Source organism: Hemibagrus wyckioides, linkage group LG08 (genome assembly GCF_019097595.1).
Source record: "Hemibagrus wyckioides isolate EC202008001 linkage group LG08, SWU_Hwy_1.0, whole genome shotgun sequence".
In the NCBI taxonomy this organism is placed as follows: domain Eukaryota; kingdom Metazoa; phylum Chordata; class Actinopteri; order Siluriformes; family Bagridae; genus Hemibagrus; species Hemibagrus wyckioides.
In genome coordinates this window covers 27147433-27219521 of record NC_080717.1, presented here as the reverse complement: position 1 = coordinate 27219521, position 72089 = coordinate 27147433, and the positions used below count along the sequence as shown (strand labels likewise).

The window sequence follows — 72089 nt, the reverse complement described above, 5'->3', positions numbered from 1 at the left end:
AGCCCTTCGTGTTTGACTGCTCTGTGTGTATATATGGATTTCTCGGGAAATATTATACACACCAATACACTCTTCTGTAAACAGCACCCTGTTCGGTGGTCTGTAAGAAGTCGGCGCCATTCCCATTTATTCTGTTTTCTCTTGTTTTTGGTTAACCAGGGAGCGAGGGAAGGACGTGTATTCTTTTTTTTCTTTTCTTTTGTCATTGGTTAACCAAACCAAGCCAGCGATACTGGGTCATGCCACTTTTGTCCACAAACAATTTTTGAGGGTTTTGTAAACACAAATACACTTATAATGCAAAGCAGCATTAAAGCGAATGTGCATAAACAGTGTTTATATGAGTGGGGCTGTAAACATAGATGTATATTGAATGTGTGTGTGTGTGTCTGTGTGTGTGTATTTCAGTCTTTATTCTAATAAATATTCTCTAAACAGGAGGAGAACCAGTTTCTCTCTCTCTCTCTCTCTCTCTCTCGCTCTCTCTCTCTCTCTCTCTCTCTCTCTCTCTCTTTGTGTGTGTGTGTGTTTGTGTGTGTGCATGTTTTGTGAGAGACAGGGCTGAAGGTGGGCTGAAGAGACAGGTGTGTGTGTGTGTGTGAGTTCAGTACTCTTTGTTGAGGAGCCTGATGGCTTGAGGGAAGAAACTGCTTCACAGTCTGCATGTGAGTTTCCCGCATATTTGGGCGAGACATGTCGTGTGACATCATCACAAAGCGCATTCAGCCAAATCCTTCTTCTGTTCATGTGTGTTGTGTGGAACCTGAGTACAGCTCTAATAAAAAAGTAATTATATATGTGTCTGCACACTGGGAGGAGTTTAAAAGAAGAATCCTTTGATTTTGAAAATAAAATTAAGTTACATCGCAAAAATCCTTGAAGAACTGACTAGGGATGTGTGGGGGAGGGAAATGGAATCATCTTTTTCCTTATATGATCAAAAATGGAAATCCATGCAGTGCTCACTTATCTCTACACTGACCAGGCATAACATTATGACCACATGACATTATGGCACCCTGACTGGTCTGCGGCTATGCAGCCCCAACTGTGATGCACTGTGTATTCTGACCCCATTCTATCAGAACCAGCATTAACTTCTTCAGCAATTGGAGCAACAGTAGCTCGTCTGTTGGATCTGATCACACGGGCCAACCTTCGCTCCCCACGTGTATCAATGAGCCTTGACCGCCCATGACCCTGTCACTGGTTCACCACTGTTCCTTCCTTGGACCACTTTTGATAGATACTGACCACTGCAGACCAGGAACACCCCACAAGAGCTGCAGTTTTGGAGATGCTCTGATCCAGTGGTCTAGCCATCACAATTTGGCCCTTGTCAAACACACTCAAATCCTTACGCTTGTCCATTTTAATACATCGCAAATGTTGACTTGCTGCCTAATATATCTCACCCACTAACAGGTGCCATGATGAGGAGATCATCAGTCTTATTCACTTCACCTCTCACTGCTCAGGATGTTATGGCTGATCGGTGTATGTTAACTATATGCATAGTTGTAAGACTTTTGTTTATAAAATTGAGTTTGACCTGCGGTACAGTTGTACTCAAACTACATCATGCTTCAGGCTGTTAAAAGTAGTAAAACAGTAGTAAAACGTGACGTTATCTGAAGACATTGTGTGTGTGTGTGTGTTTAACAGAAGTCTAATGCTCATTTTGATTACTCTCTATTTAACAATGCCGAAGCTAGATCACAGGGACTAATGAATGAATATCTCTGTTTGAAGTTTCATAGAATCTGTGAAGTCCAGGCATAATTTTTACAGCGCGTGTCCAGCCCAATTGAGTCACACCTCCATCTCTGGATTCCACACCATCTTAGAAATTCTTAGAAATTGGTGGCTTGGAAAAAAAACAGGGTCATCCCACAGTCCAGGCAATCTGCAGAGCATCTTCAGTCTTTTATCGAGAACAAGGACAGAAAAATCTATTAGAGGGTTTGCATCAGTTGTAAATTACTTTTCCTTGTTCGCACTCCAAGGCCAGACCACAGGCTAGAGTCCGGCAGCACCAGCTTTTCTACCCGAAAGTGACTGTTAACACCTTCTGTATGGTGTGTGTGTGTGTGTGTGTGTGTGTGTGTGTGTGAATTTCTGAATAAATTTAGTCTTGATTTTAATATAAATCCCCTGAACCTGTGTGTGTGTGTGTGTGTGTATGTGTGTGTGTGCGTGTGTGTGCATGTGTGTTTTGTGAGAGGCAGAGCTGAATACCATGCATGTGTGTGTGTGTGTGTGTGTAAAATTAGTCTTGATTCAAAAATAAATTCTCTTAACAGAAGAGGAATCTGGCTATGTGTGTGTGTGTGTGTGTTTGCATTTTTCTCAATAAAGTCAATCTTGATTCTAAAAATAAAGTCTCTTAACAAGAGAATAACCTGGCTGTGTGTGTGTGTGTGTGTCTGCATTTTTCTGAATAAAGTCGGTCTTGATTCTTAAAATAAAGTCTCTTAACAGGAGGAGAACCTGGCTGTTTGTGTGTGTGTGTGTGTGTATTTCTGTATAAAATTAGTCTTGATTCTAATATAAATTCTCTAAACAGAAGAAGAACCTGACTCTGTGTGTGTGTGTGTGTTTCTGTATAAAATTAGTCTTGATTCTAATATAAATTCTCCAAACAGAAGAACCTGTCTCTCTGAGAAGCAGTTAGGAGAAGTCACTCACTGGTTCCATATTAACAGGGTTTCTACAGATCCGTAAAAGTCTTTAAAATGCTCGATTTTGTCAAATCCGGCACGTCTCGGGTGTCTTCAGCGCATCTAAAGTGACCCCATTATGCACTTTCACTTCACTTTAGTTTACAAAACTGGGACAAACTTTCCATGAGCAACTTGATCTTTAGCATTTCTACAAAATTGCCTATGAAGTGCACTTTAATGCTTAATGCTCTGAAATGAAACTACTAACTAGGACAGTTAAGGAATTGAGTTTGTTCAGGTCGAAGAGCTGAATGTAGGTAATAATCCAAAAGCAAATGAAAAAAATCCTATTAGAAGTGATCATCACGTCCAGGTGGGTCTAAAAATAAAATGATGGAGGTCACCGCGAAGAGAACTTTTCACAAAAATGTGATGGTTGCTCAAGTGGTTAATGAGTTGTTTCCTGGAAGATCGGGGTACAAACCCCAGCACTGCCAAGCTGCCATCATTGGGCCCATCATGGCTGACCCTGTGCTCTGACCCCAAAAAGATCAGATTTTAAGCTGCCTTTTAGATGAAAAAGCACTTGGGGCTTGATATCAACATTTACTTTGAAGATACAAACATTTGTTTATTTGGAACTTTTCTATGAAAATATGTCCCCTAGTACGCTAGAGAAAAACAGAAATCCTTCTGAAACACTACAAATTCTTAAAGTCCTGAGTGTCTATTTTCATATGAGCTTCATATTAAGCACCACTGTGGTGTGAGACATGACAAAGACACTCAATAATCAACATGGACACAATAAAACAGAAGCAAACTCCATTTTTTTGGCTTCCGGGAACAACTTCTAGTATGAGACACTGCATTGATTTTTATTGAAGCTGAGCTTCGACTGTGTAATTAAGTGCTTTGGTGCTTTTCATTCAGGATATCCTACATTTCCAGTATGATTTGGCAATTTGGATTGAGCTTTATTTTTTATATTTTAGGCCATATCAATATAATTTAGAAGTACTGAATCCTCAGGATTGTGTTGACGGTTAAATATCTGAACTTCTTGAGAAATTGCTCAGCAGTGTCCTGTCTCACAGTCCTGCCTTCTGGCCAGTCCATAGTAATTGGATCCACTGCATCAGGAGCTTGTGGTTCTCCAGGGTAGGATACTTTCCTTTCTAATTGAGGCTGTATTGTTCAGCCTTGGTTATGTCACACACCCTGTCATCAGCCTCTCTTTACACTCTTTAACAGTTAAATGGTGACTTGAGAGTTCTTGAATAGTAACCTGAGAGGACTTTTTCTCTTTTTTACAAAGTGTCATCCATTAAGTTACTCTGGGTACTGAGGTGAAAATAATAATACAATTCAAATTGAGGCTCTCCTGAAGCTAATTTATCTGACCACATTGATCAGGAGAGCCAAAAGCCAAATACTTCAGATCGCAGAGATAAGGATTATTGTAGTCAGTGCTAAAATTACAAAGTGCTCACATGGAACATCTCATCAGCCCTACAAACTTCATTTTCAAAGCTCAGTGTCTATATCCATGTTTCTTCATGACACATGATGACATCAGCCAAACAACTCAAGTCGAAATTTTTCTTTTGTGGAAAGTTTGGACCGCCATTATATTCTTCAACTTTAATATAAACCATATAGAAAAATGTTTTTTGCAGTGTGCAATATTCTCGTTTCATGTCGAGAAGACATCATGGGTATGTCAGAGTCATCATCCCTATTCCATGTTAATTATTCTAAACCTATAGCTAATTTATGCATTTAGAATGATATGTTTTAGCTTTGTCCTGGGGTGAACTTGATTTTCTCCAAACCTTTTGCTAATGCACAGATTCTCCCAGACTTCAGCTGCAGGTGTCCCACAGAAATAACACCTGACCTGACTCTAACTTCAACTTTAGAAGAATTGCAAAGGATGCTGCTGTGCAGACTCCATTTATCTTTGATAAGACTTGCAATACTAAGGATGTTACTGTTTATTCATTAGCTACACAAAGACTATTTATGCTTAACAGACACACCTAAAGGATGCGTCCTTCTTGTTTTTAAAGCCCTACTCCATTATAACAATAACAGAAATGGTGTTCAAATCTATTTCTTTTAACAATGACAAATTCATATAGGCCCACAGTACGTTGTGTGACACTCACTTCAGCGAGGGGTACACAGAGACAAGGACAGTCAGAGATCTGGGGAAAATAGTGCTTCTTATTGAGAAAAATATGGTGGTTGAAAGCAAATGACGTGGTGAAAACCTGACCAGGGTGAAAGGGCAGGGGTGCTGGAGGTTGTGGTTGATCCAGAAGGAGTGCAGGTGAAGCAGCGGGGCAGCATGTCAGCGAGGCGGACCCCAGGAGCATGACTTGGGCTCAGGAGGACAGGGAGCTCTTCTGGTTGTCATTGGCTTTATCAATGAATACATCATCAAGAAGTAGCCTTTGTCATTGTCACATATACTTTACAGCTCAGTGACATTCATTCTTCTCATATTCCTTTGGAAGTTAGGGTCAGGGCTAGGGTTAGGGTTAAAGGGCTTGTTCAGGGGCTCAACAGTGGCAGCATGGCAGTGCTGGGGCTTAAACCCCAATCTTTCGATCAGCAACCCAGAGCTCAGAGCCCAGAACAACCCAGTACATTGCTCTTTGCGTGCCTTTATTTTCTCCACCAGTTTATTCACCTGCCATTTCCTTACCAACAGTCAGCCTTCCCTGATCAAAAGACAGCTATCAATGGGGAGGGTGAAGGCTAACACACCCTTCCTCCAAAACATATGAAGCTAGCCAGCTTTTACCTCAAAAAGGAGTGAAATGATTTTGGGGAAAAAAAGCTTTGTCTGCCATCTTCCACATACATGAGATCAGAGAAGTGTTGCTATAGTTGATTGAGGAAAGAGAGAGTAGGGCTGACAGCAGCAGTTAGTTAGCTAGAGAATAAGTTAGCTAGCTAATCAGTTCATATTAACCAAAATATTAGCTTAAGGATTAACATCAGCTAACTTGGATATCATGCTAAAGTGTTGGTTTGTTATTGATAATAATTTACCTAGATGTGATAACCATTATGACTTTATTGTTTAAAATTATTCAGTAGTGGTTAGCAATCATGTATGTTTGCTATCTAATGTTTAGCTTTCTGGTTAGTTCTTTCTGGGTCCTTAGGGAGCCATTTCTAATTGTTTATATGATGGGTTGCCCCAGACAAACACAAGAGACTAGATATTCAGTTTCGCCTAGCATGTGGTCTCACATTCTCATCACTCCATTATTCTTTCCTTCCCCTGACACTCATATAATTAGCTCATTTCATTGGCTGTTTGTGTATGATTTGTCAAGACACGCTTACATTAATTGTCTCTGTGAAGTTTGGTTTAACTCAGTGATTGAGATTAAGTTTATTTATTATCTATTTATTCATCACTAGTTGCAGTTAAGAGTTAAAAACATAGAGGTATATTTTGGCAAATGTCAAGCTAAGATGCTGCATCAGAGATGACATTTGAGTGGGCTAATAACGTCAGAAATGAGTTTAGCTTGGACTACATGTGACATTTAGACGTGATGCATATGGAGATTCACGGTTTGGAGGAATATCTGTGCAAAGAACCCATCCAGCCTGCTCCAGGCTTCTCTGTGAACGGTTGCCAAATTGGATTGACTGTTTCCACCCCGCAACTGGAAGTCAACCAGCTAAACGAATGATAAATCATAAAACACTGCAGACATGATGGCTCTACTTACACCAGCAGTCTTACATTTGCAGGTTCTTTCAAGGTCTTAGCTTTAACCTTTATGATTTTGGTTGATACTTACTATTAGAGCTCTATAAGGGGGATTTAGTCTGAAACAGAGCACGTTTTTTCCACAGGAAAAATCAGTAACGTGAAAGCTGTCATGTGGATCAGGAAGCACAGAATGGTACAGAACTACCTGTACCTGTAGGAGGTGGTGGTGTGAGTTCGGTTGCACTGGCACTGTTTCGCAATTCCTGTGAGCTTGAACTCGTGCTCAGGTCTGCACTCGTTCAGGAAGTAAAGTAACATGCTTGTTGTGTGTTTTACCCCGATGATGACATCATTGGTCTCAACAACAAACCTGTAGCATAAGTGGCGGGGGAACATTCTGGAACTTCTGGAAGAGTTGAGATCCCTCTATGGTATTATGTAATAACATTTTGTGATTTAGTACCAATGTTATTACATAATGTAATAACATTTGTGGTGGTGGTGTAATATCAACAGAAATGTGCAGATATTTGGTAGATTCAAGTGAGTCTGAAACCAGACCAACACTGCAGGTGTTGACGGTGTCCGGGAAGGATCGCTCTCAGACTCGGACCTCAGAAAACCACCAGGTGTGAGAACCACCTAAATCTTAACTTTTATTCAAAGAGTGCAAGGAAAAAGCTTCTAGGGCTTCAGCACAAGTTTAAATCTGTTTCCATGGCAGTATAAAAATACAACAGAAGCCTGAACGTGTTACCAAAGAAACTGCCAATAAAAAGAGAGCTCTTTTTTTCTATCCCTGTGCCACTGACCAGGCCAACATGATCGCTAAGCCAGGTTCTTTTTGAGTGCAGTCACTACTTTATGTTGGATTCTGTCAGTGAGGGTTTTATTTTATTTATTTATTTATTTTTATGAATCATGCTCTAATGCTGAATGAACATGGGCACTATGGGAACAAATGATGTGAATAGGAAAATATGTTTTAACCTTGTTAGCCACAGATGCACCTCTGGCAGAAGAGACACCGTTGCTATAGTAACAAAGCATGGCCGTGGTATGGCGTGTCTCAGGATCTCGCGGGATTTGTCCTTTTCTGAGCTTTTTCTGAGCACAAGCCATAAGGCAAACTAAATAAAACACACGCACAGGAGCCAAATGATGCAATCCAGCCTATAAATGTAGACGAAGAAGACCAACAAACGATGACGCTATTTAACTTAATCATCGTCTCTCAATTCTGCATGTTTCTATGATTTGTTGAATGATGATAATAATCACTGCTTATATTATACAACATGTTCAACTCTTAGCCTTTAATGATGCTTACAAAATGTTTTAGATACTTTGAGGAGCTTTTTGATTTTTTTTGTAATTCATCAAATGCCAGAAGAATAAACTCCAGTTTTAATTCTGAAGATTTACATTCATTCTTTTTCATGCATTCATTCATTTTTCTTACTATATACTTGTGAAGAACCTACATTTTGGCCTTTATTACACAGTAATAAGCAGTAATTAAATCATTTATAACACACCGTTGGAGAACGGCCAAAACCTGTAATAAAAGAGATTTTACTGTAGGTGAATTTTCAGCCAAAACATTAAAACCACCTGCCTAAAAACGTGTAGGTCTCCTCAGTGCCACCAAAAGAGCTCTGACTCATCATTGCGTGGACTCTACAAGACCTGTGATGGTGTGCTGTGGTATTCTGTGCCATGTCAACACCTTGAACTGTTTGTCTATGCAAATCAAACCATTTCATTGTGCATCAATGAGTCAGTTGTGCTTCCTTGGACCACTTTTGGTAGGTAATAACCATTGCATACCAGGAAGACCCAACAATGCCTGCAGTTTTGGAGATGCTCTGATCCACTCATCTGGCAGGCTTATGTTTTCCCCTTTTTCCTTTTTCCAGCACATAAACTTTGAGAACTCTTGAACCCTTGACAAGTGCCACTGCACCCAAATGATATTCACTTCACCTGTCAGTGGTTTTTAATCGTATGTCTGGTCTTATGGCATCCACTGTAAAATTTTCAGCTCATCAGGTCATAAAATTTATACAAATTGACAGAAAGCCTCCATTTTTGCTTAATAAAACATTTATGTGACATTAAGGGATGTGTTATGAAGGCCCAGTGTATTATAAATACGCTTCAGTAGACTGCTTGGTATAAAACAAAATAGAATAAACCAGAAAACACATTATGATTAGAAGCAAAATTCTGAACTCCTCCCCTTTCAGTAGGGAGCAGAGCTGACACAATGAACACTGACAGTATCACTGTGATATTATATGCACTATCCCAATGTCACAATAATTACTATATGTTCCGTTAATATAATATCATGTACAATATCAGATTATGTGCAATTCCCTTAGTTCCCTAGCACATTTTTTGCACTTTCGAATACATCTTGTACATATATAATATATTTCATTTATTTTTCATTTATATTTATTTTTCTCTGTAATCTGAAGCAGTCTCTGGCAAAAGGATTTCCATCGGGATTAAAAAGTTATTTTAAATTAAATAAAAAGAAAGATCTCCTGCATCTGATTTCTTTATTAAAAAATACATTCTGTTGTTCATGTCATGTAAAAAATTAAAAGATATCTATCTATCTATCTATCTATCTATCTATCTATCTATCTATCTATCTATCTATCTATCTATCTATCTATCTATCTATCTATCTATCTATCTATCTATCCAATAATCCTTTTTAACAAACAAACAAATGAACTAACTAACTAACTTCATAGAAACGGACCGATCCATTGTGTGATAGAATGTGGGGGGAGAGTTGGGATATAATGTACTGTTTCTAACATTTTAAAGAGTTGTTGATGAAGAACATTTGTTAATTATTTCTAGCATTGGGTCTACATATCGCTAGCCTACGTGTCATTAGGTTATAAAGCAATACTGTCGTTTTTTTGTTTTGTTTTTTTAGTTTGGTGATGTTTTTAAGTCTTCTAGCTCAGATCATGAGCCAAATGAGACCTAGCCATTTTCTCCCTTCTGTATAGAACTTAAAATATCCAAACTGGCAGATGTAATAGCATTTAGATGTCTGTTTGTACTTCAGGCAATACAAATTTAATGAGTCCATAGGGATTAAGAGCTAGAAGAAAAAGCATTCCCCTGACTGGTTTAAACTGGTTTTAAAATATGACTTTGCACCTAGCTTAGAGCTAAGAGAAATCTGTGGGGAGGGTCATGTCGACATATAAAACAGAGCAAAAAAAAAATGAATCTAGTTCACGGGTCATGTGGCAATAGTGTTTTGGGAACCTTTTGGAAAAGTTTTAATGAGATAATGATTTTTAGCAGCTTGTTAGGATTTTTAAATGTGTTGAAGTTTCATAAAATTGAGTGTGTCATAGATCATCTATCTATCTATCTATCTATCTATCTATCTATCTATCTATCTATCTATCTATCTATCTATCTATCTATCTATCTATCTATCTATTATTTATTTCTCAACCAGTTTACAAGTTCAGGCAAACAACATGTCCACCAGAATCTTCCCAGGTCTTCACATGTCCCTGTTTATAACACTGTATGAATAAGAGGCAGAAAATGGCCTCAGCTATCTGTCTGGGCAGCTCATCGCATGCTGTGTGCTCAGTTGTGTTATTACAGGCACCAGAGTGTTGGGAGGACAACACTAGTTTGTTTGCTGTGTTTTCTTCAGTCTTCTTCAGCCAACAAGGAATAGCTTTTTACTGCCTCAGGCACTAATGTCTCCAAAAACTGGTCTGAGACGCATTAAATCTCAGTGGCTAAGAGCGCATTCATGGAGCTTAGAGACATCTATGAAGCATCTATTATCCGTTCCTGTACATAATAAAAGTTTGTGTTTCTTATATTCTTAATATATCTTACTACTTTAGTGATTCATAGCCGTTCAGTTCGGGCGGTTCAGATCAACGACTTTAAACTATGAGCTGCTTATATACAGTGGAACCTAGGCATACAAATGCCCTCCCTTATGAATTTCCGCCTTAAGAATTTACACTTTGCAAGAAATTTGCATCGGCATACGAAGCGTTTTCAGCAAACGAACCGAACTGAACACCAGCTAAGTTGCACATACGTCTAGGAGGCGTTCAAAACTTGTTATCGTGAGTGGAAAGCCAAGCAAAGTCACCCGAAGAGAGTTTACGAATTTCTTGTCAGTCAGTGAAATCTGTCTGGAAAAAATCAACCAATGATACCAACGTTGCCTTCAGCATGGGTTCAAAAGCTGGGTGATTTTTGGGGTATTTTTTTGTTGACAGATTGGGGGCGTGGGTGGTCTGTTCTATTTTAGCTTGGTGGCACGACTTCCTTTGATGCCCCTTGACATGGAATGCTTGGCTTGGGTCAGTTCTTTGTAAGCAGCCATACAGTTTACATACGCTTCATATTGGGAATATTGGTCGTATTTTTGGGCGGCTGGAACGGATTATCTGCATTTACATTATTTCTTATGGGCAAATTTGTTTTACAGTACAAATTTTCATCTGAAGAACTCGCCTCCAGAACCAGTTAAATTCCTATGCCGAGGTTCCACTCTAGTTGACTTTGTAAAAGGTACATTATTGCTTCTTAACAATGTTAAAAAAAGATCTTTATCCTTTTAGATTTTTTTTGTATTAAAGGAGAGTACTATAAAAAGTGCATTTTACTGTCAAAGAGTTGGTGTTGCAGTGAATGATTTTCGAACTGGGTCAGCTGTTCTTGTCAGAACGAGGTACTTCATTTAAAAACAGATAGCGTTTTAGAGAAGAATTCAAAGGACCGAAGCTCTTTCATGCACGTCTTCTAATTTGTGTTAGCGTCTTCCCTGTAGTCGAGTAGAGCGTGCCCTGACAGAGCACAATACTGCACTTCATCTAGGATTACGGGTCTAATTGCTTGCTCCCAGAATAGATCAAAGTCATTCTGAAAGCAGACCTGTCCTTTTGGGCCACCCTGGGAAATAAGAAAAATATCATCCGCCAGTACAAATAAGATGAACATGTCTGCTATGTCAAAAAGAAATGCAGTTAGGTATATCTCTATAGCTGAAATGTCATGTCTTGCTGCGGATAGCTTGAATAAATGCTTTGACCAAAGACTGAGGTGCTCAATATCAGGCCATCAGACTGATCTAGGATCATCTGTTCTGGGCTAAAAATGGTCAGCCCGCTCTTTCTATAAATAATCCAGGAGGATCTGCTGCATCTTTATTGCCACAGAGAGAAACTGTGCTGTCCTGTCCTGTCTGTTTAGACTGATGATGATGGGTTTTTGCTAAAGGCGATGGCTAATTAAACACACAGGGTGCTTTTATGAGGAGTAAATCATTAAATTATTGCATTTGTGTATCTATTAGTGCTTAATCATAGCAAAGGCAAAATGAATCATCATTGGCGTCTAAGCAAACATGAATTACGTTATTGGAATGTTATGGATATGTTAGTGTTTAATGGCTGCAAATACAGATATAAACAAAAAAAGGTCTCATCATTTTTTCCTTTTCCTCTGGAAAGCTTGCAAACAGTTAATAATACTCGAGGTGTACATTGGGACTGACATCCTACAGAAAACCTAAAGAAAATTGAATCTGTCTCTGTCTATCTACAGGTATAGATAGACAGATATTGTCATTGTGTTATACCCCTAAATCACCCCATTTGTTTCAGGAGGCTAAGAATTGAATTGCCAATAAACTTCAGGCCCATGTGTAACATCAACTACTGGTAGAACCGTGACCAGATCAGCTAGAATGGAGCTATCAACAACAATGTTTATACAGCTATAGTGCAATGGAGCTATAGATTTGGCCAACGCATCCTGGTCTAAAGCCTCCGTCTCTGACCTGCCCATGAACCACAATAAATAATAAGTTTATGTGTCTTGTAAATTTGCAAATAACCATTAATCTGTACACCCAACTGGTGGTTGATCTAAAACACCATTAGGGGGTTCCTGAAAATGTTGCAGCAATAGCAGCACAGCTTTTATTCCTTGTCTTGTCTTGTCTTGTCTTGATTTTTCACCTTCCTTCATTTTTCACTCTCACATTTTTCCCCTCAAGCCCTTTTCATATGGGACTGCTGCTCAAATCTGGGCTGATTACATCCATTTTGTCCACGGAGAACACCTAAGGACGTGCCCCAAAGAACAAAACGTGAACCAGATCAACCCCTTAAGATTCACACACATGCTCCTGTCACTTTTACTGATACATGAATCTGTGATACGGCTGACAGAAGGCTAACGCTGAAATGGTTGTTACTGCGGGAGTAGCTGCTGCAAAATTCCAGCCAAAAACGTACAAAGTCTGCCTACGGCCATTCGCAATCGTCCAAACTACACCAATGACCAAGACGGCTCAAGCTGTCAAGGTGGATTGCAGTGCATGTGAGTCAAGCTATATGCCAATGAACTGCACATTCTGTGTAGGAGTCAAATGACTCTCCTCATGATTGACTTTCTGCCCCAGAGCTTTTAAGATGAAGAACTTGGTCTGCCTCATCATTTCCTCTCGTGACTGTACACAAAGCAGTCAATCATCCAGATAACGGAGTCCACACAGGCTCTGGTGTTGCACAGGCTCTGAGGCAACTTTGTTATTCTGGACTCTTTTAAAAATAAGAAAATATCTTGAAAGAAATCCAGAATCTGGTCCATCCATGTCATTATTACATGTTTCTTTAGTAGCAATTTCACTTGTGTTGTCAGTCTAGCCAGTTGGCTTGGGACTTCTTAGTGCAATGGTGAAATAATCCTCTGTGGGCGTTGTACTTAATAGCCACTGGGCTGATGTTATCAAAGTCCAATTTTTCAGTTGCAGAAGGGAAAACTGGTCCTCTGTTGACAATTTTTTTTCCGAAATGACATTTTGGAAACAGCATCTTCTGGCAATCTTCTGGAATCGTGCTCCCCATTGACATTTCAGCCAGCCAAACTTGCCTTCTGTTTCTATTCTAACAGACCCAGTGATTTCATGCACCTTGTTGCTATGGCTCCTAGAGGTTCGTATTCTTTGCAAAACCAGAATATCATGTTATTTTTCAGTTCTTTTGTATGCAAACTGTATGTAAAACTTCATCTAGGATATATTTACATATACCACTGATGGGGCTATCGGTCAGTCTGCTCTGCACTTCTCCATGTGCCATTACAGTCAGGTCATAGATTCATCGAGCTTCTGAGTACATATAAGATCTTTTTAATAAAATCAGTACACTGAAATTAGTACACTAGATGAACTTTGAAAGAGATTAAATATTTGATTAGCTGTGTCACATGAAGGATCCACAAGTTTTATTTTTTGCCAATAAGCAAATTTCATCCTGCAGCAGAGTTTCAACTGTTGAGCTTCACTCTGTTATTGTGCTCTGGTCACCAGAATGCTGCCTTACTAGTATTCCCTGCCAAAGTGAGCTTAGTGTTTGGAGAATGAGATGCAGCCATGGAAGGAAAGTACATCAGGTTCTGTCTTTTTGAAAGGCATCTACACTGATCTCCTCCAAGCTTCATTACATTTGGTGTACTGCCACTAACAGCTTTTGTCCCATGCCCATTTCCAGTTTTCTCTACTCTGCATACTAACAGATCTCTGGATCTTCTTCATTCCGTGATAAAGCAGCAAAGGTTGTTGTTTTTTTTTTTTCTGGGCAAACCTCTACTCTTTTTACTGTAATAAGGCAGCATCAGCGAAAGGAAAGGAATTCTCAGAAATATTCCCATTGCCTGTTTATTCTGTTAGGGCGAGGTCCTTTAACGGCTTGCAGAAGATGATTTAGTTGCAGACAATGTACAAATTGAGCTTTGATGATATCCATCATGCAACTCCATTAAGGTCTGGTTTAACAACCAGTTCTTGGGAATACTGAAGAAAAGTTGAACCAAAAAAAAAAAACACTATAACAAAACTAACTATAACAAAATTAAACTTATTTGCAGGATTTAAGGATTTGCAAAAAGGATTTAAGCTCTATATATAATGTTCTACCATATTAGTCTTTTTTAATGCCCTACAGTTCATTTCACTCAATAAATACAGTAGACAGTTACTGTCTAAAAGTCAGACAGGTTTGATTGTTGTTGTCCTTTGGCTGCTCTCTGTTCAGGGTCACAGCTGGTCATCCAATCTGTATACAATGGAACCTCAGCAAATGAATTGAATTCGTTCTGGTGGCGAGTTCTTCAGGTGAAAATTTGTATTGTGAAACGAATTTTCCCATCAGAAATAATGTAAATGCAGATAATCCGTTCCAGCCGCCCAAAAAATATGAGCAATATGACCAATACGAAGCGTATGGAAACTGTATGGCTGCTTACAAAGAACTGACCCAAGCCAAGCATACCATGGCACAGGTTTTTACACCAGATGACCTTCCAGACGCAAACCCTCCCATATGGGGGGCACAGAGAGTTAACGCCTCAGAGGCTGAATGGGTTTTCTTCCCAGGAACCAAACCAAGGCCACAGTAGTGAGAACATGGGATCCTACTACTGGACCACCAGGGAACTGTTTGTTGGTCTGTTATTATTATCATTATTTATCATTATTATTATTATTATTATTATTATTATTATTATACAACCCCTTTACAACTTAGTATTTAAAAGTTGGTGTGATCACATGAGCTAGCAAGTAAGACCCTGACTAACAAGCTGTGGACACGTGTCATTGTGCTGTTCATTCATTGTGTGCAAGCAGCTGCAGAGAGAAAAGAAAAATCCCTCCATCTTTGCAATAAAATAAAGAGAGCTGAAAGGAGGATAACACTGCTTGCATTTTGCATATAATATAACACATAAAAATCCAGAGTAAATATCAAAACGGCAAAACGGGGGTTGGGAATATAGCAATTTTTGCTCTGTGAATTATTCGCATTTTATATGCTGTTATTTATATAAATGATCATGTGATCAGGAATAGATTAAAGTGTAAACTATAGATAATATAGATGTTTATACAGGAATAGGAAGAGGATGTATATTAGAGTAAGAGCAAGGGAAGTCATATGTGTGTGTGTGTGTGTGTGTGTGTGTACACAGTGAAAGCATACTGAGATGTCTATGGCACAGGGGAGACGGTGTGTGTCTAAGCTTTGGCTACAGCCTTTGGAGAGCCATGAATAGTTTATGTTGCAGATCAGGGAATCTCTCTGTGTGGAAGTTCACTCTGTTAGTTGCCATAGACAACAAGAGATGAATGAGAGGCAGATAGAAAATAAAAAGTAAACTGCATCAATCAAAGCTAATACAGTGTGATACCTGGCTGGTGCACATGTCCTCACTGATGCCTTAAACTCGGTTACAGCATCTTTATGGAACTGCTGGTTGGACCTGACATAATGGGCCTCATTTATCAAAATGGATATGAATCAATTTATTCGTAAATCATTCATTGGAAGATGCAATTGCATTCAATGACAATGCAGTTTGTTTGGAAAAAAGCATTCGTGAATCTGATCGCTAAGGAGACTAGCTAATGTGGTTTTATATGTAGCTCATGCTGTCAAGTTTAAATCACTTACATTACATTTCTGGCATTTAGCAGACACTCACAATTTATCTCTTTATACAGCTAAATAATTTATGGTTAAGGGCCTTGCTTAGGGGCCCAGCAGTGGCACCTTAGCAGACCTGGGAACTCACAACCTTCTGAGCAGTAGTCCAACACCTTAACCACTTAGCATCCGCATCCACATCCCTTAGTTATTGCAGTGACACACTAATTGAATGCCCATTTTGTTAAAGAAAGCCATTCGAAACAAACCCATCAACTAGGACAAAGTAATGGCACCCTATAAATCAAAGGAGAAAGTTGGTGCAGTTTATAGAGTTTTTATAGAGTAAATTCTGTGATTTACACTTAAGGATTTTTACTGTTTGTCATTTATTAACATACAAAACGTAAATGAGCGTTACCTAAATTTTTAAAACTGTTGGAAATATTTGTTTGCTTTGTCTTATGAAATCATTTCCACACAAAGTTACTGAAATATTGATTTTAAAAAGGTGTCTTTTCCTCTGCCTTTCCAATAACAAATACGTCACTACTACACTAACAAATTTACTCACCATTACGTTATTCAAAATCAGGTTCATTAGAATCAGAACATCTTCTAATCTTCTTTCTGATTTGATTTTGGGCTTACCGGACATGTCCAGCGGTTAAATCAATAGAAGATGAAACACAGGGGAGCTTTTCTGATCTGCTTAAAGTCAGCCAAAGTTTATCTTCTTTCTTCCTATGTTGATTTGAATTGCTTGAAGCTGCAGAAGGAACCTCTTACACTTTCACCCTCATCCATAGATCCTGAGTGTATGTCTATGCAAATAAAGGAAATGTTCCTTTGCTTGTATAGATCCCATAAAGCATGTGAGTTGATGTAAGAAATAAGGCATTGGTCTTATCTAACATCACCCTGAGCTAGCAAGCAACACCCTGACTAACAAGCTGTGACACGCACCATCGAGCTGTTCTATCTGACAGAAACACACTCATCAAACATGTGTGCAAGCAACTGCGGAGAGAAAATACTGTCTCCATCTTTGTAATAAGAATAAAGACAGGTTGAAAGAGCATAGAAATGTTCACAGTTTGTGTGTAAAATAATAAACATTAAAATCCAGAGTTGGGAATGCAGATGCTTTATTTTGTTGCTGATCTTCTTCTTCTTCTTCTTCTTCTTCTTCTTCTTCTTCTTCTCTGAAAATGATCCCCGGTTTGAACCTTAAATTGCGTTAATATCTGGACATCACATATTCTTTCTGTTCCTTCCTGTAGCCCAACGTTACTATTTTTTCTGAATAAATATATAATATCTTTTTCATTTCATATTTTATTTTTTTAAAATATATTTTCACAACAGTCTAAGAGAACTTTGTACGTGATAAAAATAAAATCTTGAAGCTTGTGTGGATTTCCTCTGGGTTTCCCAGAACTGACAAAACCCTGGCAACCCTGATCCAGGATGAAGCAGTTACTAAAGATGAATTATTATTATTATTATTATTATTATTATTATTATTATTATTATGTCTTGTAGTAGACATGCTGACCTGGATGTTTTTGTAACTTTATTCTCAGATTAAACAATGACGAGAGGCTCTGAGGAGCAGGAGGAGGAGGAAGAGGAGGAGCCTCGACGTTGGGATGTACAAACCGGGGACACCAACAAGATTGATGCATTATTTGGAAGGAACTCTTTTGCGCTCGCGCGCTGCTTCATTCCGCTTCCTCGTGCGCTCGCGCGGCATCCATTCCAGCACGAGCGCACTGCCGATTGGACCGCTCGCTACTTTTTAGGCTTTAAACCACACTTTAAAGAGAACCAGAAACCCCCCTCCACCCGACCCCACCCCAACACACCGGGCTGTTCTTTCTTGATTGTGCGCAAGCTATGCGGTTTAGATGGAGCGCGTTTGTTAGCGCGTGCCTGCCGTAGGAGTGCGACCGGGTCCGCGTGCGACTCCGGGCTGCGCTTTTGGATGAGCGCGGCCGAGCCGGAGCGGCGCGCGGTTCACGAGGATGCTGCGGGGAAATGCCTGCGGGAAGGGAGGATGAGATGTGCGGGAAGGCGCTGGAGTTGCTCTCTGAGCTGTGCTCGCGCGGAGAGGTGCACAGCGACAAGTGCGCCGACTTCATCTACTCCTTCCGTGATCTGGGCAGACCGGACTACTCGGACTCCGGTAAGTTCCGACTCTGGAAGCGTCACTTTTTCTTTTAAGCGCGTGCCTTTTTTAAGTTTTAACCCTGGTATTCCCAAATAGTGCATGGATATTTTTCCTAAGGTGCACGTCAAAGATAATGAAACGTATTGAAACTGATGTTGGATTAGCTTTTATCTCTTTTATATCAGCTGCTCTCAGCGTCCTGAGAACATAAGGAGAGAAGAAAAAAAAAACATTTAAGACGTTACTGAAGTCTGCGAGACCGAGGATGGACTTTGTTGAGTGGTCTGAAAGCCGCACCCTTTTACTGACCATAGTGTGCTTTCAAACATCACATCATGGCTGAAAGGATTTCACCAGCAACTTCCTATTTCCATTCTGCAACCTTTCTTCCGAAAGCTAATACAAAATTAATGTAAAAAAAAAAAAGTTCATTATTTAATTTGTCTTAATTAGTAGTAGTATTGGGGACACAGTGGCTTAGTGGTTAGCAGGTTTGCCTCCAAGGATCTGGTGGGGTTAATTCCCACCACTGCCCTGATACAGACCTTCCATGATAAAGGTAACTGTGAAAGTGCAACATGTTGTTGTATAATAAGTGAACAATCAATATTGTTAGTCTGGGGTTCATGGATCAAGTCCCACCTTTTCCCTGTGTACCTGAAGTTCTCCCTGAGCTTTCCTCTGGGTACACTTCCCATTCAAATGACATGCATATTAAACTTGTCTCCTCATGCTTGGAGAGGTTTTCTCCAGGTACTCCGGTTCCCAGTCCTGGCTGTTCTAGTGCCCTCAGTCCCCTAGGATAGGCTCAAGGCTCTCTGAGGGTAGCATCACAGCTTCATTCATTAAACTCTCTGTGTATTCTCTCTCTTTCATGTGTTTTCCCCATATCTGCTTGGAGTTCTCTCCTTTCCTCTTGCCTCCCAAAACCATGTTAATATGTTAACTAAAGTAAATATCTGTGTTCATGGTGCCATGTTATAATATACTGGTGTCCCTTTGAGGGTGTGTCCTTTTCTTCATGCCCAGTGTTCCTGGAATAGGCTCCAGATCCGGCGAGACTCTGACCCAGATAAAGCGCTTACTGAAGATTTGTGAATGAACTAATCTCTGTATAGTGTGAAGAAAGATGGAACTTTAGTGGACACTAGAGCAACATCCTGAAATGAAAATGATCCAGAAATCTGACCACAGTTTCATTTCCTTCATAGACCTGGCTTAAGTATGATTTGTCTGCAGACAAATCGTTGCCCAACTAAACACAAGATTATCTTTACATGCTGATTATTATTCTCTTGCTGTGCTTTAAGCTGTTTGCACATCAAGTAAAGTGTTCCGAATGAGAGCTTCTAAATGTGGTCAAATGTCAATATCACGTCAGAAATCTCGCCGGATTAACAGCGATCTTTATCTTTATCCCTGCCAATCTCTGACGATTGTTACTTGAACTTTAGCAGGAAATCTTCAGCAGTTAAACCTGTGCTGATTCATGTCATTAAAAGGTCAGCATCCTTTATTCGTTGCCTTTTTATAGCTGGATTTGTACAGTATTTAAACAGTGTTGCACTCAAAGGATGTGACAAAAGAAGTGCATGAAGTTTGGTTAGCGCTAAAAAACGGACAAATCAGACTTCATCAACGATGCTGTTGTGAAATGTGCAAATGTGACGGTCGTGTCTTTATCGGCTCAGACATGGGGAGCGCTCGCTCTTTATTCACTTCGATCCAGAGGAATGGTTACTCGTGTTTAGATTTGTAAACGTTTTTCTTTTTAATATCTGAAAATGCTGCTCCATGGGGTTGATGCATCAGCTTGGAAAAGATTCATAACAGCAAAGTATTTATTTGTATTTGATTAGAACTCTTTAGTTTGTGTAAATTTAGGTGTAAGGAGATCTTGATTGATCATGTCAGTGATGAGTTAGTGTATATGGATTACTTATTATGATTCTTATATGCATATTTGCCGCATCAACAACTATGATTGAATAAATACACAAAAGCGGGAAGTTGTAGCTCAGGCATAAAGAAGTAGGCAGGTCATGAGTTCAAATCCCAGGACCACCAAGCTTCCACTACTGGCCCCTGAGCATGTCCTTTAACCCTCAATTGCTCAGTTGTGAAAATGTGATAAATGTAAGCTGCTCTGGATAAGGGCGTCTGCCAAATGCTGTAAATGTAAATACATCATTTGACTACTTTAAATAACGGCTTTCTCATGCTCTCACAGATTTCTAGACTTTTATATATTGGTCGCTTAATTGACCAGGCGTTTGGCGATATCCATTTTTCCAGTGTCACGTATTTCCCCCTCGCTCTGATGCGCACTCAGGGTTTTGCTGTCTGACGCTATCGAGATGTTTTTGTTAAATGTTGCTACATCCTGGTTTTCAAGGTTTCTGATTAGGTGTCTGTTGCTGAGCAACTAGCCTCAACATTCTAACACCGCTAACATCGTTTCACAGTGTACACGTTTAACACCTCAAAGTGGAGTTAACACTGGAAAAGCCTATAAAACCCCACTACCCGGGGTTTAGAACGACAGTAACCCGGGGTACAGAACAGTGTGAAAGGCTCTTCTGTCCTAGTATTCATTTAAATCATATAGACAAATTGAATGAAAAACTCATTCAAAATTCATTTTATATTAATGACTTGAAAGCTAGTAGTCCAAAACAAATCCATAAATAATGGCAATTAAGACTAGCCGTTCAAGTAGAACAACAACAACAACAGGAAAAAAAGAACATGCTGTGCTTGTACAGGAAGCGCTCTTTCACTGCTTTTTTATCATTTTGTCATTTTCAGCTCTCTTTGAGCTCGTGTAGGTGTCACCAAATATAAATCACCTATGCCATGAACTCATCGCACTTTACATCTGTTGGCGTGTATCAGAAAACTCAGACGAGTACAAAGAAAATCCGCTTTTAGAGACTTGCGGCAGTCTTTTTTTTTCCAGCCTGAAAAAATTTACACATGAAATGTACTAAAAGATTGATAAATGAGGCACATTATCTGGAGAAAAACGACTGCACTGTATGTTCTCATAATTTGTTTTAATAGTATTATTAGTACAGCCACTATAACCTGTTCTCCATTAGGTCCTTTGGATCCAAAAACCCAGGTCTTACCATTCATCCTTTTTTTTTCTCATGCCAGGTTTAGTTTTGGATAATTGTGTGGTGTATCACGTCTTCGTGTTGTCATTAGAGAGCCCACTGCATGTGTCACATATGTGACCGCGGCTGCCAGTGAACCGTGTTCGTTATTCATTTCCCCTAAGAAGAGTTACACTTTAATTAAAGTGAGCAGCTGAGGCTGACCTGACATGGGATTAACTAATCCCAGGAATGATTTAGTCCTGATGAATCCTTGCAAAGCTCAGCAGAATGGCATGTCGGAACAAAAAACTAGTGTGACATAATGTTATTATATTAATATTAGGATATAAGGTGGTGACTAATATGATTAATTGTATGTAATCTTCCTCCATATCATATCATATCATATCATACAGTGGATTTATAAATTCATTGAAAAGCAATCAGTACATACGTAGCATCTGCGAGGCGATGAAGGTGAAGTTTATTTTTTCCTCCGACAAGCAGTGTGTTTTGTATCAGCCTGAGATCTAATCTCATCATCTCTGTGGTTGAAACTCTCAGAGTCGACGTTACGATACAGTTCACGTGTTGCGAAGCGCTTTACGTCTCCGGTCACACGTTCAAATTTAGATCAGCGGTTGATAAAGGTGGGAAAATTCTCAGCAGCTGGAGGTGAGGGACTGAACTCTGTGAACTGTGATTTATGTAAGGACGTAATGTTCAAACGTTCCTATGTTGGTTTTTCGATCAAAACGTGCATTAAACGTGAACACAAAAATTAAACAGCAAATCTAAAGACAGCTCTGGTTGATGTATTGCCTTATTTAATGCCACCTGAGACTGGAAAACGAACTAAAAAGTATCTTTCTTCTTCAAAATTCGAGACAAACCCGCAGAGCAACAGTCAGAAAATGTTCATTTATTTTCTATAGCAGCGTCTCTGATAGTATTTTGCTCTCTCAGAACAACTCGCGCAGACTATTACACAGATTAAAAACATATAATTGTTGATACAGCGAGGTTTCCTGTAATGAGAGACATTTAAGCAGTGTATAGTGAAAGTCAGTAATCTTTTTGGTTCATCTGTAACATTACAAACGTAAGCTTGTTTATAACTGGTACAGAAACTGCTAGAAAACTTAACAAGAACTAACTTAAGATTAAGATTTACGCAATGGTTCCATTTAACAGTAAATAGATTAAAACAAATAAATAAATAAAGTACGTTTATCGCTCCCTCTCTTTACTCATTTGAAGTTTGCACTGGAGACTCCTTAGGAACATGTTAAAGAAGCGTCTCCTCACTGAAAATTTCACCACATCACTGATTATACGTTTTGTTTTTTCAGATGAATAATAAGTTGTTACCATGGAAACGGTATTTTATTAGAAATGCGTTAATATATACCCGAGAGTTCCAATCATTCCAATGACTTTTATTATAGGTGAGTCAGTAGTGTAAACACACACGCACACACACACGCACACGCACACGCACACACACACAGGGAAAGTAATATTCACACATCTGATCTACAAACTGCCTTGATGGCATAAACCTATAATCTTACTGACAATAAGAAAATATTTATTTATTTATTCATTCATTCATTCATTTATTTCTAACACTACCTTGAAGGTATAAACCTGTAATCTTACTGACAATAAGAGAATAAAAGAAATGATATAAAATTATTTTAAAAAATATTTTTTGTTTGGTTGTTTTGCTTTCTTTTCTTATTGTGTTTTTTTTTCTTATTGTATTTTTCTCCTTTTTTGCTTGTTGTTTATCAACGAATTTATTCTCAGATATTTAGTTAGGCACAGGATGACTTCCAGCACATACTGGGGCAAATATTACAGAATACAAAATTAATGGATGAGTGGATGGATGGATGGATGGATGGATGAAAGAATCCATCCACTCATCCATCTATCTATCTATCTATCTATCTATCTATCTATCTATCTATCTATCTATCTATCTATCTATCTATCTATCTATCTATCTATCTATCTATCTATCTATCTATCCATCTTTTTTTTAAAAGAAAAGCATCCTGACTTCTTAATCATATTCACGCACTTCTGCTGACCTGCAGCTTTTGGCAGCAAAACTATTTATACAAATGTCTTTGAAGGAAATACAATCCACATCTCTAAACCCAATAAACAGCAAAAGTACTGAATCATTTATACTTTATTTAATAATTTACAATTTAAAGTCCTTCAACCCGCAAGGTCCGATCCCTTTTCTGTAGCTTTCTGGCAGAACCTTGTAGTCTGATTGGTTCTTCACACTCCAGATGTATTCACACTTCTTCTCAGCGCTGGCTCACAGAAATCGTCATCCAGCGCTGTTAAAGTCTTTCGTGTGAAGCGTTTAGCCGTGAGTAAAGGAGAATTTCATATTTGTTGACAAGCTGTGGGAAAAAACATACTTGTAGGTGCTTTAAACCTTACAGCAGTTTTGTATCAGACACTCTTAATAAAGCTGTCCAAAAGAACGAAAAAGGTGTTTTTTTTTTGTTTTTGTTTCTTTTTTTGGCAGAACCATTTTTGGTTCCCCAAAGAATCTTTCTGGTTATTAAAATAATAGTTTTTTTCTTAGTGCCATACACTCTTAAAAATCACGTTCTTAAATGGTTCTTTGTCTCTAAAGAACCTTTAACACCCATTGCACAAAAGGGTTGTTTGTAATGGAGAAAAGTTCTTTAGACTATTAGAATGTTCTTTACACTCTTAAAAATAAAGGAGCTCAGAAGAACCAAAAAGGGTTTGTCTTCAGTGATGCCATACAAGAACATTTTTGGTTCACCGAAGAAGCTTTTTCTTAATAAGAACCCCGTATTTCTTAGTGCCATAACAAACATTTTTATAGACTAATGACATTTTTTTCCACTTCAAAAAACCTTTTGTGAAATGAAAACGTTCCATGGATGTTAAAGGTTCTTTATAGAACCACACACCCTGAACTTTTATTTTTAATTATATTGGACTAAGAAAAAAAAGGGATTTTTCTAAGAACCGTTTACTGAAAAGTTCTTTGGGGAACCAAAAATGGTTCTTTTAGGGCATCACTGTAAATAAAATATAATTATTATTATTAGTAGTAGTAGTAGTAGTAGTTGTAGTAGTAATATTATTATTCCAGGCAGCTTTATTTTTAAGTGTAAAGAACATTTTTATAGCCTAAAGAAGCTTTGTGCAACACAAAGAACTCTTTCACACAATGGAAACGTTCCATGGATGGTAAAGGTTCTTTAGAGAACCATACGCCCCGAAAAATAACCATTTATTTTGGGACTAAAAAAAAGAGATTCTTTTAAGAACCAGTTACTGAAAGGTTCTTTAGGAAACCAAAAATGGTTCTTCTATGGCATCACTGTAAAAAAAAAATATTATTATTATAATTTTTTCCAGACAGTGTAAAGAACAGTTTTATAGTTTAAAGAACTTTTTTTCATTACAAAGAACCCTTTTGTGCAATGGAAACATTCCATGGATTTTAAAGGTTCACAGTCTCCGCTCTAATTCATCCCAAAGGTGTTCTATGGGGTTGAGGTCAGGACTCTGTGCAGGCCAGTCAAGTTCCTCCACACCAAACTCCCTCATCCATGTCTTTATGGACCTTGCTTTGGTCACTGGTGTGCAGTCATGTTGGAACAGGAAGGGGTCATCCCCAAACTGTTCCCACAAAGAGCATGAAATTGTCCAAAATGTCTTGGTATGAAGCTGAAGCATTAAGAGTTCCTTTCACTGGAACTAAGGGGCCAAGTGTATATAGTAAATACAGACTGACATTTTCATCACATTTCCTTGAACTAAGTGAAGCACAGAAATCCCATTTACTTTAAATTCACTTCTAATGTAAGGCTAAATATTTAGACAGTCATTAAATATTTAAAATCCGTCATTACCGTCATAACAAAACCGAGGCACTTTCCCAACTAACCGTATAAAAAGATGTAGAATTTAATTGATAAAAACACAATATTGTTAAAACTTTCATAACCCAGTTATACAAGATTACATTTTGCATAAACATTTATTTTTTTATACAGTAAGGATTAAAACGCAACGGGGCGTGTCGTTATGAGAATATAATCAACAGCAGGGTGGTGGGATTACTTCAGCAATTTACCAACGATTACAGTCTCTCGTTTGTGAAATTAACATTGCGCAACGTCTGTAAAACTAATTAGTTTCTGTTATTGCTTACGTTTATCGCTCCCTCTTTTCACTCTCGGTTCCTTGCCTTCGTCTGAAGTTTGCACTGGAGACTCCTTAGGAATATGTTAAAGAAGTACTGAAAACTTCACAGCATCACTGATTATATGTTTTTGTTGGGTTTTTTTCGATGAATAGAAAGATTTTTTATCTGTGTTGTTTATTATTAGGCAGTTCTACCATTCTGGTTCCTGTAAATCAGTTGTTACTATGGAAACAGTATTGTATTAGAATAAATGTGTTAATATGGACCTGAGAGTTTGCATCTGACCAATCACGATTCAGAGCACTGTGGAATAAGGATGTGTAACAACTACCCTTAGACTTTTATTATAGGTGAGTCAGGAGTGTAAACACACACACACACACACACACACACACACACACAGAAAGTAATAATCACTGCCCCAATGGTATAAATTTGTAATCTTACTATTTACCAATATATGTGTATATATATATATATATATATATATATATATATATATATATATATATATATATATATATATATATATATATATATATAAATTCTTTTTGAAATTGATTAATAAATGTATTTATTTATTTATTTATATTATTTAATTTTAATTTTTTTTAATCAAAGGATTTGTTCTCAGACCATATCCAGCACATACTTGGGGTAAATATTACACAAGACATGAAAAATAAAAGTGCAACAGTTTTGGCACTGATACACTTACATTTGTGAATTGTACAAATTGCAAAAATTGTACATTTTATGCTTTATTAAATTTGGTTAATAATTTTGCAGACTATATTTCCTTCTTTTCCTGACACTTTATTATAGGGATTTATAATGTACAGTATCTATTTTAATCTATTTTTTTTAACTACAAAATTTCAAGGGGGGGTGAATACTTATGCTCGATTCAATGCTAGCAAGTGGTAAAGTGACATGGTTTTCATGTTTTGTTTGTGTGCATGTGCGAAACCAGCGACAATTACAGCCGCTATCCCTCAGTGCGGTAAGTGACTTTCTATGTACATTTGAGCTACATCACGACACGCATAAAGCGACGGATCTGATCAACTAGCTCATCGATTTCCCCTGACTAATCCTCATTAATCCCCTGACTAATCCTGTCGCTTCTGGTCCGGTGTTTCTTCACTGAACCACCTGTTATGACTCCGTGTTTACTGCAAAAAATGGAAGTAAACCTCGTTTTTTAGGGTTTGATTTCATATACAAACTCTTTTTAAATGTCTACAGAAACATTATGAAGAACAAATAAAGCTTGGAAGTAGTTAGCATAGATTTTTGGTGCCTCTGGTGAGTACAGTTAGCTTCTTGAGCAGTTTAGCTTTGCCAATCTGCTAACGAAGCTAGTACAAAGCCTTGCAAGTAAAGTCAAACTGAAACCCATTTTAAAACAAAGGTGAGGCTGTAAACTATAACTTTTGTCTGTTTATCAACAGGAAAAATGCAAGTGACTACAGTAACAGTTCTACACACTCAATAGAGAGTGATTACAAGAACATTGAGCGGCTTGCTAGCCTTTTAATTTGCTGCAATGTTTTAGTCTTCGCTTTAGTTTTTTTTTTTTTTTTTTTTTAGATATCCTAGCGTGTTTAAAGACGCACTCTGGCTGTGGATTTGCTGATGTCTTTTTTTGGATTATTCATTTGTTTTGCACTTCAGGTCTTCCGTAGGCAATAAATAAGGAGGCGGGAGGCGCTCAGGCGCATTTGAATTTAAAGTGGTGTTTAGATTCAAAGCTTTAGGGAAATATAGCATCTCCGGCGAGTCGTCGGTGTTCTCTTCACAGAGCACAGTGTGTGTCTGTGCTGGTTTTTTGGATCAGTGTGGGTGAGAGGAAGATAAAGACAGAAACACAGAGACCTCTTTGAAGTTCAACTCAAAAGCCATGTTAATCATGCTGAAACCTCGAACAAAGCTAGCTTTCATGCTGCTTATGTGCTCTTTTACGCTTAACAAGATTTCGAGGTGTCCTTTTAAAGGTATCGGGGAAAAGCGACGACTAATCTGATCTAGGATCATAAAACGACGTTTTCAGCATGAAGCCGTATTGAGAACATTTTTAAAAACGGAATTAGAACAGAGATATCAGTGAGACAAATATCTGTGAGTGTTAGCAGGGGTTAGAAACAGCATGGTTTTAATTAACTAGGAATCTCTGATGCCATGTCACATGATAATCGATCGGTTGGTGATTTATGTCCTTGTCTTTACAGTATGTAAAAATAAGGATCAACCAAAGCTCTACAATCAATCAATTTACTTACAACCTCTACATATAATAATAAGCCTTCACTTGCATTATATACATAATATATATATATATATATGGCATATCATTCTGATCAGTGAATATCTCCTCATCATGGCACCTGTTAATGGGTGGGATATATTAAACATTCATAACATTTTGTCCTCAAAGTTGTGATGGCTAGACCACTGGATCAGAGCATCTCCAAAACTGCAGCTCTTGTGGGGTGTTCCCAGTCTGCAGTGGTCAGTATCTATCAAAAGTGGTCCAAGGAAGGAACAGTGGTGAACCGGCGACAGGGTCATGGACGGTCAAGGCTCATTGATGCACATTGGGAGTGAAGGCTGGCCCTTGTGATCCGATCCAACAGACGAGCTACTGTTGCTCAAATTGTTGAAGTTAATGCTGGTTCTGATAGACAGGTGTCACAGTGCATGACAGGTCAGGGCTGTTTTGGCAGCAAAAGGGGGACCAACACAATATTAGGTAGGTGGTCATAATGTTATGCCTGGTCAGTGTGTGTGTGTGTATATATATATATATATATATATATATATATGTACTCTTTTTCCAGCATTTAGTTACCTATAAATATTTATTTATTTTCTTCTCCTACGTATCGATTGGAGCGCTTGGGTCAGTGACAATCATAGCCATGCCAATTTTCAAGATTTTACACTAATTTTCAAGATATATCTTCTAGGAACTAATCTCCATGTGCCAGAGATCTGAGAGAACTAAAGTTTATATCCAGCATGCAGTTGTCTAGTTTGTGTAATGTGTCTCTGTGCAGTACTTGAGTTTAATCGCCCCCTGAAATCTCTCTGTGGTATGTGAACGCTGCCTGCTTTTGTCATTGTACTGAACAGGAACCTGCAGAAATGGCTTTTCTGACTGCAGGGATTATTAACACTATGTGGTACATGTCTTCTACTAATGAGACTAAGTTAGCATTAGGGGATAGTCAGTGTGTCATTTGTCAACTAGTTTAAAGTAATATTTAAAATATTGAATGTTAATTACAGAGTGATGTTACAGGTGGGGGGTGTATCTGCTTTAGAGATGATACAATATTTTGATATACAGTGGAACCTCGGCATACGAATGCCCTCCCTTACGAATTTTCGCCTTAAGAATTGAAATTTTGCAAGAAATTTACATCTGCATATGAAGCATTTTCAGCATACAAACGAACCACACCGAACGTCGGCTAAGTTATCTGCTTTTACATTATTTCTTACGGGAAAACTCCTTTCTCAATACAAACTTTCACCATAAGAACTCACCTCCAGAACCAATTAAATTCATATGCCGAGGTTCCACTGAGCCTCTCAGTCCTCTTCTTCTTCTTGTTTTTTTAATAGAAATGTTCCTTTATGGGATCAGATGATCAGTCACTGAAGCTACAACAAAGGCCATGCCCACTTTACTGAAGCCATGCCTTCTGTACTAGGACTGACATGGACTCGGACCATGCCTTTTTCACTGGGTCAGACAGCCACTAAAGAAACAACAGGCACTGAGGACAATAAAAAGGACACTTCCCACAAAAGTCACACCTACTTCACTGGGACTTAGGCATAGAGACCACGCCTTATTCATCAGAATAGAATGGCAGTGAGGACACACCTCCTTCTCTCAAACTGACAGAGACACAGACCATACCCTCCTCAGTGGGTCAGACAGGTACTTAGACCAACAATGTGACCACACCTCCTCCACATCCACCTCCACCTTTACTGGCAATGACATACACACTGACCACGCCTTCTACACTGGAGCTTGTATACACACTGAACACATCTCCTTGACTGGAACTGACATACACCCCCTTTACTTTACTGGCATACACACTGACCATGCCCCCTTCAGTGGAGGTTACATACACACTGACAACATTTCCTTCACTGGAACTGACACACACAGACCATGCCGCATATATAAACTTCACTGAATTGACCGCACCTCCTTCACTGTAACTGACCACGCCTCCTGACTGTAAATGACATTGACATTGGCCACGCCTCCTTCACTGGAACTGACATACAGACTGATCACGCCTCCTTCACTGGAGCTTACATGTAGACTGATCGCACCTCTTTTACTGGAACTGGCCACACCTCCTCATTACAACTGTAATTACAATTTGTTCCCTGAGACTGACAGGCAAGGTCACACTTCTACTTTACACAGAAGGAGTAATGTAAACGTATATGATTTAATGCCTCATGAGTTAAAAAGATCTTTGATTGAAGAATTTATTTGATGAGAGTTACTTTTTCAGAGACTTCATTCAGATCACGCGCATGTCTGAGCTTGAAGTGCTTTCATTGTTGCTTTTCCTCTTTGATGAGTATCCATTCATTAGAAACAATGCATTTTCTATGCAAATTAAGTTAAGGCAATTAAACTTGTCATTGCTTTTCTCCAGACGTAGCCTGCAATTAGCAAAGCTCACTGAATTCCCAGGTCCTTTTTTTCCGTCAGAGACCGGTACTGTGTTTAATTAGGTCGATTACAACTTGTCACGCTTTACCAAGCGTAGCGCATGGGTCGGAGGGTTTAAACCATTAAAAGGTCTTCAGCTAGTCCTTTAACCCTCACCTCCTAATGAAGATGACGTAAAGCACAAAACCAGACGAGCTCATCCTCATTTGTACTGCTTTCCGAACAGCCGCAGGATTGACATTTGCTACAAATTTCACGCTGTCTCAGTTAAAAAGCCCAAGTGACACATTTTTATGGTTTACGGACTGCTGAGTGGTGCTTCAACAACATTAAAAAGACTTTTATATGAAACCACAATACAACATTGCTGGCACTAAAACCCATTACATCGTACTGCTGCTTTTTACACGCTGTCTGGTCTGGCCTGGACTGCTCGATATATCAGGAATTAATTTTTACCACAGTTGTCAGATGCAATATGCTAATGAGCGTGTTAACCGATCCTGAAGGAGTCAGCCATCTCAACCATGTACCAGTATTCCTGTGTATTTCAGTCCAAATAATGTTATTTTTTTCTAGTTTTTAAAAACTACAGTATAGAAACTGTATAGTATAGTAGATTGGAATGGACCTTTCAATCTCCTCTTTCTCCTCTCATGCATTGTTAGTTTGTCAGAACCGAGGTTCCAGAAAGAAGAGAAGGAGAAAGGAGAGAAAAGGAAGAGGATGGGTGCATGGGAGGAGATACAGGCTCACAGACTGAAGGATGGAAGAAAGGAAGCAGAATAAATGAGGGATGAAGTGATAGAGATACATGAGATTAGAAAGAAAAAAGAAAAAGAAAAGGGCGGGAGGAAGGAGTGAAACCAATCGAATCCTAACCAGTCTGTGGGTTTGGATCAATCCTGACATTCACAAGGTCCAACAAATGCAAATCATTTTGGTCCAATGAATAATTAACTGCTTTTTTTTTTAGATGGTGTGATACATCCTGACATGAAGCATTGATTATTTTCCTGTAACAGCATGGCTTTATAACTCTTACACCACCACGATTTACCACTGATTGGATTTCCTAAAATTTATTAACAAACAACACATCATCCATCACCAGCTTCTTATTTTGTCTCTTAAAGTCTTCTTGTCCTGTTACCCGGGAAACCATCAAATACAACGCAAAGTCCTTCATGCTAAAGGTTTTTTTCAGCTTTACCTCTTGTCTGTTACAAAGCACTGACACTGGAGACTACAAAAAATACTAAATAACCATCATAAGATGGTACGTTTTTCCTTTACACTAGGGCTTTTCACAGTGGAAAGAGTTCCCCTGGGTCCTAGTGAACTCGGTTTAAACCGAATCCTGGGTTAATAAACAATTAATCCTGGCTCTTCATAATCTGGAGTCTTTACACTGTACATTATTAAACCCCGCCTTAACGTTCTAATTTACATATTTGCCATATCATTTTGCCTCACACTTTTGTATGAACGAGAATAAAAGGCACTCCAGCAGGTGTTGTTATATTTCACAGCTTTCTAGTCTTTTATTAAGAGATGTTCACTGATATCCATTCCCCTGTAATTTTTCAGCTCGTCCTCCCTACAGCGTTCAGTGTTTTGCCACCTTCCGCTACCGAGCTGTTTTTGCTACGTCCTGGTTTTCATTTGATATGAGGCACAGAGGTGCTATAAGGCTACTGATTGGGTGTCTGTTGCTAAGCAACTAGCCATACCATTTTAACTCCGCTAATAGCGTTTCACACTGTACAGGTTTAACACCATAATGTTATGTTAAAACCAGAAAAGCCATTGCTGATCCTTCGTCAGATCCAAGTTGTAACTCATAACCCTTGCTTTATAACCCGAGTTTTTTAGTCTTTAGATTATTTGCAGCATCTGGCATACAAGTGGACGTATGTTAAAGTTAGCAGTCACTATAGAAACAATCCCATATAAGATTGAATGCGTTATTATTAAAGCTGCGTAGGCAGAAGGACCGTCAGAACTGCTGTTATAGGAAACGGAGCAACAGCTTGTAGAAAGTGTATAATGAGGTTTAATGACAACCAGCATGCACAATGTCTATGATTAAACAGTTTTCTGGGTGATAAGGCATGGTGTGTATTTAAGTGTGTGTTTGGGTGAGATAAAGACAAAATTCGAATAACTGTCCTGGATTGTGTTTGGGATGAAAACTGAGAGGTTTTACAGTCTGGTACAGTACACTTCATTCTCTCTCTCGAGAAAGCAACACCAGAGTTTTTATTCCACCCATAAATGTTTAAAGGCACATTTCAAAATCTTCTGGAACATCGGCTCGAACCTGCTAGCTACCCTACCCTATATTGCTATATGTTTCATCTCCAGTCCTGGAGGAACAGAAACCTTGCTGTCAGTCTGATTTAGTCAGACACTTAATCTTACCATGGGTGCAGGAACCAGATCAGACCACGTGTCCTGATCTTATAATGTTGTAAAACCCGACCGTGTGTTTTATAAGCCCGGTGCTACCTTCTTGTTAGTTCACTCACTGGAGCTAATCCTCACCTAGCTAGTGTGTCAGGTCTGTAAGGCTGCTTACACACTTTTTGCCTTTTTTTCTGCAGAGTTTCGAAAATGTAAAAAGTCCAACTCTTAAGCAAAGTGCTGAGTCACATCTAGTTGGGGGGCAAACAAGAAAAACAACCATGGAAGACAAAGCTGAGGTGTAGAGCTAGTCTTGTTAGCGAATGATTATGAGGAGGTTAATATGAAAATATCTCATTACCAAAACAGAAGGTAGCATTTTCCATCTGTACAGTTTCCCAGGGTTTCCTCTGGGTTCTCTGGTTTCATCCCACCTCCAAAATCCCTAATGTGTGTCTATAATATAACCCTTGCCTAGTGACAGGTGTGACAGGTGTGACATCCTACCCAGGATTCTATCCTATTCCTGCTTCACACCCAACTTTCCAAGGATAGTCTTTGGATCAAGAGTGACCAGGACAAAGCAGTTACTGAGGATGAATAAAAACTCTTAGTTAATTTAGCCGATCCACATACCAGCATGTTTTTGGGAAACTGCAGAACCGGAACCAAATCTACATGGATCTCAGGCATCATATGTTAAATAGGTTCAGAGACAAAACCATGGTCTGATTGCGATGTACAGGACAGTAACGTTATTCTTGTTATTTTTTTTCCGAGCTTTGCTTGAATGATTCGTGATTTATTGGTTGTAAAATGGACACGACTGATGCAACGTCCATGTTCAGGTTTTTTCACGATTTGGCAAGTGCTTTGAAACACAGTGTAATTATCTCCGTCTCTTTCTCTCTCTCTCTCTTTCTCTCTCTCTCTCTCTCTGTACTTCTCTTTGATGTTTATTACAGGGACTTTATAGATATTGAGATAATTCACTGTGGATGTGCTGTATCCTTTCTTTTGGACTCAGAGCTAACCACAGAGCTCGATTTCTTCCTCTAGTCTATGAGAGAGAGAGAGAGAGAGAGAGAGAGAGAGAGATAAAAGCATAGGAGAAACTGTGGCTTATTCAGTCCCCACTATAAGCTGGTTCTCTGTCTGTGTGCCCTAATTCAGAGAGCGAACATCCCTCGAGAGTGGCCAAACGGCATGAATGGAGGAGAGGGAGAGAGAAAAAAAAAGTGAGGCAGAACATGAAAGAGGAACGTAGACGAGAAGCATGGGAGTAGACGATGGTGGCGGGGACTGAAGAAGAGGAGTGTGAGTGAGATGATGGGATGAATGACAGTGGAAGAGCATGAGAAGAAAGATGATAAGAGACACATGGAAGGAAGAAGGAGGGTTATTGAGAACAGCGGAGAGATAGAAGTAAGAAAAGTAAGACGAGACCTGAAGGAAGGACAGAGGGAAGGGGAATAAAAAGAGTGAAAGAAAGACAGGGCGTTAGAGAGGATGATGGACGAACACAGATAATGTTTCTTGCAGTTTGTTTGCAGAGATGTCCGTTTTTCACATTGCTGATTTGTTCGTGAATAATCAAGCGCTGTCTCAAATCACTCAGCTCACATTTACAAACCCATTTAAATTAGACTTAAAAGTATACTAAACTGAGTACTTAGTACTAATACTAAGTAGAATAGCTTTTTTAGGTCCCCTCATGCCTTCCTCCATTTCATATCATTTCATTTCATTTTGATTTCAGTTTATTTCAATCTTAATAATAAAATAAAATTCTTCTCAAATGTACAACAAGATCTAAACTCTATGTACACTTAGTAGTGAAGATAACCGACAACTAAATATAGACTCTGAAATCTAGTATTGGTTGTCATGTGCGGTTGATAAAGTTTTAATAAACACGGTCCAAAACATAAGGCAGAGGTGAAAACAAAAAACAGACAAAGTTCTGGTGTTTAGCAAACTGGTTATCACAGACCATGACGAGAACACGGAAAATAATAAACAGACTCTATGGTCAATATCACAAAAGCTAAACACGGATTGAAATGATGTCTTAACGAGAACCGAGAACCAGGAACCAAGGCTTCGTACAACAGGATCGTGAAGATACAACACTAATACGTCGCATTGAGGACACGACACAAGAAGGTTTTTAATACCGGAAACAAATCAAGAAGACTTTAGGGCAATGACAGGACACACGTAGCAACGTAAACTAACAAAGACGTTTCATGGGGAACAGAAATAAAACTACCATGTGCTCTGTACTGCTGCAGCTCAGGAGATTCGTGACATTGGTGAGGTCATGTAAGGTAAGAGGTAAGATACTTTATCATCACTATACACGGGATTTAGTGCGACAACTCGCAGACAGCAACAAGGACATTTAAACACAACAGCCATGAAAGGAATTTAAATTAAGAAGTAAAAAAGAAGAAGAATAAAGAATTCCGAATAAAGTCTGAGAGTACTGGGTAAAGGGGTTGCAGTAATAACCACTTATAACAGTTAGCAAACTGTACGTGCTGTAATTAGCTGTGCTTTTTCTCTCTGACTGTAAATGCTAACCGTCATGGACGTAGGTTATTTCTTGCAGTGCCGAGATACGGTTCCCTGAAGTACACTAACTCTTATAGAAAACATTTTAATAAAACAAGCTAAGGGTACTCTGACTTTTAACAGTTAGTTAACTAGCATTTTTTACTTTTTGTATAAAGGTATAAATAAACCTGTCCATCATACCCCGTGTTCTAATTCATACACATCCCTATACCATATTCAGATCCCATCACTGTATTCAGATACTACCCCTATAGTGGAACCTCTGCATAGGAATTTAATTCATTCTGGAGGCGAGTTGTTAAGGTGAAAATTTGTATTTTGGATTTTCCCATCAGAAATAATGTAAATGCAGAAAATCCGTTCCAGCCACACAAAAATATGACCAGTTTGACCAATACGAAGCGTATGTAAACTGTATGGCTGCTTACAAAGAACTGACCCAAGCCAAGCATTCCATGTCAAGGGTCCTCACAGGAAGTCGTGCCACCAAGCTTGGGCTAAAAATAGAACAGACCACGCCACCAATCTGTCAACAAAAAAACACCCCAAAAATCACCTAGCTTTTGAACGCATGCTGAAGACAACATCGGTATCATGGGTTGACTCTTTCACACAGCTTTCACTGACTGAAAACAAAATTGTAAAATTCGTAAACTCACTTCGGTTGGCTTTCCACTGATGCTAACAAGTTTCGAGCGGCTCCCAGACGTACGCGCAACTTAGCCGACGTTTGGTCCGGTTTGTTCGCGTGCCCAAAATGCTTCGTATGCCGATGCAAATTTCTTCAATTCCTATGCCAAGGTTCTACTATATTTATTTTTCTATCGCAATTTTCCATCATTTTTACCCTACATTCTACACATTTTACACTAGATATCTACTTTATTGTATCTAATGTGTGTCTTATTTTTATTACTTTACCTTATTTTTTATTCTTTTTACCATAACAAGCATTTCACTACATGCCGTAATGTGACAAACAAAATTTTAATTTGAAATTGAATTTAATTTGATTTATTCCCTCTTTCCTGTTATAATAATTTTTAAAGCTTTCCAGTTCCAGTGGGGTTCAGTCAGAGTCAGGGTTCTGTGCAGGACACTCAAGTTCTTCTACTCCAACCTTCACCTCCACAACATGTCTTTATGGAGCTCTGAGCTTTGTGCACAGGAACATTGTCATGCTAGAGCAGTGTTTGAGCCTTATGAAGGGAAATTGTAACACTACAACACACAAAGAGTTTTTATACAATCAACATATGGGTGTGATGGTCAGGGGTGCACATACTTTTGCTTACATCATGTATGTTTTGTGTTCATAAGTAGAAGTTTCTTTTTTTAAATTAAATTCTCAACAAGCACTTTATTAGGAACATCTGGGTCCCTGTACATTCAGGCAGTTATCTAATCAGCCAATCACTTCAAGAGCTCCCATTAATGTTCACATCAAACATTAGAATGAAGCAAAAGTCTGATCTCTGTGACGTTAACCATGGCATGGTGGTTGGTATCAGATTCGCTGGAGGGTAGTATTTCAGAAATTGCTAATCTCCTGAGATTTTCACAAACAACAGTCTCTAGAATGGTGCAGGAAAACAAAAAAACATCCTGTAAGCTAGTGAAGGGTCTGTAGGATAAAGGGTCTAATAAGAGAATCATCAGATAATCAGGTCCTGAAATACTGCAAGTAAATATAAATTTATATGGGCTTTCAGACTTCATACTGACTTGCAGTGCTTAAGAACAGGAAGTATTTCAGGTTATAATATTCTATAGCTAGATATTTATTTCTATTTTTTTTAAAGGGTTGGGTTAAGTGAAGTCTCTCAAGTTTATTTCCCCCACTGGTTATGGTTGAAAATCTCTTTCTGCATGAATAAATATAAATAACTAAATAGTTGGATAAATAAAATAAAATCTCTTTATGCACAAATAAAGATAAATACATAGAAATAGCTAAATAGATAAAATAAAATACATAAAGAAATAAATAACTAAATTAATTAATAAATACAATAAAATCCCTTTATACACGAATAAAGGTAAATAAATAAATAGATAAAATAAAATAAATAAATAAAATAAAATAAAATGAACTCCCTTTATGCACAAATACACAGTTATGTTGGAGGACTTTTGACTCCTGAAACAGTTTGTGGTTGAAGTTTGTTGCCTGTTTGTTTTGTAAGTTGATTTGGGAAAAGTGTCTGAGCCTAATGAATAAATGCAAATATTAATGATGTAAATGACTCTGTGCTGGATGAATGAGTATTGTTCTCTCTAGTCTCATTTCCTTTGGGATCAACCAAGTCATTAATATTTCAGCTTGGATACATAAAACAGCGCATTACTTACACACGTTGTGACACTACTTTTGTGGTACATTGTGTGTAAGTATTGCAGCAAAAAGATAAAATATGTAAAAAAACGTTTTTTATTTTAAAAAGAAATATGATGCTGGTTATGATGATCTTTGAGCTGATATTCAAATATTTAAAAATCTATAAAAATTCCAGTTTTTAGACCGCATTGCTGCTGAATTCTTGATTAGTCAGAGAGAGATCCAACAGCATCTCAGACATTTAAAATATATATAATATTTTATAATATATTAGCATTTCTAAAGTACGTAAATAATTCACATACCATGTAAATGAAGTGAAAAATGATGTGCAATCGTTAAGATAAGATAAGATAAGATAAGATAAGATAAGATAAGATAAGATAAGATAAGATAAGAACTTTATTGATCCCACAGTGGGGAAATTCAATTGTCACAGCAGTTCAACAGACAGGTTTTTAACCTAAAGATAGAAAGAAAGACAATTAAAAAGACAAATAGTAAAAGAAAAGAAAATTATGTAAAATTATAAAAGAAAATAAATAAATAAATAATATTGCACAATACAAATAGTAATAAACGAATAGCAATACAAATAGTAAAAGAAAGTAAGATTATATAAAATTATAAAATATAAAAAATTATCAAATAGATAAAATTATAAAATTATAAAATATTGCACATTTGAACATCACTGTAATGCAATATTGTAAAGTCTGACAGCCGCTGGTATGAATGACCTGCAGTAGCGCTCCTTCCTACACTGGGGTGTAGCAGTCTGCTGCTGAAGGAGCTACACAGGATCTCCACAGTCCCATACAGGGGGTGAGAGGTGTTGTTCATAATAGATGTTAGCTTGGCTAACATCCTCTTCTCACCTACCTCCTCCACCAGGTCCAGTGGTCAGCCCAGGACAGAGCTGGCTCTCCTAACCAGCTTGTACAGTCTTGATGAGTTTTCTTTAATTCAGGGAACTCAAAAAAATGTTTGTATCTTAAAGTAAATGTTGATATCAAACCCATTTCTGCTCTCTGAGATGCTCCAAGTGATTGTACATCTAAAAAGTTGTTCACATTTCATCTTCACCCAGTAAAATTCTGTGTAAGGTTCTCCAACAGAGGGAAAAACACACGTCTAAAACACATTGAAAGCTGACAGACTCGTTTTAGTTCAGCCTGAACACCATTCATTTATTTATACTAATTGAAAATGTACCATAAGTCCATTTCACACGTTTCGTTTATACTTCATGTCTTACTTTTACAGGTTTTTTACAGCAATTTCATAACTACTCATTGCTGTAGTTAGTTAATTGCATACAGGAAAATGACTCAATAGCAGATCCAGATGCAATTGTGAAATCTCATTAGAATTTGCTCGTACTCGTAGTGTTTAACCTTAATTAACAAGCTATTGTGATCCCTGTGTCTGTGGCCAGATGTGTCGGTGAGCCTGCTGTCGTTGATGGTGACCTCGTGTGGCCTGGCTCTGTTTGGTGTCTCGCTCTTCGTGTCGTGGAAGTTGTTCTGGGTGCCATGGCGCGACCGCTTCTGGCCCTCCAGCCTGAGGGAGCAGGAAGGCGAGCAGCAGCTGGTTCTGACCGAAAAGGAGCTTCTGGAGCGCGAGTACAGCGGCGATTTCTTCAAGGACACGTCGGTGCCCACGCTGGTGCCCGAGTCAGCCATGAAGATCAGCCACACCTCGCCGGACATCCAGCTGGAGGCGCAGACCAAAGCCAAGGAGCACAACCATGTGCACATTGCACGCGTGCAGAGGCAGATCACCGACCCCACTTCATCTGTCCGGTAAGACCTGGTCTTACTTTAATTTTAGAGATTTGTTGCTCCAGAGCTATCAGCAGTATCAGAAAACAAATACCTACAAAATATTACAATGGACAAACTCAAATCTCCATTCACGTCAGATTCAATCATTCAGCCATGACATGCTTATCGTCTAAAGGTTCTATAATTTTGCATGATGAAGCTCCAAAGAAGGAATGTCAAGCTTACACAATGCTGTTGTTCTTTCAGCTGCTTCCTGTTCAGGGTCACCACAGCATATGGTCCACATATTTGATTTGGCCCAGGTTTTATGCCGGATGCCTGTCCAGATGCCACCCTCCCATTTTTATCCAGGGTTTAGGACCAGCACTGAGAGTTAACCCCTCAGTGGCTGGGTCAGTTCCCTGCCCAGGAATCAAACCCAGGCCACGTCAAATGCCACTGTCATGGTTACACAAAAAATACAAGCCTACATGTTCATATACTTGCTTTAAGTCATTAATCTTTGATATCTGATTAGACTTGAATGGGAAAGACATGGGTTGTGTTTACGATCTTAAATTAGACACACCAGTCCCTGGTGGTCCAGTGGCAGGTTCCTGTGTGCTCACTGCTGCAGCCTGGGTTCAGGTTTGATTCCCAGTTAGGGAACCAACCCAGCCACTGAGGGGTTAATGGACCCAAGCTTGGATAAAATGGGAGGGCTGTGTCAGGAAAGGCACCTGGTGTTGAACCTGTACCAAAATTTAATATGTGGATTGGAAGATCTGCTGTGGTGACTCCGAACAGGGAGCTGCTGAACAACAACAACAGAGTTCTAATAGAGTTTGTATAATTTTCATGAGCATGGCTCTGGTCTTCTTACACAAAATGATACCAGACTTTATAACAGAGAATACATGCAGAAACCTAGTGCAAAAATACATTAAATTGCATACAAACTTTCTGTGGGTTAAAGACAAAAATAAAAAGACACTCTGCACAGCAATTGCTTGTAGCTAATATCTGAAGCTGAATCTTGAAATTCAGAGTCTGAAAATGTTTTGTTATACCCTCCTGGTTTCATCTACTGCAACAGGAAGCAATAAATAAAACTTCATTTTGCACCAGGGTCATCACCTAGTCATCTAGTCATTTCCGTCAGCCTGACCGGTCTTATGCTTCATCTGAAATAATAAAACTTGGCTTAACAATATTTCTTGATATGGCACAGAGTAAATAACTAACAAGAGCACACCTGCTGATCTCCTTCCTGCAGACATAACTCCATCCGGAGGCAAATGAACCTCTCAAGCCCTGAGTTCAGCCCAGCTCAGTTCCAGAGACAGGAGTCCTTATCCGGGCCGGGTCTGGGTCGGATTAAACCGGAGCTGTACAAGCAGAGGTCGGTGGACACGGATGACGGCAGGAGAGCAGACAGCTGTGGTCGTCTCCACTTTGTCCTTAAGTACGACTGTGACCTGGAACAGCTGATCGTGAAGATCCACAAGGCCGAGGATCTGCCCGCCAAGGACTTCTCGGGAACGTCGGACCCGTATGTGAAGATCTATCTACTGCCTGAGCGCAAGACCAAGCATCAGACCAAAGTGCACCGCAAGACCCTCAACCCTGTGTTCGACGAGGTCTTCTTATTTCCTGTCACGTACGGCGAGCTGCACGCTCGCAAGCTGCACTTCAGCGTCTACGATTTCGACCGCTTCTCACGGCACGATCTCATCGGCCAAGTCGTAGTGGACAACTTTCTGGATTTGCCAGACTTTCCCGGGGAGACGAAGCTCTGCAGAGATATTCTCTACGTCACTGCGGTAAGTCATTTCTTCACTTGATGTTATGGATCTAGAGCTGGTGCTGAGTTTGCTTTGCTTCTATGCACGTTTGTTATTCGCTTTGTTATAGGTGATTTGCATAACATGTATCAGATCCAGTAACTCTGAGGGTCAGATCCTTGACCAACAAACACAGTACAAAGAGGAGTGAATTTTTTTTTTTTTAAATTAGCAAAACATGAGCCTCAAGTGCTTGCTAAATTGGCCATTTCAACTAAACAGAAGATGTTTACTATACAAACTGATGTGTATATGTGTGTGTGAGTGTGTGTACATGAATACACCTTAAGGGTGAGTATTAAATTTGACTTGTTACAGTATATTAAGAACCTTCTGAAATTTCCTGCTTAGAAAGTTTCCTAAAATTCCAATAAATTCCCCCGGGGTAAAGTTTTATATTAAATATTCACTGCTGGAGTGGGGTTTTTTGGGGTGATGGTGGGGAGGTTCCCATCGTTTTTTTTCATGTTTTTTGTTTGTTTGTTTGTTTGTTTGTTTTTCATATTCAGCTTTTTTTGGTCACTTACACAATCATAGACTGCGGTACGAAATGCAGTGAAATGTTTTTTATGGTGTTATAAAATCAAATGGAGTCAAATGGAATAAACAATAAAATCGGAATAGTTAAAAAAAAATAATAAAAAAAAAATTATATGGAAAGAATTTAAACAGAACAGAGGAAAAATAGATACTTTTTTTTAAATACAGCATGTAAATACAGTAATATGGCTGATGAATATTAATATGAATACAGTGATATATGAATATAGGATAGAATATGAATATAGTATGAAAGCATGCTGTGCAAAAAGTCCCAAATTTACTCAGTTAGGTCTCAGTTATCACATAACTTCCAAACCTCATGCAGTGTCTGAGGACGGAGAGAGAGAGAGAGAGAGACAAGGAGAGAGACAAAGAGAGAAGGAGACAGAGAGAGAGACACAAAAAGAGAGGAAGACAGAGGGGGGGCAGGCAGAGAGGGAGACAGACAGAAAGACACAAAGAGAGAAGGAGACAGAGAGAGAGGTGGAGAGGGGGGGGGAAGAGAGAGAGAGAAAGAGAGAGAGGGAGACAGAGAGAGACTGACCGAGAGACACAAAGAGAGAAGGAGACAAAGAGAGAGACAGAAAGGGAGACAGACAGACAGAGAAAGAGAGAGAAACAGACAGAGAGCATGAAAGAGAGACAGAGAGAGGGAGACAGAGAGACACAAAGAGAGAAGGAGACAGAGAGAGAGAGACACAAAGAGAGAGGAAGACAGAGAGAGAGGGGGAGAGAGTGAAACTGAGAGACAGAGAGAGATAGACAGAGAGATTCAGAGAGAGAGAGAGAAAGACAGAGAGAGAGAGAGATTCAGAGAGAGAGAGAGAGAGAGAGAGAGAGAGCTCTTCTTTGTTCGAGCCCTTTGAAATTTTCATTAAGGCCGTTCAGCTCTGATGTACTTCACATGTTGGTTTAAAGAAAGCTGCTCTGTTTGTAACGGCGCACGGAGCACAGTTATCGCCTGGGCCGAGTCTTAGCATGGGAAATCGATAGGACGAATTTGCACATCGATAGAAATGCCAGATATAATCATACAAACCACAAACAAAATTGCATACATTGACAGCAGCACCCAAAAGAATCGATGCATAATCGGATCAAAGATAAGAAAGGATGCTTCAAATCCTCTCAATTTTATTGTCATCTGATTTTTAAAATAACCTTTCGGAGAAAGCAGCAAAGCCGACGGACGCCTGTGCCGAGTTATTACACCCAGATCGATAACTGCCAAAGGGCTTTGTGTAGAAGTTGTGCAGAAGACTGGTAGAAGACTCGTGGTTATGAAGGAACAGTCTCTGTGTGGCATCGTGAAGAGGTTAATTACCGCAGAGAAAGCGTGTAACGTACGGCTGAAGCACATCTTCATTCATCACGTCATTGGCGGTCCTGGAAAAAGCTCTGTGTAGCAGTTGAATATGTGTCAGGACAGGGTTTGATCTCAATTACAGGAAATGAGGTCACTAATCTGCAGGCAAGCTTACGTTAAAAGGAAGAAAAGCTCTGGATGAGCTCTGAGGGTTTACAGCACAGGAAATTGGAGTGTATATACAGATAGTTTTATTTTCATTTTTTTTGCTGTTGCTTGAAGGCCGGCATTTTTAAAAAGGATAATCTCTTTATTATTTCTTCATTAGCATCAGCGTGATGATGATTACCATTAGGATATGCCATATGGATAGCTCTTAGCGTTGTCTCACCCTGAACCGAGAGCATCTGAAGTATAACGGGGTCGTAATAAGACTCTGGGTGCTTAGAGGTGTCACGCTCTTATTATTATTATTTTTTTAAAGGTTGCATACCGAAGCGAAACATTATAAACATTTAGGAGCGGTTTACCCACAAGTCTTCATTTAATGAGAGCTCAGTAGGTTCGGAGAGCGTGACAGCTCGGCCAATTAGTGTCACCGGCTCCCGTTTTCAGCTTGTTAGGCATCTTAACCATTTGTACCACAGATGATTGTAAGTACGTGTAATGGGTTTTGCAGAATCTGAATAAGAAACACAACAATGTTCAGGTCGAAGTGTAGACACACAGCTAGATATCAAGTCTCCACTGATCAGAAAGTAAAAGTATGTGGATGTTTATGGATGCTTGCATACAGCAGCTATTTTGGAGCTGGTATCCGCACAGGGTTTGGCTTTATGGGAACATGCCATGCTTGAGTTGGTGCTTGGAGTGATATTTAGCTCTTGTGTGAAGGCTAGAATCATCGAAACTCATTTTCCATCCTAGGCTGTTTTTACACCTGGCTAGTTGCTAGCGTTTGTTTTGGATCCTGGTGCATTTTCTCCCTTGGTTTGGATCGATCCGATTGCAAATGAAATCTGGATGGAGATCGAGCAAACGACCTAAAGGCCCAATGATCCTACCTGTATAGCAGTGCATGATGGGAGGAACCCCCCCCCCACACACACACACACACTTTGCTCTAAAATAGCTGTGTTGAAATGAAAAGGGTTTGAGATCAGATGTTTTTGAATAGAAATGAAAAAGTTTTCATGATCTTGAGGAAATTGGGATGGCTTGTGGAAAGTTCCAGATATTTCATAGGGGTGAGTGTTCATGTACAAGTTTGAGTAAATGAACTTAAAAGTACATGGAAAATGACTTAAGGGGTTAAATTGTATTTGAAAGAATCTGAGGCAAAATCCACTCCAAACATCCGTAACTCGGTTTGGATTTGAAAAAAAAAAAAGTTTCTTTCAACGTCTGATGTTCTTTCAGCTTCTTTCTAAAGATTTTCTATGTGTAACTTTTTCTAAAGAACAAACAAAGACCTCAAAAGTGTTAGAGTTAACCTCTTTTTTTAATGAGCCTTCATTTTCTCAGAGCTTTACAGTTTAAGAGTCTCGCATCAGGGTTCAGCAAGAGTTCTCTAGGAACAAGGTGCTAAATCTCAGACCGCGGCACCAGAGTTGGTTCTCAGCCCCCCAATAAATGCTGCTGACCTGGAGCCAAGATTAAGTAACCTGTGGTTCATATGGGTGCCAATAACTTTACTTAATTTACTGCATTTCGTTGCCTTGTAACTATGTGCAATGACAATAAAGTTGAATCTAATCTAATCTAATCAATATTTTCTCACCATAACAACAGTTCAGGTGAGATATTCTAAATATACAGTATACACTATATAGTGTATGTTATACTGCATTTAAAGTTGCTGTCACTTCCTGTTAGGTCACTTCCTGGTTCCAGAAGCTCGTAAGCAGATGCAGATGATGCTCTCTTAACAAGTGACATCATTAATAGTGCCATCAATATATTTATAAAGTGATCTAATAGAGTGAGCTTTAGAGTGATCAGGGAAGGATGAGATCTACTGTACTTACTCAAACCTCCCACATCTGATAAAGCAGGCTGGCAAAACAGTTGGCTAGTTTCCTGAACATATGTCCGTAATGTTATTTGTAGTCATCCAGCATTGATGGCTCACCCCTAAGCATCTGCTGGCGTGTGTGAAACACAAACACAAGAGTATAGTAGGGATGTGGGAAATATAATAACCGTCTAAAAAAAAATCGACAGGAAGAGGTTTTACAAAATCGACACGCATTCTTACAGACAGGATAATAACTCTTCTGTAAAATCTCCAGCACTTTGTGAGCAGGAACTGTTTTCTTCTGTGTGCATGAAGTCAGGAACATTTTAGAAACAGAAGCTGAGGTAGGAATGCAACAAGATTAAAACAGTGGTGGATTTTTGCACCTGAGTGCCGAGTGGTTTAACATACAACCTTGAAGAAACTCCAGTTTCTACCACAGCCGGATCGAACGTGGGTTAGAAACTGAGGTGGATATTTATTAAATGTCCAAAGGTGAGGGTAGCGAAAGGGCTGAGATCCACTGGGGTAAGAATCTTGATTGGGGTGTGAAAACTGTTTTTTGAAAAAGTCAGCAGTGAAGTAACTATCTGATCGTACTCCTTGACTAACCGTGACACTGTAACATGCCTCTCCTGTAATTCAGGTCAATTTGATTCAGTTTTATTTGTATAGCGAATCTAACCATACACATTGTCACAAAGTGGCTTTACAGAACTCTAGCAATTCACGATATACATTTAAAATGATTACATCTACCTAATGAGTGAGCCAGACGTGAGGAAAAACTCCCTGAGACGATGTGATGAAGAATCCTCGAGGCTCAAAAGGAAACTCATCCTCATCCTTGTAATCAGATCGTGTGATTTTAAATGTAGATAGTATAATTTCTCTTCTATAACTGTATCAGAAAAGTGCAAATAAAAGCGTAGTTTAATGTGAAGTCTATCTTGTTGATGTTATCATCTGTTCACTGATGGAGACTTGAGTGCAGACCAAAACAAAGCCATTCTCATGGGTTCTACATTTCTGGCATTTGGTAGATGCCCTTATCCAGAGCGACTTTAATTTATCTCATTTTATTCAACTGAACAATTACGGGTTAAGAGCCTTGCTCAGGAGCCCAGCAGTGGCAGCTTTTGGTAGAGCTGGGCCCTTAATCCTTAGTTGCTCAGTTGGATAAAAAATGATGTGAACTGCAAGTCTCTGGATAAGGATGTCTGTGAAATGTAAAATGGTTTCCAGGTGATGAGAACTCCAAGCAGAAGTATAGCATCAGGATCTGCAGAGCACAAAGGGTTAGGTTCGCTGTTATCCCAGGACTAGCATAAGTGTTTATAATCGGTTTGATTTTATTTTATAGCGTCACAACTTTCTAAACCACCAGTAGAATCCTAGTTTGTATCCCAGATGTTTGCATCAAAGTGTCAGCGAGCATCCGAGGCCTTTCCAGCGTTCTTATATAGGTCATATCTTTTGGGACATGCAGCATTAAACCAACAAGAGTATGTACATAAATACATAAATCATTTTCAAGTGACCTGATTATCTATATGACATTCTACACTCTTATCTACATTTTGTGGCATGAAGGAAATCTACTATTAGACGTTAATATCTTTACGTGTCGATTTAACGTCTGCATGTGAAGCCAGTGCTTGGTCTACAAAAACGTTAGAACTAGAGGATATTTGAAATTTGCATGTGGTTTCCTCAGTTAGAGCTTTGTTATAGTCACAGGGCAGAAGTGGGTGGAAGAACCGCTGTGGTTATACTACAGAGGAACGTATTTCCTTGTTCTTTTGAGAGGTGAAGGCACCACAGAGTCTATGGAGGAAGATGTTTGCCGTTCACACACACATTTGGTTCTCTCACACCACCTCAATTGCTGCCTTTATCCTTCAAATCTTCACATTTAGAAGAAACGAGGCTCAGGTTCGTGAAAATACGATAAATATTCAAATGTATGTACGATACCGAGGTCGAACGTTCAACAAAAGAAAAGAAATGTGATGAAACACTGCTTAAATCTGAGCTGAATTCACTGCTCAGAATCTCAAAGTGGGTGGAGCCTAATATTCAAATAACCCTGATTGATTTAAATCTCTCTGAAATGTTCTTCCAACCTTCAGAACTTTATTCTGTTCAGATTTATTCACTATTTTTTTTTCTTCACATTGCTTTCACTCACTCGGTTATTTGTTGCTTTCTAGATTGCGTTTTACTTAGTAGATTCGATTTCGCTCACTAGGTTATGTTTTTACTCACTGGGTTAGTTTTTGCTTGGCTAGTTTGCTCTCAGCTTTACTCACCATGTCTGCTTTTTCTTAATAGGTTAACGTCTGCTTGCTAGTTTTTTTTTTTACTGCCTCTGGTTACCTTTTCCTCTGTAAAGCTTGTTTACTTTCAGTCACTAGTTTAGCTTTCTCTTGCCAACTTGCTTTCACTGCCTAGATTAGCATTTTACTTGTTGGTTAGCTTTCAGTTTCTAGTTTCCTTTGATTCACAAGGTTATCTTTCGCTTGCTAGTTTGTGCTGACTGTTAGCGTTTACTCACTAGGTTAGCATTTATTAGATTAGCATTTACTCACTAGATTAGTATTTATGCACTAGACTAGAATTTACTTACTAGATTAGCATTTACTCATTAGTTTAGCATTTACTCACTAGATTAGCTTTTATACACTAGATTATCATTACTCACTAGTTCGCTTTACCTGCTTTTTTTACGTCCTAGTCTTTCATTCTCAGGTTTGCTTTCAGTCATCACGTTAGCTAACAATAAACATTTAATATTATTCCATTTGTTCCATGTCACCTTTATTATAGTTTGTTTGTTTTGTTTACACAACGAATGAGACTGAGGGGACTTTATTGTTAAAGTGTTAGCTATATTTTTTGGGATTGAGATAAAGACTGTGTTTTAAAACCCCAGTAATGTCCCAGGTCAGTTTTACCTGAACCGTACGAAAGGGTCAACTCAACTCAATTTTATTTATTAGTATAGCACTTTTTGCAATAGATATTGTCTCAAAGCAGCTTTACAAAAATATACATATTTAATATTAGACTAATATTCAAATTAATATTTATATTTATCCCTATGAGAAGCCTGAGGTGCCTGTGGCAAGGAAAAAAACCCAGAGGCAACATAAGGAATAAACCTTTTGAGGAACCAGACTCAAAAGAAAACCTCATCCTCATTTGGGTGACACTGTAGAGGGTGATTAAAATCATGTGCTTTCTACAGTCGTATACAGTCGTTTAGAGTTCCCGGGAGTAACCCTGAGCAACTCCTTAAAATCCTTTAAATGTTCAGTGATGGAGGTACAGCATATGTAGAATGTTATGTTATGTATTGAGTAACAGATTATTAATCCTCAAAGTCCTCACGGGGTTGGCAAATTCTCTTCGAGGTCCGAAATCTTCATGAAGTGGACCACAAGGGTTAGGCTTGTTAGGAACATGACTTGGAATTAGCATGGTGAGTTAAATTAAAGAGATAACAATCATAATATCCTATACGTCATTTCAAACCCAAACACAAAATCCAAACGAGTGCTGTGCTGTATGTAAATCATTACGTTTGATAAGCTGAATTCATCCTGTAATCCCCGGGCTGCCTATAAATAAAACACAAGCTAGTTAACGTACGTAAAGGTCAATCCATTTCTCCCAGCTAGAGCGACGGAGACACAGAGACAGATATTGAATGACGAGTAAAAGGTCAGTCGGGATGATTTACTGCTGCTGAATGAGCTGCCCAGGAACGTTCACCTCAGCAATAAGGATATTTCCCTGGCCCTAAGACATGTGATGGCATTTCTACAGGACTGCTAATACTTCACATACTTATGCAAGAACTAGATGAAGTGTTCAGGCCCAATCACACTCCACACCACCACATCACTTAAGCGTTAACCTATTTACAGAGTAAACAAGCTCACCTGATTCCCATCACTTCCTCATTCTGAGATACTTTTGAACTAGAAAACAACTTGTGAAGTCTTGCCAACTATTATCTGCTTTACCTCCTGCAATTCTGAGCCGGTTTTTACCTCGCTTTCACTGGTTGTTTGTTTTTTTTTTGTTTAGCCTAGCCTGCTTGTTTTTTTTCCCAATTTGGTGTCACTATTACACCATACAACATTATCACTTGATTGTTATTTCAATATTGTTTACTCAATCTGAAGTTAGACGAGTATGAACTGTTAAATTAAGATGTTTGAAAAAGTAGATCCATACAGTACATTTAGAAAAGAAAAAACCTGCCTCAGGTCACACTGATGTTAGCTGCTGATGGTAAATTTGTGGGGTTTTTTTCCACAGAGAAATTGGAAAATGCTAAATAGCTCGGATATATATATACATCAGATTTATTTCTAAGTGCTGAAATGTTAGCTAGCAATGATGTCCATAGAACTAGCTAAATGCTAATCAACTAGCTAATAAGGTAATAAGACTATTTTAGTAGAACACAGTGGAACCTCGGCATGTGAATTAATTGGTTCAGGCGAGTTCTTAAGGCGAAAATTTGTTTTGTGAAAGGAATTTTCCCATCAGAAATAATGTAAATGCAGATAATCCATACCAGCCGCCCAAAAATATTAGCAGTATGACCAATACGAAGTGTATGTAAAATCTAATGCTGCTTACAAAGAACTGACCCAAGCCAAGCATTCCATGTCAAGGCTCCTCACAGGAAGTCGTGCCACCAAGCTTGGGCTAAAAATAAAACCCACACCACCAATCTGTCAACAAAAAAACACCCCAAAAATCACCTAGCTTTTGAACGCATGCCGAAGGCAACGTTGGTATCGTTGGTATTGGGCCTTTTTTTTCCCAAACAGCTTTCACTGACTGATAATAATCGTAAAATACGTCAACTGTCTTCACTTGGCTTTCCACTGACACAAACAAGTTTTGAACGGCTCCCGGACATACGCGCAGCTGAACTGGTGCTTGGTTTGGTTCGGTTCGTTCGTTTGCAGAAAATGCTTTGCATGCTGATGCAAATTTCTTAAGGTGAACAAAAGGGCGGGCATTTGTATGGTTTGAGAATATGAACTGTGAAATATTTGTTGTGTTGTGTAACCAAATAAAATTCAGTGAGCTTAAGATATGATCATTTTACAAGGGTATAGTAATGATTTACAAAGTTCTGCTAATGTCATTTATTATTCAGTGAACTTTTTGTGGAGTTCAGTTCTGGTTTTTGTATGAAAAAGCATTTTTTCTTTCTAGAATATAATCCAATGCTTTGTGTGCATTACTACAATACTATGTATATTTAAAAAAAATGACAAAAGCGTCAGAAAAAAAAGATTTTAAATTATTTTTAATTAATCATTTAATTAATCAGTATTTCCTCATTGATTGGTCAGTTGCTATTATGACTCATAGGAATAGAAGAGATGCCTGTTAAAGGCTATGGATTGTTTTAATAAATCATATAATCACAGGTTCATTAGCTCTCATGAGCAACACCCCTTTCACTGTTGTGTAGTCCAGAGTTGGCTAACAGTCAGTGATGGCAAAGTTAGCATGGTTACATTTATATTACTCTTACAGTACATACCTCTATTCATTTCTACTTATCATAAGCAGTCTGTGTCAGTATTTGGGGATGACGTACACCTTTAAAGGGCTCTTAGAGGAGCTCCAGTGAGACATGTGAGTCCAGATAATCACCTAAGATTGACTGCCTGCACTCTCTCACAGCCAGTATTAAAGCTCTGCTCAACCTTGCTGTAATTTCATTGACGGCGTGCAAGTGACCATAATTTCACCGCTGACTTGATTTAAGTGCTTATGAGAGTGGAGGCGACTGTTATCCTATAGTCTACAGACGGAAGGGCGTGATTGAATTAGCGAGCCTGAGAGAAGCAGTGGATTCGCAAGGCCCAGCCCTTAATGCCGAGCTCACACAAAGAGTCTGAGTGCTGAAACATTTGAACACAGATAAATACTGGCGAAACCTCACTTGGCTTTCAGAGTGAACACTTTGGGGGCGTGAAAAAGCATCAACAACCATGTGGTGTGATGCTGCACGTCATTAAACATGCTAAAGTCGATTATTTTACTTTAACATGTCCTAAGGTATTTTATTTGTCTTACAGGACAACAAAGAGCACAAAATAATTATTATTATATTTATCGTTACATTTAAGTTAATAAGAGGAAAAAGTTCAGTTTCGGAAAAGTTACCAAATGATAAATCTCTAAAACAGGACACTCCTTTCATAAATGCTAAATAAATATCTAGGCTATGTGAAACATCCACTATACAAGACACTGTGAATTAACTGTTTCTGTAGAAGCGATAATGTACAGTCCCCTCCAAAAGTATTGGAATGGTACCGCCAGGTTGTTTTTTTTTTGTTTGTTTGTTTTGTTTGTTTTTTTTAGCACAATACAAGACATATGGCTTTGAGATCAAATGATGAAAATGAGACAACCGATTGAAATTTCCACTTGTAAACATCAGGAAAATAAAGCTGTAATTCCGATCTGTCATCTCGTGTTCATCTTTTGATCTCTTCATTCAAAAGGAAACACACATGAAAAGCTGCTCCAATACTTTCGGAGGGGACTGGATATGTGCTGTTTAACACATATTTCCATTTGACATGTTAAATCGATAGCTTTTTATTCCAGAAAAGCCAAAAATCACAGTTTGGCCTAAAGTTAAATCCTCCCCTGGGTATCCATTAGTCATCATAATAGAGCAGGCAGCTGAACTGAAAATGAATGCTTCGTTCTCTATTTTTAACTTGTAACTAGCAAACGAAGCAACCCTCTTGCCCTTTTGCTAACGATGGAAAACACACTGCAGACTAGAGGTAGTACTTTTTATAAGCATTCTTCCCCTGGACTTTAATTACAATGCAAATAAAACTGTAGTTAATAACTGGTGTTGGTATTAATGATGTGAATTCTTGGTCTTTTTAGTTGAATCGACTCATTTGATTCATCAGAGATTCCATGCCATTTTTCCCACTCAAACATAATATATTTTTTTAAGGGTAGTTTTTTTTTATTTTAACTACTAACCTGAGAGACTCAGAGCTGTGGAAGTGTCTTGGTTTGTTCTTTCTACAGCGATGTTCGACTTGTGAGTCAGCGGTCAATCGTTAGGAAATTGGTAGAAACCAATTTGTGAGTCGTACAACTCTCAGCTCATGTAACAACTGGGTTCTTGCAAATCAGATAACGATATTCTATATTTACTATTTGCTTACGATAATATAAGGTACATGTATTGAACCTGAGTGTAGCTGCAGCATCAGTTCCCCCCTGTTGGGTGGTAATAAGCGTTGTCCCCAGTCTGACAGGCACAGTCAGGGGGACTCATCCTGATAATGAGCCTGTCTCTGCAGCTAGCCCTCCATGACCTTTCACTACTGATAATAAATAAAATATCCAGCTGAGAGAAAGACCTGAGGGCCCTGAACCTCCCAGAACCTTCCTGAACCCCCATAACGAGGATCATTTACCTTAATACATGCTTGGATCTCTCTGGGTACACACAGGAGATGCATGTGTGAAGCAGGAGTCCGGAATCTCAGTAGAAGCTGGCCTTTGGAACTGATATTTGTATTCCATATCTACTTAAAGAGCTAACAAGACAAATGCTTTCATATATGACTGTATTAAGATGGTACAGACTAATCAGATTTATGGTATTAGTCCTAGTCCGGATTCCAATATGCTTTTAGCAACATTATCATCTGGTCTAATCTTTCCATTAACATAGGTATCTCAGTGAATAATTAGGAGCCCATGGAAGTACTGGGATCTGTGGGCTTGGCAAGTGCTGGTTGCCGTGTGCATTAGAAAGCCATTTAAGCTACATGAACACTGATTTATGACTTATGCATGCTTTAATATCTACATTTCTTCCATCCTGTCTTGTAATTCCACTGATGTGTTGATAGGAACCAAAGCAGCCAAAGTATGCAGATGGACAATCTAAAGATAACCCTGCTGCTAGATTTTGAGTCAAGCCCGAGATCTGTCTTGAAGTCAAGACTAAAGAGCCTGAAACAAGATGCTAGATGCAAAGCAGACACCTCTTTGTGTCTTTGTTTCAATGTGCAATTATTTTTCTCTTGCTTTACAAGTACAAACTGTATTATAGACAAGGACTTTGTGTTCTTAGCAAACTGAGGTGAAGAAACAGCAGAAGGAAGAGCAGAGCAAGAGGAGCATGGCATTAAATCATGTGAATTAACAGTTTTTCATGAAAGAGTATGGTAGCTTCTTTTTGAGACTAAGACTAGAGCAAGATCAAGGCATCTACATCAGTTGGTGCTGGACCGAGGCCAGGAAGATCTTGAAGGACCTCAGGCATCTGAACAATGGACTCTTCTCTCTGTTGCGGTGGCAACAGAGCGGAAAAACTCCCTGAAATGATATAATGAAGAAACTACCCACAGCAGATTATAATAATTTATTTTCTATAACTGTACTCTATATAGTCAAATGCAGTAATATGTAGACTTATTGATGATTTTGTTAGTTAACATAAATTACTTTCTGCCAAAGCCATCAAAACGGGCAATGACGGAGACTCAAGAGCAAAACCAACTGTGGCACCTCCATGGTCTCCAAAGTGGTACTATCTACAGCAATCCCATGTATCTCCAGGCTGACATGTGGGACCTTCCAAGTGATGAGACTCCAAACAGAAGTAGGGCATCAGGAAGATCCAGAGAACTGAAGCGGTCAGGATCGCTGGTATCTCAGGAGTAGTATGTGTAGTTGGAGAGAGAGAGAGAGAGAGAATTATGCATGGTTGTGATCATGTACACTTTTGTGCACAGGAACTCTGGCAAGACTAGCTATAACAGCATGACTAAAAGGAAGAGCCAGAAGGCTTTCTAAGAGAGCTTGAGGAGAACGTTCTTCCTGTAGGCCTTCAGACTCTCAACCAGGACAATACATAGAACCTTCCAGGACTTGTCTGCAAAACAAACACTACCTCGACCAGGTTTATTTGCACAGCATATATTACACTTAAATCACACACATGAGCATATCTGCACTTCATTCATAACAGTACAGGGGTTTTTTAACCTTTTTTGCTAACTGTGTTGTTGTTTTATGACCCAATAGGTGTATCTAGATTAAACATAATATGACTACTCACAGAAACATAATATGACTACTCACTCAGTGGGATGGTTGGGTTGGTGGATGGGTTTGGATAGAGGATGTAAGGTTGTCCAATTGGCTGAGTTGGGCTGAGAAAAAGATGCAAACTGTTTTCAACCAGGAGTCTGGCTCTATACTTGCACTTGTTCCTGACATGAAATCACTCCATGCATAATCAGCAGTCCAGCCATGATTACAATAAGCCACACATTGCTAAACCCAGGTCAGTTCTTCCAGTTAGCAGATAATTAGTGATATAAGTGGAGCCATTAAGTGAATATTTTAAAATAAAAGACCCTCTTTCTCCTAATTTGTGACCCACATGTTAAAAACTGGTATAAAACCATACAGATCTACCACCAAAATGTGTTTATATGTACATATATATTTTACCTCACACTTTATTCTCTTTCCCATCTGTATTGCAAATTCTATTTGTATAATAATTTAACTGTAGTTCTATACTAAGTATATTTTTATTCTTATTGAATTCACTACATGCCATACTGTGTATTGTTGTCTATGTTGTTGTTCCTTTGCTGCTCCCTGTTCGAGGTCGCCACAGAGGATCCTCGTGCCCGCATATTTGATTTGGCACAGGTTTTACACCAGATGCCATTCCTGAATCAACCGTACCATTTTGTCCTCCCTTGGGGTCAGCACTGAGCGTTAACTGTTCAGTGGCTAGGTTAGCTTCCTGCCCGGGAATCAAACCAGGGCTGTGGCAATGAGAACAGGGGATTCTGCCGCTGGACCACCAGGAGAGCTATGGTTGTATATGTGATTAATAATATTAAACTCTGAATCTGAAGTGTTACTGAACTAGCTAGCAGTGCCCTGATATCAAAATTTAAACAGTGTGTCACACAGGAGATTAGAAACATTTCATATGTAATCAGGGCATCTGATGTACAGTCAGGTCTGTTATTTGGAGTTGAAATTAGATCCAAATCGGGTGAAAATTGTAGAAATTACAGCACTTTAAAGTACTATGTTTATATATATTTGCCTCCCACCACCCCACCCACCCCCATCCAACTGTAAACATAAATTAATTTGTCATTTTTAATACTTGGATGCATTTCTTTTGTAATCAACGACTTCCTGAAGTCTGGAAACCATAGACATCACCAGATGCTAGTTTTTAGTTTTGTATATTTTTGCATTTTTTTGTGGTGGTGGTTTCTATATCTCATTAAAGGTGGGAAAAAATCTGACCTGATTTCTGATCTCAAAAACATTTAACAGGAGTGTGTACATTTTTTACACACTATATGCCCTGGAAGTGTATATTAAATAAGAATACAATGTTTATGAATACAATGTTTATCAAGCAAGTACATAACTTTAGAATTCACTACATATATAATTGAGTATTATTTATTTATTTTTTCCCTTAATCAAATCATTTCTAAGTGTCTGTGAAGCCATGGTGTGGTGTTCTTGTGAAAATGGTGCTATTTTAAGAAAGGCGCTAATTAATTAGAGAGCCCTGCTCTTCCTGTGGATGTGAAATGGAAAACTGGAGCTGGGAAAGGTGCAGGATTCCCTGCTTTGGGAAAGGCTTCTGATAGTCTTCCCACAAAACTGACCCAAATGGTCACTGTAACACCACTGAGTCCAGAGTTCCTCAGTCACTCCACTGGATTCCTCAGAGGAACCCAGTGCATGCCTGAGGGTATCTGTAGCTCCAGCACCTCGGTGTTCCAGCACTTGGGTGTTTTCTGGGATCTCAACTGGGTATTTCACACCTTCAGGCAAAAGTGTGAGAGGAGGTTGTTGATCATCTGGCACTGATAATGAGCTCAGAGGGATTTGTTTCTCAGTGTGTTGTTTGAAAGATGATGAATTATAATGTAGTGGAGATCATTGCGATTGGATTATGGAGGATTGTCTTAGATGATGGACGGATTATAGCGTTGTCGAGATTGGATGGATTGGCTTTTGGATAGATTATAATGTGGATATTTCTGGGGGTTGTACTGTGGATGGATTATAATGAAGTAGAGATCATTGAGATTGGATTATGGAGGATTATAATGTAGCAGAGATTGTATTGGGATTGGATTGTGAATAGATTGTAATGTAGTGGTGATCATTGGGATTGGATTGTGAATAGATTATAATGTAGTGGAGATCATTGGGATTGGATTGTGAATAGATTGTGATGTAGTGCAGATCACTGGGATTGGATTGTGGATGGATTATAATGTAGTGGAGATCACTGAGATTGGATTGTGAATAGATTATAATGTACTGGATATCATTGGGATTGGATTGTGAATAGATTGTGATGTAGTGGAGATCACTGGGATTGGATTGTGGATGGATTATAATGTAGTGGAAATCACTGGCATTGGATTGTGGATGGATTATAATGTAGTGGAAATCACTGGCATTGGATTGTGGATGGATTATAATGTAGTGGAAATCACTGGGATTGGATTGTGGATGGACTAATGTTCTGGAGATCATTACAATGGATACCATAATACTGTAGTTCTGTATAAGTTGCTCAAATTAGAATTTATAAGTAGTTCATTTTTTCGTGTGTGTGTTGTGATGATGTTGCAGGATAACGTGGACTTGGGTGACCTGATGTTTTCGCTCTGCTACCTTCCGACCGCGGGCCGACTGACCATCACGATCATCAAAGCCAGAAACCTGAAAGCCATGGACATCACAGGAGCCTCAGGTATTCCAAGTCTTCATTATAACATCTATAAAGGAAAATCCAGCCTGAACCTCTAGCATAATGGTCTTTATAATAAACCCGTGATTTTCAATGACACCCAAGATTTATTTTGTAATGAAAACTGGTTTAGTTTTACTTTTATCAACATGGCAACACACAAATGTACGCCTACACCATAGATCATGATAGTATTATTAATTTCTGTATAAACTTGCTGTTCCGTTCTGCCAGTGGAACGGAAACCGACTCAAGGGACATTTTCAGTCAGTCTAAACAAATGAATGATTTTTCAGGCTGTGAGTCTGATCTAAAATGAGTCTGTCGGCTTTCAGTGTGTTTTAGACGTGTGTTTTTCCCTCTGTTGGAGAACCTTACACAGAATTTTACTGGTTAAAGATCAAATTCTAGCTGCTTTTAAGATGAACAAGCACTCGGAGCATCCCAGAGAGCAGAAATTGGTTTGATATCAACATTTACTTTGAAGATACAAAATTTCTGTGGGAAAAAAATGAACCATTTTGTTTATCTGGAACTTTTCTATGAATATATCACCCCTAGTAGGCTAAAGAGAAACAGAAATACTTCTGAAACACTACAAATTCTTAACATCCTTGAGTGTCTACTTTCACATTAACTGCCACTGTGGAGTGGAACATGACAAAGACACTCAATGCTGTAAATGTACACAACCAAACAGGAGCTTTTTCCATTTTTTCTCATTCTGGGAAAAAGAGTTACCTCTTTTGAATTAGGAGAAATAGTAGACAACAAGTAAGACACTGGAGCTGTGAGGTGGTAATGCTATCCGCTTCACCATCGTGTCACTACATTAGAAATGGCTTTGGTTTATTTCCTCCAAACTGTTGAAAAGAAATGTGAACATATCCAGCAGCCAGACAGAATGTACAGAAAAACAGCGTGAAACGGCATTTCGACTCGACCGTCTCAGTGCGCAGAGCTAATCTGAAGGATGCACTGTAAGACACTTTGCAAGAAAGTACAAGAAAGAACAGCAGGAAGAATCCAAAAGCTGCCCAGAGGACACAACATAGGACAAAGGCAGTTGTAAAAATGGCGAGTGGGCAGAAATCTGATTAGATAATATTCATGAAATCCAGAAAGAGAGGTTTGAAACTAATCGAACTACCATAACATAACAAGACACTACAGTTAGTGTCGTGTTGCTATAAAGTGAATTAACCTTCATTTTCTTCTAAGGGTGTGCAAACTTTTGCACTCATTTCTTAATTGGCTTGTTGGACAAATTAGATATGTGTTTGCCAAGTTGGCTACTTTGCATAGTTCTCCAGAACTTTTTAGCAAAAAACAAGAAAAGTTTTAATTTCAAGGTGAAGGGTTTCTGTATAAAATGTTACATAACACTTATTGATCATTCAAAAAGTCAGTTTGATATTTCTGCTACATTTCAGACCCTTACGTAAAAGTCTCCCTCATGTGCGACGGACGGAGACTGAAAAAGCGGAAAACGTCTACCAAGAGGAATACCCTGAACCCCATCTACAACGAAGCCATAGTTTTCGACGTCCCTCCTGAGAACATAGACCAAATAAGTCTGTTAATAGCAGTGATGGACTACGATCGGTAAGAAACCCGATACGCAATTTTTTTTTATAGTCAGAAGCCGATAAAGCTCTGCCCAGGGTCAAAGCCAGAACTGTGGAGGCGTATTATTTAAAAAATCTTTTGGCTAAACCCAGGATTTAGTAGCAGTGGCAGATATACTCCTCTTCTTCTCCTACGGAGTAGGAAAAAAATGCACTCTGAACTCTATTCTGCATGCAACGCCAGATTCGTATCATCCATAAAGATGATGTTGCTCGGATTTTTCCACTGACCACTTGACTAATCCCAAAGGGTCCAGCTGTGTTTATGATATTTAGTAGAAGGGAATCAATAGGACCTAATGGGCTGGAGAAGGTCAGGCTAAGAGCTAGTGTTGGTTGCTGTAAAAATGTAATATGTAGTGAACCGTCCCTCCAGGACTTCGCAGGATTTTTGTGTTTTTTGCGACTTTTGCAGCCAAAAGTGCTTGATTTTCCAGCGGCTTTTTTTTTTTTGCAGAAAAATGATAGCTCCATCTACGAGTCACCGGAAATTCTGCGTTAATTTTGAAAAAATGCGAACGCAATTTGCTTACATACCACAGCAATTTATCGATTATAATTTTTATGTATTTTAAAACAACTGGTTATAATTTTTATCCATTTATATTTACATTTACTGTTGTAGAACGTCCACAAATCAGGCTCCATAATAAACAGGCTTATTAATCGCATTGTTAAGCGCTAATAAGTTCTAGTGAAGTTGATAAGACATAAAAAAAAATGCATAACAATAAATGATAATATATTTATTCTAATTGATCGAATTAATTCTTCACTCCAAAAAGGAATTATGCAGCATTTTACAAATATATACATATATATGGATACAAGTCCAAGTTACTTCAATTAATGAAGTTTGTAAATGTGTATAATAGTAATAAATAAAATAATAAATAAATTATATTTAAAGAGTAAATAAATATTATACCAAATTGCTGTTATTAACCTTTTTCTTGAACATACTGTACTTCAGTGAAAGTTCGATCTTAATCTAACCACGTACGTTAATCTACCAACATTGACATTTTTCCAGTCTAAGATTTCAAACGGACGAAAGGAAGAGATACACACCGCGATAAAGGGGAAGGAAACGGCGTGGGCGTTAGCTACAATGCATGGTTAAGAGTGAATATTTCATGAGACATCATCTGGCGAACTTCCTTATCCTCCCATCCTCAAGGCCACTCAGCCTCCCCGCAACGCTCCCTGGCAAACACACATTACTGTCTCAATCAAGACATGCTCCGAGCTGCACACTCCGTATCAAACGAGATGGACTCTGTGATGTCTGGGGACGCTAAAGAGCATTTCTGAGGAAACTCTGCATGCGGGAGAAGCATTTAAAACCATCCGTGGCTCTGTAACGATAGAAATAAGGAGCGATGGCATCCTTCCCGGATGAAAACCTGGCCAATTGTGTTCCTAGAGAATTCTTTACAATTCTTATTTACATGTGACCTTTATGTGAGAAATCCTGAAAGGATGACCGGAATGCCTAAATATTTCCTACTGGCATGTCGCTGAAAAGAAAATACAATAAAGGCTAAAGGAAGCAGGGTTTTTTTTTTTTTTTTTATTAATGGTGAGGATACATTTCAGTGTGTGGTCCAGATTCTCCATGGCAACATTCAAGATGTCACGCTGTTGGAGTCATACATCCAAATACTACACCACATGGTCTCCTATTCATATACACTATATTTACTAATATTCATACACCGTACAGTGTATGCTTTCACTCGTCCAGGGTTCCTGAAGGGTTCTTTGGATAGTTTGAACCAAGGTTCTACTTTCAAACAGGAAGTCTTTTGTTGTGAGGTCGTGTGGTGGGTTGAAGAGGCAGGATGTAAACAACCGCCTGTTTTTTTTTTGTTTTTTTTAAAATAAATAAATCGTGTCATTGTCCTTCACATAGCTCAAAACACACACACACACACAATAATAATAATCCATGCTCCTGCTTAAGAAAAACAGACGAGGGTCTAAACAGGAAGTAGATCCATAACATTGAAAACGCCAGAAGTGAAAGTGCGGAAGCTCTCGATCAGCTCCCGAGTTCAGTAGTCAGGAAGCTGATCAATAAATCCCACAATGCACCGTAAAAACTAGGGAGCATCGATTCTCAAAAAACTGTAGACAGCTTGTTTTACATAAGCAACGATTTTTAACTTTGTTTGTCATTTTAGGTACGGTTTGTTTGAGTCATGAAACATTTTTTTAAAAATTCCACTAACTAACCCTATGATCCTGCTTGAAGTGCCATGACAGAAACCTGCGTGATTAAGCTAACGAATTTATATGATGTATTAAACTAGTATGACACCCTCTCCCTCTCTCTCTCTTTCTCTCTCTCTCTCTCTCTCTCTTTCTCTCTCTTTTCTTCATCCTTGATGATGATGCTGATGTGTGACTTTTTTTTAACAGCTGGTATCTGATTACCAACAGAATTAATTAGACTTTCGCTATTCAGAATTTCGCTTTTAAGTTGTGAGTATGTTTGAAACAGCATGAAGTATTTAAGCTGCTCTACTATTTAAGTCCAGGTTAATAATATAAGAGGATTAAATAAGCCATTAACAATAATAACGATAATATAAACGGATTTAAGTAAAGGTATGATTCACAGCATTCATATTTTTAGCTTTATAGCGAAGCAAAGTTCTGTGCAACTAAATCTCCACTCTTCCACAGCGTCGGCCATAACGAGATCATCGGCGTGTGTCGAGTGGGGAACATGGCCGAGAGCCTGGGCCGAGATCACTGGAACGAGATGCTGACCTACCCGCGTAAACCCATCGCCCACTGGCACTCGCTCGTAGAGGTAACGACTTGCGAAAAACAACCTGTGATTTTATATTAAAACATTTAACTGGAAGCTGTCAGGACCAAACCCTTAGACTTCTGTGATCAGGATTTTGAATATTGTCATGTAATGATGTGAATTTCCAGCATTAGGTAGACACTCTTATCCAGAGTAACTTACAATTTATCTCATTTTATACAACTGAGCAATTGAGGGTTAAGGGCCTTGCTCAAGGATCCAGCAGGGGCAGCTTGTTGGACCTGGAATTCAAACTGACAGCCTTCAGATCAGAAGTCCAACACCTTAACCACTGAGCTATCACATTCCCCTATGTGGTAGCATAATGACTTTCTATGCGTCTCGGATGAATTCTAAAGAATTCTGCATTACATGTCTTCTGTCAATCAAAGCGTCTAGTCATTTGTAGGTACACTATATTGCTAAAAGTTTTGGGATACCCCTCCAAATCATTGAATGCAGGTGTTGTTTTTCAGGGGTTGGACTCGGCCCCTTAGTTCTAGTGAAAGGAAGATGTCCCAAAACTTTTGGCAACATAGTGTATCTTTGAGTTCATGTATGTGGAAGACAGCAGATATCCTCCTCCTTTTTCCTCCAAGTGTGTTATAGGTTTTCCAGCATCACGTGTCTTAGGGATAAAATGAGATAATAATCCCTAAGAACCAGTAGTCTAGGAGTCTACATGAATTCTGTTATGTTTTAACACATACACATGCATAGTACAGTGTTTTTTATTAAATGTAGCTTTTCTTTTTTTTTTTTTACATTTTCCAGCTTGTGTACTGCCTCAGTGTGCTTGTGTGAAGTCTCTTGTGCTTTCTTTTATTTATTTTATTTTTTGAGCTATTTTTCAGCCTGAATTCATTTAAGCTCCCATCTGGTGTAAACATCTGCTGTTTCATCAGATGTGCTCTCGAAAGAAAAAAATGACTTCACCTGACTGGACACGCTTCAGAAGATATGAAAAAAAAAAAAACAGGCTGCAATACTAATCAATAACATCTGACTGTTCATGTCAAAAATATAGAGGATTTGGATAACTTTCTACATCTGGCAAAGCCGGAATGTAGCATATAATAAGATAATAACGTGAAATCTGATGAAACACTAAACCTCAGATGAGTTTCTGGGTATGGCCTAATATTCTAATTAATGCACTAGATTGATGTCCCTTTGTAAGACTGCTAGCTAAAGCAGATTCTTTATGGTGCAAGGAAACTGATAAGACCAGGATGATCCAGGAAGGCTAGAAGTTTTATATTGCTTGGGCTATTTTGGCTAGATGTCTCCAGTGGAAAGGCGCTAATAATTCATAATTCCTGTACTTATACATAATTAAACTGGCCCAAATTAGAAAACAGTTATGGGATTGTACCTTGAGATTAGACTGAAATATGTGGGACCATCTGCATATTAGACCCGTCTAATCTCTTGGAGATTCGTCCAATCTTTAGCAAGGAAGTTAGCTATTCTGCTAAGACCATAAACAACACCAAAGCGGTATACCAAAAGAGTAGCATGTCCAGAGTCTCAGTATTCATTAAACAGGAAGTGAAAGATATCCACATGTCCTACTGCTTCCACTGAGATTCTGCATTATGGACATATTGGTCATATTTTTGGGCGGCTGGAACGGATTATCTGCATTTACATTATTTCTGATGGGAAAATTCGTTTCGCAATACAAACTTTCAGCTTCGGTTACTCCAAAGTAAATCAAACGTGCTATGAAGGTTTTCTCAGGTATAATAGAAAGCTGATTCTGCATTCCGCTGTGCGTGTAGTGATGTTCAGATGGGAATCGGATTTCCGGATGCATGTCTGTTAAGTAACGTTGACGGAGGACGTCTGTAGTAATTACGATCGATTCGTAGGGGGTTAAGTGATCTCTGGATACAACGCAGAAATGTGGTTTTCTTTACAGGTGATCATTACACCATAAGGTCTATTCATACCAGGTTCAACATTTAGCTTTATCTCTTTTAACCAGAAGCCAAAAAATAAAATTTGCTCCTGCTCATGTTCAGCATTGAATGTCTTTGGCATGTCCCACTTCACAGTGGTGGTTAATATGAAGCTCATAAGCTTTCTGTTTTATCATACTAGGGGTGAAATATTCACAAAAACGTTCCAAAAAAAACAAAAACTGTTAGTTTTTTTCCACACAAATGTTTGTATCTTCAAAGTAAATGTTGATATCAAACCCATCTCTGCTCTCTGAGATGCTCCGAGTGCTTATTCATCTAAAAAGCAGCTCAAATTTGATCTTCAACAAGTAAAATTCTGTGTATGGTTCTCCAAAAGAGGGAAAACTAAAACACACTGAAAGCCAACAGACTCATTATATACCAGACTCACAGCCTGAACATCATTCATTTATTTACACTGATTGGAAATGTCCCATAAGTCCATTTTGGCGAATTGGACCATAAATGTTCTGGTATAAAGGGTTAATACAATTTGACCTTTGACCTATTATAACCTCCTGGTATTGTAAGGCTTGTTGCCATGTAGATTGCATTTGATCCTTATTATTTAGTTATCCATATTTATTTGTGTATGTAGCCAATGCCTTATGTGTAGCTTCTCCTTTTAAAATGTCATCTAAATATTAATGTTCTGCATTAAACTCAGACAATATTTGGCTTCCATACACTTTCAAAGACGATAGAAAAGAGTCAGCGCTTCCTGGAGATGTCTCCATACTAAAAAAAGATCTTTTCCCACAGGAAGTTCTGTAATCTAATCTTTACCAACATGTCAGTTCAGATTGGATATACAGTATGTACATTACCTGTGCTTCTTTCTGCGCTTACTTTTACAGAAGACAGAGACAGAGAGATCTTTCCAGAAGCAGGATCGTGCAGTCTGTGAAAACAACATGCATTTGGAAAGGATTCAAATCTCTACCACACCATAAATATTTATTTTACACATTCTATTTTGTAAAGCTAATTCGCTTCATGATAACTAAGCTAGCTAACACAGACTAGTTAGCATGCTTCAGTGGTTTTGGAGGACGCTGTAATTCTATTGACAATTTTATTTTTATTTTTTTTAACCACGCTTATTCCAAGACACATGAAAACATGAATGTTTTTGAGCTGCTGCTGCTCTGGATTAGCAGCTAAACACGTGGCATCAAGTGCTAATTGCCCTCTTCCGCATACATGAGCTCACAGACACATACGATTGGTTAGTATCACTCTGAATGACTAACAGTGACACCATCCCTCCCAATTTTCCCCCACAAAAATGACCAGTTTTCCTCTCCTGGACCTACAGCCATAGACGATGATATTGCTTCAAATCTCTGACATATCTTTCCTCTTCAAGGCTTTTCACACAGCCCTGTTCTGGAAATTTTAGCCATGTGCCGCTGACCTCTCGTACCCTCAGACTGTGTTCCTCGATAATTCAATTCCTCAGCTCCGCCAGCCAAGGTTAAATACTCTGCACCTCAGCTTTCTTCGGCTCATAAAAGGGATTTTATTATAACCTCTGTTCGAGCTCTATTCATATAACCAGAGCACAGCCAAGAATGACCGAGCCAAGCTGGGAAAAAGGAGGGAAATTCAAAAAGAGATGATATGTGATTGGATGAGAGAAGAAATCTGAGGTTTTGAGGTAGAGGCTATCACAGGCGTCACCCACGAGGGCGACAGACAATTTAGGATCAGAGTTGAAATACCAACCTGCTGAAGATCTCAGCACCAGGAGGGTAATTTCCAAAAAATTTAGTTAAAGTGCTGAGCTTATAATTATATTGCAAAGACGCAATGTTCTCTTTGGTGTGTTGAGTCAGAGTCTTTTAAGATCCGGTGCAGAGGAGTACAAGGATCTGATTAGGCTTAATAACCAGTGATGGTTTTAGTCTATATATTAATTCAAAGATACACTATATTGCCAAAAGTATTCGCTCACCTGCCTTGACTCGCATATGAACTTAAGTGACATCCCATTCCTAATCCATAGGGTTCAATATGACGTCGGTCCACCCTTTGCAGCTATAACAGCTTCAACTCTTCTGGGAAGGCTGTACACAAGGTTTAGGAGTGTGTTTATGGGAATTTTTGACCGTTCTTCCAGAAGCACATTTGTGAGGTCAGGCACTGATGTTGGACGAGAAGGCCTGGCCCAAAGGTGTTCTATCGGGTTGAGGTCAGGACTCAGTCAAGTTCATCCACACCTGACTGTCATCCATGTCTTTATGGACCTTGCTTTGTGCACTGGTGCACAGTCATGTTGGAAGAGGAAGGGGCCAGCTCCAAACTGTTCCCACAAAGTTGGGAGCATGGAATTGTCCAAAATGTCTTGGTATGCTGAAGCATTCAGAGTTCCTTTCACTGGAACTAAGGGGCCAAGCCCAGCTCCTGAAAAACAACCCCACACCATAATCCCTCCTCCACCAAACTTTACACTTGGCACAATGCAGTCAGACAAGTACCGTTCTCCTGGCAACCGCCAAACCCAGACTCGTCCATCAGATTGCCAGATGGAGAAGCGCGATTCATCACTCCAGAGAACGCGTCTCCACTGCTCTAGAGTCCAGTGGCGGCGTGCTTTACACCACTGCATCCGACGCTTTGCATTGCACTTGGTGATGTATGGCTTGGATGCAGCTGCTCGGCCATGGAAACCCATTCCATGAAGCTCTCTGCGCACTGTTCTTGAGCTAATCTGAAGGCCACATGAAGTTTGGAGGTCTGTAGCGATTGACTCTGCAGAACGTTGGTGACCTCTTCGCACTATGCACCTCAGCATCCGCTGACCCCGCTCCGTCAGTTTACGTGGCCTACCACTTCGTGGCTGAGTTGCTGTCGTTCCCAAACACTTCCACGTTCTTATAATACAGCTGACAGTTGACTGTGGAATATTTAGGAGCGAGGAAATTTCACGACTGGATTTGTTGCACAGGTGGCATCCTATCACAGTTCCACTCTGGAATTCACTGAGCTCCTGAGAGCGACCCATTCTTTCACAAATGTTTGTAAAAACAGTCTGCATGCCTAGGTGCTTGATTTTATACACCTGTGGCCATGGAAGTGATTGGAACACCTGATTCTGATTATTTGGATGGGTGAGCGAATACTTTTGGCAATATAGTGTATATACAGGGTTTGGACAATGAAACTGAAACGCCTGGTTTTAGACCACAATAATTCATTAGTATGGTGTAGGGCCTCCTTTTGCGGCCAATACAGCATCAGTTCGTCTTGGGAATGACAGATACAAGTCCTGCACAGTGGCCAGAGGGATTTTGAGCCATTCTTCTTGCAGAGTAGTGACCAGGTCACTACATGATGCTGGTGGAGGAAAACGTTTCCTGACTCGCTCCTCCAAAACACCCCAAAGTGGCTCAATAATATTTAGATCTGGTGACTGTGCAGGCCATGGGAGATGTTCAACTTCACTTTCTTGTTCATCAAACCACTCTGTCACCAGTCTTGCTGTGTGTATTGGTGCATTATCATCCTGATACACGGCACCGCCTTCAGGATACAATGTTTGAACCATTGGGTGCACATGGTCCTCCAGAATGGTTCGGTAGTCCTTGGCAGTGACGCGCCCATCTAGCACAAGTATTGGACCTAGGGAATGCCATGATATTGCAGCCCAAACCATCACTGATCCACCCCCATGCTTCACTCTGGGCATGCAACAGTCTGGGTGGTACGCTTCTTTGGGGCTTCTCCACACCGTAACTCTCCCGGATGTGGGAAAGACAGTGAAGGTGGACTCATCAGAGAATAATACATGTTTCACATTGTCCACAGCCCAAGATTTTCGCTGCTGGCACCATTGAAACTGACGTTTGGCATTGGCACAAGTGACCAAAGGTTTGGCTATAGCAGCCCGGCCATGTACATTGACCCTGTGGAGCTCCCGACGGACAGTTTTGGTGGAAACAGGAGAGTTGAGGTGCACATTTAATTCTGCAGTGAGTTGGGCAGCTGTGGTTTTATGTTTTTTGGATACAATCCGGGTTAGCACCTGGACATCCCTTTCAGACAGCTTCCTCTTGCGTCCACAGTTACTCCTGTTGGATGTGGTTCGTTCTTCTTGGTGGTATGCTGACATTACCCTGGATACCGTGGCTCTTGATACATCACAAAGACTTGCTGTCTTAGTCACAGATGCGCCAGCGAGACGTGCACTATCAATTTGTCCTCATTTGAACTCTGATATGTCGCCCATAATGTTGTGTGCATTGCAATATTTTAAGTAAAACTGTGCTGTTACTCTGCTAATTAAACCTTCACACTCTGCTCTTACTGGTGGAATGTGCAATCATTGAAGATTGGCCACCAGGCTGGTCAAATTTAGCCATGAAACCTCCAACACTAAATTGGCCAGTGTTTCAGTTTCATTGTCCAACCCCTGTATATATGGCGTTCAAACGGCCCTCTAAACACAAAGAGGCATGTTATAGGAAACATTTTCAATCAGTATAAACAAATGAATGACGTTCAGGCTGTGAGTCTGATCTAAAACAAGTCTGTTGGCTTTCAGTGTGTTTTAGACATGTGTTTTTCCCTCTGTTGGAGAACCTTACACAGAATTTTACTGGTTGAAGATCAAATCTCTAGCTGCTTTTTATATGAACAAGCACTTGGAGCATCTCAGAGAGGGGTTTAATATCAACATTTACTTTAAAAAATATAGACATTTGTGTGGAAAAAAATAACCTTTTTGGATATTTTCTATGAATATATCACACCTAGTAGACTAGGGAAGAACAGAAATACTTATGAAACACTACAAAGTCCTGAGTGTCTACTTTCATATTAACCACCGCTGTGGAGTGGAGTGGGAAAAAATAGTTAACTAACGCAAGTTAATAAGACAAAAATATGCAGCTTGTCATGCTAGTGAGAAAACAACAGAAACCTCAGAGGCTACCGTTCCTGAAAACTATGTCAAGGCACAAAACACTGGACAAAAATGCACAAAGGGTTTAATTAAAGAATGGAGACTTAATGAAGATTAATGACACAGGACACTGATTACACTAATGAATTAATGATGATTTTAAGAGTCCATCTATCTGCTTATCTTACACTTGGTGGCTGGAAACCTGGAGCCTATTCCAGGGGACTCAGTGCACAAGGCAGGGCACAATCACACTCATCACTCACACTCACCTATTCACACACTGCCATGCCAGTCAGCCTATAACGCACTGTCTTTGGAGCGGTGGAGGTAACCGGAGAACCCGGAGCACACCCCAAGCCCATAGAAAACTTGCAAACTCCACTACACAGGAAGGCAGGAATCAAACCCCCAACCCTGAAGGTGCGAGGAAACATGCTAGCCACTAAGCCACCTTTCAAGAAACAAGCGATTATCTTGAAGTCAGGAACAGGCGATATACTGTAGATACGCCACAATATCACTGAACATGAAAAGGATGGGGGGAAAGTCATAACTAGAACAAACACACGTGAATGTACTGACTTCAATCTTAACATACCAAACAAACAGACTCCTTCCATACATGATAAATAAACATTTCCTTACAGAACATATCACTGTATCAACCTTTCTGTGACTATAGAAAAATTGTAACAAATGCATGGTTATGTCAAACATTATATTAATTTAAAAGAAATTATTCAACACCTTCAGATAAATTCGAATGGAGAATTCAACAAGATCAAATTATGAACTTGTGAAAATTCTCTTTGCTTAGTTAGCTTACTGTAGTTAGCTTGACTTTAGCAGCTAAGATTCGCTAATTAGAATTAGAAGTGACTTAATATGTCACGTGCATGATATATGAAACATCCTGTTGTGTGAAATGTCTAAAACGTAAGTAAATTTCACATGAATGATGTCATTATTCACTTGTCCAAATGTCTACACAGGTTGTAGGAGCCCTAAGCTGACTTGTTTAACTCTCGTCTCTTCCAGTGGAGCAGTGAAGGAAATCCTGGAGGAAGCCAAGGCTCCTGCAACTCTCTCAAAACACCACCATCACCCTGAAACCTCCATCTGATCGCAGCTCCCAGCGTTCGAAGAAAAATGGTGGGAGAGTGAGACATCTTGGCTAAAGGTCACTCAAAACGTGATAAGAAGGTGCAGGCAAACAAAAAAACAAAAAAACACTGGACTTTTTCTCCCGGGGAAAGGGTGCGTGTCTGTTCTACTGCATGTCAACGTGACCGTGTGTGTAGGCTTCAGTTTTAAGAAAAAATTCCTAACAAGGTTACAGTTTTGTTTAAACTCTATTTGAGAGGTAAGTATTTTTGACATGTTTTCTGTATCTGTATAACACATTGTAATAACTTCTTGATGTTTTTGAGTGCAGTGCATGGCCTCTATTTTGTGTAATTTTGTTCTTATGGTATCAGATTTTACAGTGTTAAATCATTCTGTATGAAAATACATAAGAAGTGCAATAGCAAAGGTGCTGATCGTCATTACTGCACATCGGAACCACGTCTTCGGACACGAGACTAGGAAAATAAATAAATCATGATATGAAAATTCATGAAATTATGAATAAGAAATTGTGCACACTATATTGCCAAAAGTATTGGGACGTCTGCCTTTACATGCACATGAATGTAATATGGAGTTGTCCCGCCCTTTGCAGCTAAAAACAGCTTCAATTCTTCTGGGAAGGCTTTCCACAAGGTTTAGGAGTGTGTTTATGGAAATTTTTGACCATTCCTTTGTGCATTTGTGAGGTCAGACACTGATGATGGGCGAGAAGGTCTGGCTCACAGTCTCCACTTTAATTCATCAGGACTGTGCAGACCAGTCAAGTTTCTCCACACCAATCCATGTCTTTATGGACCTTGCTTTGGTCACTGGTGTACAGTCATGTTGGAACAGGAAGGGGTCATCCCCAAACTGTTCCCACAAAGCATGAAATTGTCCAAAATATCTTGGTATGAAGCTGAAGCATTAAGAGTTCCTTTCACTGGAACTAAGGGGCCGAGCCCAACCCCTGAAAAACAACCCCTGAACTCAATGATTTGGAGGGGTGTCCCAAAACTTTTGGCAATATAGTGTAGCTAGATAACCCACAAATTCGCTGCTAGCCACTGTTACTTGTGTAGTAATGCTAAACCTTTACATGAAGCTCCAGTGTATCTACATTTTTCAGTTTTTAAGCGCTGGTTAAAGTTGTAAATTACAGAAGAGTATTTCATTAAATTACATGTGCATCAACTTTGATAATATCTATTAACACAGTAACTATCCCAACATGTAACTAATAACTTTTTAACGTAATTGATAAAAACTATTTGTTGTAACATAAAAAAAACAACAAAAAATGCAACATTATGTAAATCCTGTAATTTCAATGCACCATGAACTACATATTTAAATCCTGCAGGATTACAAATGGATTATTTTAATAGTCTAAATCTGATTTGCACTTAATTCTATACAATGTTTTACTGAATCTCTAATCCAACTGTAGCACTGTTTAACTTCTCAGGAGTTACCTTATTACCTCCCCTGAACTTATGAACTTCCCCTGGCTGTCTGAATAACCGAATCCCCGTCTGTCTTCAAACAAAGACTAAAGACCTAAAGGTCCAGGGTGTCTAATGATGGGAAATAGAAATACTTTGCCCTACTGCATCTTCTCCTAGTTTTATGTCATTGTCCTGAGGCTTCTGCAACAAAGCAGCAGTGCAAACAGCCTTGAAAGAAGCAACATATGAGCTTAAAACTTTGCCAAAGGAATGTCAGTATTGTACCATAATAACTTTTATAAACAAGACAAAAATTGTGCCATTACATAACTACAGATGCTTCTATACATATGCATAGCTGAAATATTTTATACAACTATGTGGGTGTCTAACAAATGCATTGCTTGTATATTTGCAGTTTACTCGTTACCAGCTTCGATGAGGGGAAACAGGATTAAACAGCTAATTGGTATCATAGTCTTACATAACGAAAAATCAAATTGCTTCTCACCACCATCTGGCATCCACCCAAAATATGCAAAAATCCCACTTATCAATTTAATTGTCCAGATCACACAGTGATTATATTTAGCATGTTTCCTCACCAACCTGAAGACTAGTTGATGTTTTTCTGTTATCCATCTGCTCAGCTTCGGTGAGTCTGTGCCCACTGTAGCCTCAGATTCCTGATTTTGGCCCAAGGTTTGACATTGTGAGTGTTGTGCTGTTTGAGATGGTTTTCAGCTCACCAGGGTTGTAAAGTGTAGCTCTTTGGTTAAAGGTATTGTAGACTTTCTGTCAGCTCTGTCTGGTCTTTTCTGAGTTCTCTCATCAGCAGGCTGTTTCCACCCAGAGAACTTCTGCCACTATTCTCCCCCACTATTCTGTGTAAGATTCCAGGAGCATAAAAATTCCAGGAGATTTCTAAAATACTCATCTGCCCATCTGTTATCAACCACCATGCTCCAATCAAAGTCACTGATTTTGTCACTTTCCCCAATCTGATGCTTGATGCAAACATTAACTGAAGCTAATGCTTATAATTTTATGCACATTTCTGCTGCAACATGATTGCATAAATTCAAAGGTATAAAGATGTTCTGAGGCTGTTTCTCTGTTTATCTTGAAACCATTCCTACTACATCCACAGCAGAATGCTGTTGTTCCTATAGAAGAAGAAAGAGATTGAATTTCCTTCTGGGGAGCATCACAGATTATTTCCTGTTCTGCTCATGTTTTTGGATTGTGTTTCATTATTTTATTTTCTGGTGTCCTTTAGTTGTCCCTCTCTGAGGACACAAGGATGAGATAGTATTTACTGAATGAGACGTCCTTGCTTGATTATATCACCTGCAGTCCTAACATGATACAATCCAATGAAAACAAGACCGGGGACTGTGTGTGTGCTCCCTCTGAAAGACTCTTCTCTAATCACTG

General features: G+C 39.0%; 1 protein-coding gene across 1 annotated transcript; it reads left to right on the top strand.

Moving 5' to 3' along the window:
• The first annotated feature begins 17582 nt into the window (after positions 1 to 17582).
• Positions 17583 to 71682, top strand: syt9b (synaptotagmin IXb). Its single transcript, XM_058398086.1, has 7 exons — positions 17583 to 18102; positions 38884 to 39250; positions 40488 to 41034; positions 56652 to 56772; positions 58203 to 58374; positions 61089 to 61218; positions 69133 to 71682. Exons 1-7 carry the CDS (start codon positions 17955 to 17957, stop codon positions 69202 to 69204), a joined length of 1557 nt encoding a protein of 518 aa, XP_058254069.1. The 5' UTR covers positions 17583 to 17954; the 3' UTR covers positions 69205 to 71682.
• The last annotated feature ends 407 nt before the right edge of the window (positions 71683 to 72089 follow it).

Excerpts from the sequence above, each read along its gene's own strand:
- syt9b (XM_058398086.1), top strand. The coding sequence starts at position 17,955 with ATGCCTGCGGGAAGGGAGGATGAGATGTGCGGGAAGGCGCTGGAGTTG. Across the intron at positions 39,251-40,487 it reads GACCCCACTTCATCTGTCCG|ACATAACTCCATCCGGAGGC; the intron begins GTAAGACCTGGT and ends TCCTTCCTGCAG. Across the intron at positions 56,773-58,202 it reads GGACATCACAGGAGCCTCAG|ACCCTTACGTAAAAGTCTCC; the intron begins GTATTCCAAGTC and ends GCTACATTTCAG.